At 45.5% G+C, this 72,089-nt stretch overlaps 2 protein-coding genes across 2 annotated transcripts; both read right to left on the reverse strand.

Moving 5' to 3' along the window:
* Positions 1-1,292: 1,292 nt before the first annotated feature.
* On the reverse strand, positions 1,293-38,133 carry LOC142582202 (uncharacterized). Its single transcript, XM_075691620.1, has 6 exons — positions 37,946-38,133; positions 36,305-36,591; positions 19,579-19,826; positions 11,683-11,919; positions 8,332-8,870; positions 1,293-1,527 (listed from the first exon to the last, which is right to left on the reverse strand). The coding sequence occupies exons 1-6, from the start codon at positions 38,014-38,016 to the stop codon at positions 1,389-1,391; spliced, it is 1,521 nt and encodes a 506-aa protein (XP_075547735.1). The 5' UTR covers positions 38,017-38,133; the 3' UTR covers positions 1,293-1,388.
* Positions 33,496-35,324, reverse strand: LOC142582201 (uncharacterized). Its single transcript, XM_075691619.1, has one exon. The coding sequence runs from the start codon at positions 34,872-34,874 to the stop codon at positions 33,498-33,500; it is 1,377 nt and encodes a 458-aa protein (XP_075547734.1). The 5' UTR covers positions 34,875-35,324; the 3' UTR covers positions 33,496-33,497.
* Positions 38,134-72,089: the final 33,956 nt, after the last annotated feature.

A 72,089-nucleotide genomic window follows, 5' to 3' on the forward strand; every position in this document is an offset into this window, starting at 1 on the left:
AACGCTCAATGTTCAGCAGCCTATCATCCACACATAGGCCTCTCCAAAAGTATAAGTTAAGCCCCATTTGTTAAGCGTTGCTTACTTCGAGGTTCGCTGAGTTGCCTACCTTGTTTTTATCGAAGCCAAAGTCTCCATCGATATAACGTTCAGTTTAGTCCAGGAACTATATAGTAACGTCGAATACTCGCTCATGAATAAATCATGCTTAACGATGTCATGCTTTCCGTCAGTATAACCTCGTTATTTAAGGATATTGTCACACTGTCGTGACGGTTAGGAACCACACTTTGACGAAACAGTTAATGACGAACATAAATCGTTATTAGGCGAACTTGTGCCTAGAAAAAGAAAGCTCCAATGGCAGCGACAAGAACACTCGTCGGTCATCAAAATTTGATTTAAGGGGGTCAAGTGCGTCGGCTATTTGTATACGTATACATGACCCATCGTACATTCCAGTGTAATCACTAGCGGTTGTGCGTGTTCGAGAATGAACGCTGCTGCTTGCGTTGCGTGCTCAATCCAGTACCAGCATTCTGGAAATTTCCGATGAGCGGAGGTACCTGAGTGGTCGCACTGAGCGACAACGTTGTAACATTGCTGAGATGGTGAAAAACGGCGACCGGAAAAAACAAAGCAACGTTCGTGTGCCAGTATGATGGTCCAATCAACATCGAAAGAAAAGACATTTCGGCTTGGCATTCGGATTTTGTAGCAGGATAATCACACTTGTAGTTTTAAAACAATGGACCAAAGTATTTGAATACAAAAGATTTTACCGACAAAAACATGATCACAAAAAAAGTAAGGAAAAAAATAGTAAGGCAAGGTCGTCGAACAAATGCTGCGGATCATTTCTATTTGGTCTTCTCAAATGTACTGTTGTGCAAGAGCTTCAGTAGCAGCAGCGTGTTCTAATAAGAGAGAAGAAATTGTAACAAAAAAAAAAACTGCTACATGCTGCTCAGACTGCAAAGGCGGCTACAATCACTGGAAGCAAGTAGATGGAATGCGGTAATAGCGCCATGGCTCCATAATGTGGGAACACGCTTACGGTTCATAATGTAGCAGAACCATTCGCTAGTCTTACTTTAGTGAAAATAAAAATACCCTCGAAAGCGTAAGTGATCACAATAACTTATTTATTGCATGCGTTTATCACATAACAGATAAGTAGTTTCGGACGAGATAAAATTGCGCATTAGTGCGGTGTTCACAAAGAGACCGTGTTAGTCCGGTGACCCTTGCACGTTTCTTGCTGCGTACTAGAGCATCGTTAAGCGACAGTTGCGACGTATCTGAAACATGCCCGAAACTGGGGCGCCACCTGTCGCCGAGAGTCAGCAGAGGCCGCTCGCAGGAACGGGCCTCGTACCAGCGCGCGACTAGTCGGCGTGAGCCTTTCCTGGGTAACACTTGAAGCGAGGTTTGCACTTTCCGGGCGAACGCCTGGTAACCGTCCGGCGGGCGGAAAAGTAGCGTGTCATTGGCTCCGTCCTGGTGTAGGCCGACCAATCTGCGGTGCTGCGTTCGTGGAGACCACACTTTTGAGGCAACTGTGCCAAGACACCCGGACGAAGAAAACGCGGGCGCAGCACAAGCGCCGCTTGTCAGCGGCAGGGTGCATTCAGACCCTGACACATACGTAGAAACGCACGAGATATCTTATCGGCGCTTAAACAACCAGCAACCTTGAAATCGTGCGTAAAGAGAGAAAGACCATCAAGAAAGGCCGGAAAATCAACCAGGAAGCACAGAAAATTCATGCAACTTGCAATGTAAGCACGTTGTACACCTTAAAAGGCTCCCGCACCAGCCCTCGGGCTTGGTGAAAGAACAGCCCGGGGATAGCATACGCTGCTGTGAACATCGCAGCCAAGTTTTACAGTCGTGCGCAACGCGTGGAACTCGCAAGCGGAACGCGAACACCCCTTTCTCTCAAACGCTATCTTTTCAACAGAAGCCTGTTGCTTTAGTTCTTAATATAGCGGATTCCCATATGCAGCTACTATTGGCCAATAGCTGACGTCAATCAAGATGGGTGTTTGGATTAGTGTGCTTTTTCCTACTGTTAATGTGTATATTTATTAAAAAAATTAAATTATGGGGTTTTACGTGCCAAAACCACGATCTGATTATGAGGCACGCCGTATTGGGGGACTCCGGAAATTTTGACTACCTGGGGTTCGATAATGTGCCGCTAAATCTAAGTGCCACGGGTGTTTTCGCATTTCGCCCCCATCGGAATGCGGCTGCCGTGGCTAGGATACGTGCATATACTTATTGACGAAGTTGACCAAGTTTTAGTAAACAGGCTGAAGTAAGGGAAAATCTTTGAAATTTCAATAATAAGTACGCACTTCCGGAAGAAGCCCAGCTCGGCCGCGTCCGCCCGCGTCGGCGCCACAGCCGTCGGGTCTCGTTAATTTCGACTCGTCTTGAACGCTCGACCAGCCCCGGACCACGCGAAACCTAGAACACACGCACTATAGCTCTTGCCAGCGCGCGCTCACTCCTGGTCCTAGTTAGACTCCTTGGCAAACTTATTTGATAGCTCTTCAAAACGCGCAAGTTGGATGTGGCTACTATCCGTCGGACAGGCTGGTGAAGGTCAAAGCCGGTCCGCACAACGTAGCGCGGCCAGACGACTATACGAGCGCGAGCACGCATTCAAGCCCTGTCGTGCACAAAGCAAATACTCTGCACTACAGTTGAATAGGCGCCGGTCTGCTGTGTACCGTAATACGGCGGCCGCTAAGCGCATTAAGCGCGCGATAAGCGCTAATGAAGCGCTAAGCGCGTTATCCTGCGCCTAAGCGCTTGGCTTACGTTTGGATAACGTTTGGCGCGTCGTAGCCCCCAAAATCGGAACTAGTAGCTATGTACGCTAACATCCAAAATCAAATTTCAACTGCGCGCCACGGTGACGATCAGTAAGCGCAACCTTGTAGGCACAACCGGCTCCGCCGTAGCCTTCGCAATGCAAGGCATTGAAGAAGGAGCGGAAGCACCGCAAAGGGCGTGTTTGATTGACAATAACTCCGCTTCTGCTGAACGCATTCTAGTACTTTTTGCGGCAGAGTACTCCTGAGATAGCCTATTTTAACTTCAAATCCATTTGTCCCCTTCGACAAATAGTGGTTCAGGGTCCCTTTAAACGCAGCCTGACCAAAGGCTATCGAACAGAAGGTGCTGGTGTTCTGTATTTTGTTTATTTGTTTGTGAATAGAAGAGGGGTCTGATGACACTTCAACGCACCTTGCATGCTAATGCAAAGAATGGAAGCTGGGAGAAAAGTATAGCATCTTGCTACAACACTGACTGGGGGCGCGATTCCACGTTCACGTAACAAAACATCTGTTACCCGCCGTGGCTGCTTAGTGGCTATGGTGTTATTCTGCTAAGCAAGAGGTCACAGGATTGAATCCCGGTCACGGCGGCCGCATTTCGACGGGGGCGAAAACACCCCCGTGCTTAGATTTAGGTGCACGTTAAAGAACCCCAGCTGATCGAAATTATTCCGGAGCCCCCCACTACCGCGTGCCTCATAATCAAATCGTGGTTTTGGCACCTAAAACCCGATAACTTGTTTTTTTAAGCAAGACATACAGAGTTTTACTCCTAATTATTTGATTAAATGAGGTTCGTGTGCGTCAGAATTTCTTCGCTGTTACTCTAGTTACTCGCCAATGCGAAGTGAGAATAGCTCCAACGAGCGTACACCCACTGCTGCATTTATGTACCATCCGCTTCCGCTGGGTGATCTATTAGCGTAGAAAATTTGGAGTGGCGCCCACTCGCGAGTGACGTCACGGCCAGGACGCCGCTCGCTCCGGCTCGCTCGGCTGCCGTGCGAGCTCGTTCCCTTCGTGTATGCTAGGAGTATTGGCAGCTTGAGCCATACTTATTGAAGGATATGTCGGCTTCTTTCTGATGCCATGCCTGAACCAGAGTTCCTTCTTCAAAAGCGCGTGAGACGAGAAAATTTGCGGCGTCAATATCGCAAGCTATGTAGCGTTGAAGGGGTCTACTGGTTTTGCAATGCATACACGCGCCGTGTCTGTCCTTAAATTTTGCGTAAAAGGAATGTCTCCAAATTCAACACGCGAAGCTGTGTATGACGCTTCGCTAAACAGTTAACATTTCCTTCGTACTTAGCTATGAGAGACATTGCATTCTACATGGAAGAAACATCTTGGTGTTTAGTGTCAACATGTTATCCGTGTTAGAAAGGCAGTGCCCAGCGAAGCTGTCATCATTATTCTTATTACTCTGGTGAGTTTTTCTAGTCAGATATGGCCACTTTATTATATATAGAGTAGTTACATGTATAGTTAATTCACAAATGCCATAGTGGCAATCACCTGAAAGAAAATTTTGTGGTTAAGACCGAGAGCCAATCAGTTGCAAGCCATGAAATGTTTCATGGTGGCCCTCAGTAGGATTTATCGAAAATATGGCCCACCCCTCACGCAACTGTAGCAACCGACTGCCGTTACGGCGAGGCACGCATTGTTCGCAAAAGCCATCAGTTCACTACAACTTCAAATTGAAACCACGAAGCCGTTTTTTACAGCGCCAATTCAATGCCTAAAGTATACTCGAGGTACTACAGCACAGCGTGGGGTGCCTAGGAAAGAAAGAAAGCAAGCACCTTCTTCCTCACCATGTTTTGATCTAGCATTGTTCAATTATAAACGGAGAACTATTCGCTTCACGAGTACATAAAAGAAAACCTCGCGAACCTTCATAGAGGGGTATACTGTAAGAGTTCGTCTAGGGGAATGTCAATTTCGGCCACTGCTTACTGGATGTAGTTGTACGAGCGAGGAGGAGGCGAGCGGCCCTAGCCAATCAGCAGCGGCCGAAATGGACAGTCCACTAGGTGGACTCCTACAGAATACCCCCACAGGAAGACACCACAATTCTTGCATATTTCACTTGATTTTTTACTCTTCAGCATCGAATTATGACATATTCAATATGTCCCATACTACTTATCAATGACGCTTCGGCTTCTTTCTGGCTGCAGCCATACGGCCCACAAGGCATATTTCACTAAAATATTTGGGCCGAGCAACCTGTGTCAGTTCGCCAAACAGGTTCGTCATGTATATTCCTCAAGCAACAAACACTAGTAAATTGCTCAAGTGAGTTGAGCGTGTAGCACCGAAACGGGTACATTGGTACATTCCTTTTTGTATTCTGCGAACAGCTGTAAGCCTCAATTACCTTTACTTCAAATTATCGCCACTTAGAATAAACACGTGAAGAACAGCCTAATTTTGAGAAGCAGTTGACGAAGTAAGTGGTGCTGGTAGAACCTAAACTACAGTGCTAATGCTCGTGTTACTGCCGAGCGTTTCTTTGAAGAAGTGCAAAAATTCGATATTATATTATGAACTTCTCGTCGTCAGCAAACCTATTTTAGCGGATTAAAATAAAGGTAACTGTTGTAGAAGTCATATAAAGCCACCGTTTGGGACATACTTGTCGCACCGCGGCAGGCATGGTATCATAACTGGATTATTACATGCTATATTTTTGCGGTTGTGGGGTGGATGACGCGCAGCCTCGTGGGGCGTGGGAACGTGCTCGTTTGTAGTTGACGGAAAACGACGTCTAGTTCTTTCGAGAGCGTGTCGGCTCCCGGCGGATATGGGCAGCGGGATCATCATCATCATCATGGCTACTCCCACTGCAGGGCAAAGGCCTTTCCCATACTTCTCCAATTACCCCGGCCATGAGCTAAGTGTGGCCATGCTGTCCTTGCAAACTTCTTAATCTTATCCGCCCACCTAACTTCCTGCCGCCCCCTGCTATGCTTCCCTTACCTTGGAATCCAGTCCGTAACCCTTAATGACCATCGGTTATCTTCCCTTCTCATTACATGTCCTGCCCATGCTCACTTCTTTTTCTTGATTTCAACTAAGATGTCATTAACTCGCCTTTGCTACCTCCCCCAATCTACTCTTTTCTCATCCCTTAACGTTAACTAAACAACAAATTAACTAAACAACATATTAGGAAGAAACCAAGCTGGCTGTGGCGTGAAGGAAATCTGCATTGACAATGTGCTTCTAACGGTGAACGATTTAGTAGAAGCAATGAATCGGCCCTTCGTCAAATTGGGTCAGGGCGGGGCATGACACTTCCAGAGACTGCGTACGTGTAAACAGCTTGGTGGAGTAAATCATGCTTGCCCCGACAACCGTCTCATGAAATTGAAAAAATAATAAGAAATCTAAAGCACCAAGTCGCTTGTGGTGACGACGAGCTAAAAGTTTTGCCTATTAAGCATGTGGTATGCTTGATAAGCCCCATATTATCGCATATAATAAATCAGATGCTTCTTAGCGGAGATATTCCAGATGAATTGAAGATCGCCAAAGTTACGCCTGTCTACAAAGGAGTTGGTGAGACCAACATTAATAATAGCAGGCCCATTTCAGTTCTGGCAGTGTTTTCAAAGGTATTTGAATACGTCATCAGTCACAGGCTAAGCGGTTCTTTTAAGCACCGAGTAATAACAGAAGCTAAACACGGCTTTCAAGCAAACAAATAAGCAGAGATTGCTCTCGTTGACACAAGGATAAGACCATTGAAAATATAGAAAGAAAGACTGTTCACTCTTGGCTTATTTCTAGATTTCAGCAAAGCGTTCGAGACTGTTCAACATAATATTTTGTTCAGAAAATTAGAAAATTATGGCATTAGAGGAGTGGTGCTAAAACTGATTAAGAGTTATCTAGAGAAACGTTATCAATATGTGGGTACTAACAATTGGTCCTCCAGCAAACTCGAAGTACAACAGGGCGTACCCAAGGGCTCTATTCTGGGACCCCTGCGCTTTCTTGTCTTTATAAAATATATTATAGCAATACATGGATTCCCGCAAATAAAGATGTATGCAGACGATACTAATGTTTTTTCACCCGAGAAACCATGCAATGTTTAGATACCTCTCTTAATGACTACTTGTTACAGTTATCTGCATGCCTTCATAGAAATCGCTTGAGTCTAAATATAAATAAAACAAATTACGTCATTTTCAGGCCAATTAATAAACGTGACTGCTACCCGGTCAACATTAGATTTGAAGGACGCTTACTGGAACAGGTTACTGAACAAAAGTTTTTAGGTGTTTGTTGTAGCCACAACCTCTCATGGAATATTCAAGTTGTTCAACTAAAATCAAGCGTGTCCCGCATCATTGAGTGCATTCACAAAGTGCTACATCTGATACCCAAACCTTTAAAGCAGGCACTATACTATTCACTGGTTTACTCTAGAATGAGCTATGCAATCTTGACTTGGGGAACAACAGCTACTAACTACTACAAACTGAATGTATTACAAAAGCAAATATTGTGCACACTGGAAAATTTTAAAAGCAACAAGCAGTTATTGAAAACACAGTCGTTATTTACCAAATATAACATGTAGAAGGCTGAACAGGTATACTACTTCAAGGTATTGCAATGGATCCATAAATACAAGTTACATAATTCCACAGTGCCAAGCTTAAGTTCATGCAGTACCAAAAACTCAAAGCGAAAAATGCCGCAAGTTAGAACCATCTACGGAAGGCAAGCATAATGTTTTCAAGTAAGCAATGCTCTAAACAGAGAAGACATGCAGGTAGACTTTAATAAAGGTATACATACATTTAAGAAATACTGTAGGAAGTTTCGTGTGAACAGCGACCATTATGTTTGCATTACTGTAAATTACCTCAAAATCTGCGCTTTTTTCTCCCTTGCCATGCTCCTCTCAGTTACTGCAATTTTGATACACAGCTGTGAAATTGTGCTTGGTTTTTGTGTCTATGTTTTTGTGATGAGTGACACGGCTATGAATGATGGTGTTGAACATGCTGACGGGTAACTAAATTGCTGTTCTCTGTATTTATGTTGCAGACATTATGTTGCGTATGTAAATATTTTGTACAAATTATTTGCTGCAATGACTTCATATTCGAGCAGTGACTAGTCGCCTTTTAATATTGCCCACTGTCTGAACTTATGACGTCTGTCTGACTGAACCTTGTTCTTGTATTTTGTCTCTGTATATTGTGCAAGGGGGCCGGGCCCTTGTGGGATGCTCGGTCGCCTTTAGCCTCAGCCCCCTCTTAGACTGTCTGAGGAAGCAATAAAGAAAGAAAAAAAGAAAGAAAGAAAGAAAGAAAGAAAGAAAGAAAGGAAGAAAGACGGCTGCCGTGGCGCCGACGGCGGAAATGCATCTATTGCACTGTTATTGCAATAAAATGTACTCCAAGAAGCCTCAGTTTCAGGTAGAAATCTGCAACAGGAGCGAATGCAGCTCTACCCTGCGCTGATGAAGGCAATTACGGCGTCCGCGAAGGCTCCCGCACCCCGAGGCTCGAGGTAGTCATCAGCGCCGTAATGGAAGGCGGCGTCGAAGTCGTCACTGTGCTGCGGCGCCTGCGGCGGCGTGCCGTTCTCGTGGTCCACCAGCGCGAACTCGTACACGTGCACCAGGGCCGCGTCCGACAGGTACTCAGCGAACGCCAGCGCGGGACACACGTACAGCGCGTCGTCCAGCAGCGCCCCGTAGTGGCGGAACACGCGCTGCGGGTCGTTCAGCGACTCGAGGTCTGTGTGCAGGCTCTCGGCTTCCAAGATCTCCTCGCCGAAGGTGAACGTGAACAGGGCGGAGGCGGTGCTGCGGTGCTGGTCGGGCGTGAAGTGCGCCCACGTGCCGTTCGTCGAGGCGTCCAAGAAGCGCGCGAGGAAGTGCTCGCCCTCGCCCCGAGCGAAGCCCACCAGGACAGACAGCGGCGCGCCAACGTGGCGGCCCGCTGCGCTACCAGAGACCGCAAGGGGCCGCCTCTGGTACGCCAGCACCTGGAGGCGGTGGCAGGGCTTCCCACACTAGCTGGGCCAGGGCGCGCGCGTGCTCCAGAGCGAGACGCACAACGGAAATTATACGGACCCGCCAGGCGTATTTCTGCCGTGGCCGTGAGGTCCCGTAGAAAGTCCGAGAGCGATATCGTCGCTGCGTGCCGTGTGCTGTTCGTGCAAGTGAAAGCGTACGAATGGCGAACGCCGCACAATTTCGCGTGTGCGAGCGAGGAAGGCGGGCCTGGAAGCGTGCCCTCTTCCGTCGCGCGCGTGGCACAGGGGTGAGGTGAGGGAGGGGGAGCTTTCCTGCATATGGCGCGGCCATGCGGGCGCCTTATCTTCAGAGTAGGCTCTACTCGAAAGCGATCTGCGACGCGGCCAAAGTGGGCGCGCGCGCGGGCCTCATCTTCAAAGTGATCTGCGATGTTTGCAGAGGGCGCGTAGTGCGGGTAGCTTCGTATGCCCTGTGCTTTCCACGTTTCGTTCGCTTTGAAGCGAGAGATGCACGAAGGTCAACTCGATCGCTGTTGCTGCCGCGATTTCGCATTACAGCATTTTGACGGCGAGTTTACGCGCTCATCGAGCGAGGTATGTTTATGTTTACCTGTGCGCTCGTGTCACCGTGCTTGTCAATTTATTTAAAACACGTTGGCGGGCTAGTTGGTTCGAATCTCTGATAGAATGTATGAGCGCGACTGAACGAGGACGTAGAAAGAGACACACAAGGGCAGCGCTGTCTCTGTGTGTCAGTTTCTTTCTACGTCCTTCTTCAGTCACGCATACATATTCTGTAATTCTTAATTTAGTTAGTAAGCGAATGCTTACAAGTTTATACGGCCGATAAATCTACTATCCTTACTTTGTATAGCTAATAATTGTAAGCTTTGTATAATTTGCTATCGCAATCGGCGCTTCGCCTTTCGGACGAAACTGCGACATTTCCTTTTTCTTTGTTCATTTTGTTGTCTACCCCTTGTGTAATAATCCCACAAGGTTCTTTTAAACTTATTAAAGGGAAGTAGCTACAGTGGTGACGTGCACGACACTGGCCATGGATACTTGAGCAATTTTGCAACAGCAGAGTTGAATATTCGTTTGGCAAGGGTGCTATGTACTTTGCACTACGCTCAAGCAACCGTACCTAAGCTTGCACAATGCCTGGTGCTCTTTTGCACTTTTCAATTCCGGTGTGCGCCAGCAGGTGCCGGTTAATAAATCTGCACATTGTGGTCGAAGTTAGAGGCGCTTACAGTACATGCGGCTGGTAAATCTATAACCTAGGAGAACATCGTTTATATTTAACACACAGCTATGTGCAACTGTAGTCGGGTACAAGTTTATACAAAAGGGGAGGCCCCGCCCAGGTGACCGAAGCGCGACAGTCGATTGCCTCCGCGACTAAAATAGTGCCGCTCAAAAAACCGAGCTTCTAAAAAGCGTAATTTTCGGTATAAATAAATACATTTGTATTTGCGTTACTGGTTTGGCAGAGCTCTCGTAATTGGAATGCTACAATACATGCCGGATCACGAAAGGAAAATAATCGCGTGCCTTCTACAGCGCTGCGCGTCGTCTGCTTTTTAGCTTCATTGCGAGGGAGGAAAGAAGAGAGAGGGCAGCTCTGCATGAGGCTTTTGCGCTGGCTTACGTGTACACGGCGCATTTACTACTCGCTTTGTGGTCTTAATCGGTTGTTATTTAACAAGCACTTAAAAAAACAATGAATTTATTGAAACCATTACAAACCATGAGGAGACGATCGTCACAGGAAAGGTATAAAAATGCTTCATTCACCGTTTTATATAAATACTCTTGGCTTTAAATAGCATAAAATTTGTATTTCTTCGTTTTGCGTTTCACACACTTACCTTCAAGAATGTGATAGGTTTTTTTCTTTCGTTCCTTATCACGTTTTTGTTCCTTTTTTGTACAGTGACACAGTGCACGAATACACCCGCCGCTAACATTAGGCACCAGAAACACCACGGAAAAAAAACAAAAACACGCAGGATGTTTGTTTGCAGTGATGTGTCGTCGCGGGAACCTGTTTCCAGACGAAGCGTACGTCAGCGATGCTCGCTGCAATCTTTCGTCGCCAGGTGATCACGGCTCAGAATAAACGCACGCGGCACAAATGGTGCATCTTAAGCTCGCAATAATATTTCCGGCGTGGTAGACCACCACAACCAGTTTGGAAATCCCCTCTGGCGAGGGACAGACGCACACGATTGGCGTGAATCGTCGCAAGTCGAAGCGCGGGCGGCCATCGGCGGGGTCACCAGCCGTCCGGCTCATGGCGTCAGAGTGTGCACCCATTGGTGGAGGCTCTTGTGCATCCGCCTTGTATGATTAAACGCCCCTTTTTTCTAAAGTTGTACCCGACCATAGGTCGCACAAGCAGTGCCGTAGCAACGGGGGGAGGGGGGGGGGGGCCATTGTCCCCGGGTGCACGGGGCCACTTGCGGGGGGGGGGGGAGGTGTCATATACGTCTGAAAACACTGGGAAATTGCCGATATCCTCGCCTTCCTCGACTAGACCCGGGGGGGGGGGGGAGGGAGTGAGAAGACCTACGGGCCCCGGGTGCCAGACGACTTAGCTACGCCACTGCACACAAGGGGACTCGAAAACAGCGTCTCATTATAATGCACGCTGATGGCTGGTACCACGTATATGACGAGACACGGGGCTATGTAAGAATATCGATAATATGTCAAAGCAGCTAACTGGATCGCAGTATGGGCAGCATTTATAATACCTGAGCTAAAACTTATCCACCAAAATTCTAAGATGTTCGCGGGAAGCGCATCTGCCTACCTTGGGGTCAACGGGCACCAGCGGATCACCGTACGTGGGCAGGAACGGACTCAAAGTCTGCGCGAAATAGTCGTCCACGGGCAGTGCCACCAGTGCCGCTGCGAGCGCCGCCTGGAGGCAGGCCAAGGCGCGACGCTCGTCTTCGGCCTCGTCAGGTGACGCGCACAGCTTGGCCACACTGAGCCGCACGTTCTCGGCGTCCGCGCACTCCCCCAGGCAGGACAGCGGGGACCCACCCTGCAGTTTCACGTTTTGTGCGTGGCAAAGATGTCGCGGAAGCTTCTAGGAATTGAAACGGAGGAACGTAGATTATAAGAGTGAACGGACGGGCCACGAGCATGCACGAATTGCAAAATATTATTACGCAAGAGGCAAGAAGACACCATGATACAAGTCCTGATCGCAGAAGTGGTTTTTCTCGGGGAATCCAGCCGACTTGCGTTCCACAGAAATTACGTCTTCGCCCCACATGGCAACACCCAGCCTGGCTAAAGCCTGCCCTCATAGGACTTAGAGCCCGGAGGGGGGCGGGGAGAGGGGTCTATTCCTTTCGAACCGGTTTCCCCCTTCACGGGAAGCGAATCGTGTCGTTGCACCTTTATCCCACATCGGCGGTAAAGTTCGAACGTTCTTTCTGCGGCCTCCTTCAAGGGACACTGAAGCGAAACAATAAATCAGTTTAGACTAACGAAGCATTGCTTGGGAACCGTGCAGGCAGTCATTTCAAAATAATAGTTTGATTATTACATGAGAAAATGAAGGTCCAAGTATCAGTATTAGAATTTCGCGCCAAAACCCCAGCGCCCGTACGTCAGCGTGACGTCAGGGATTCCAAGGTATGTTTTCGCATTTGGGCCGTGTTCACTGAATAAAGGTTCCCGAAACTTGCCATGTTTATTATTTGGTTCCTTAAGAACACAATGTAGTCAATCTGTACCACTATATATAATTAGTAGGCCCTAGAAGATGCCATAAAAATCCAAGACGTCACAGCCACCAGGTGCGGGAACTTAAGTAGGCGTCGCCACCCGTATTTCGTTCTTGCGATTTTTCTGGCTTACCAAACGTATTATCGTTGTAAGAGTGGTGTCTTTGGTGTTGTAGAACGGTAATTTACTGATGCAGTAGAAATCATATTTCACTTTAGTGTACCTTTAAAAATCAGTTCTCGATATCGAGGGACGAAGTGCCCGTATACAGGGTGTCCCAACTATCATGCAACAAGATTTTAAAAAATATGCAAATGTCACGTAGTAATGTTATTTGCCGTCACTTCGAGGTCCTCACATTTTTCACATTCTGCCTAATTACATAATTAGCCTAATAACTAATGAACTTCTCAAATATTGTACTTATATGAAAAGTGCCAATGAAAAAATTGTAGAGCAACATAAAGAACTCCCGATACAGTATTCTGCTGCTCTATATGCTACATAGAAGTATTTCATTGCGATAGCAATTATATGGACACCCCAGGCGCGTTTCTGCCGTCGGCGACGCCGTGAGGTTCCGTATAAAGTCCAAGGGTGATAACACCGTCGCCACGCGCCGTATGCTGCATGTGCGAGTGAAAGCGTGCGAGGGTGAACGGGCGAACGCGGCTCAATCTCGCGTGTGCGAGCGAGGAAGGCGGGCGCGCCCTTTCCTGTCGCGTGCGAGGCACGGGGTAGAGGCGATGCGAGGGGGGACCTTGTTCACCAGCAGGCTGCTCCTTACGACGCGGCCGTGCGGGCCCCGTATCTTGAAAGCGATCTGCGACGTGGCCAAAGTGCGTACCCGCGCGGGCCTTATATTCAAAGCAATCTGCAATGTTTGCAGTGTGCTCGTAGCGCCGGTAGCGTCGTATGCGCTGTGCTTTCGATGTTTCTTTCGCGTTGAAGCGAGAGATGCACGAATATCCATTCGATCGCTGCTGCTGACTCAATTCCTCCCTCGAGCATTTTGACAGCGAGCTTCCGCGCTCATCGAGCGGTATGTGTTCATGTTTACCTGTGCGCGCGTGACACCGTGCTTGTTAATTCAGTTAAAACACGTTGGCGGGCTAGGTGGTTCGAATCTTTGATAGAATGTATGAGCGCGACTGAACGAGGACGTAGAAAGAGACACACAGGGGCAGCGCTGTCTCTGTGTGTCTGTTTCTTTGTACTTCCTCGTTCAGTCGGGCTTACATGTTTATCATTGTTAATTTAGTTAGTATTTAAGTGAATGTTTACAAGTTCATACAGCCGATAAAACTACTATCCTTACTTTGTATAGCTATCTGATAGTTTTCTGTCACAATCGATGCTTCGCCTTTCGGGTGAAACTTTGACTTTTTTCCCGAGTGCGAAAAAACCGCGATTACACGCAAAGTGCCTCGAGCGGCCAGTCGCGCGGCAACTTTACGTGTATTCCCGGCCTTCTTTCACGCTCGGAAAAACACTTTGATGTAGCACGTATTGAGCAACAGAAAGCTGTATTGGGAGTTCCTTCTAGATTCAAGTAGTTCAATGTTAGCATTCATGAGTTCAGAAACAGAATCAGCGTCCCAGAATTTAGAACAGGTAAACCTCACGGCTTTTCAGTGAATCATTTCTAACTCTATAATGTTAAGTTTATTATAAGTATCCCAAACAATAGAACAATATTCAAGCTTAGGTCGTATGAACGTGAAATAGCCAAGAAGTTTGACTTTAGGAGGATAATTTCGAAGTTAAAGTTTTAAGTAACAAAGTTTGAGGAAAGCAGGCGAGGAAATGTCAGTGGGCTGATTCCAAGAGAGGTCATTAGCGATTGCCGCTCCTAGGTACTTGCAACAGTTAACCTGTTCCAGAGGAACGGAATTGTCAGGTTATAAGTATATTTAAGCGCAGTTTCTTTATGCGTTACACAAAGGAACAGTTTTGTTGGTATGAACAGTCATGACAGAATTTGTACCACTTATATGCATTAGCAAGGTTAGAATTGAACTCAATGTGATCGTTTACATTTCTGATATTACGAACCAAGACAACATCATCCGCAATATCATTCGTGAAGGTACCGTAGCAGTCTTTGACTTTGGGACCTTCGTCTGCATATTGAATCTTACCAATGCATTGTATTTAAAGAATAACAAGCTGAAACTGATACTGAAATAACCTAATTAATTACACAGACAACGTAACTTATGTATAGAAGAAACAACAAGAGTTGCAGAATACTTTCTTGAGACACACCTGATATCACAGGAAGACTGCAGGAACCACAACCGTCAACTGAAACAAACTGCGTTCGGTTACGCATGTAACCAGAAATCCAAGAGACTAGAATGCCAGGAACGTTTATATTAATGAAATTACTGTGCAATTTCACAGGAATGATTCTGTCAGAGGCTTTGCTAACGTCTAAATATATTGCGTCAATCGGTCCATTATTACCGATGCATGCTGCAAATGAATGAACTACTGTGACCGATTGTGTCGTTGCAGAGAAATTTCTTCTGAATCCGTGCTGTAAGCTCGATAACATAGAGCTTTCCTCGAGAAATTCCGCTATGCGTTTAGCTATAACATGCTCCAATAAGTTAATACAAGAAGTGAAGAGATTGGGTGACAATTTTCTAATAACAAGCGGACACTTTCCTAATACATGGGTATAACGTGAACTGTCTTCCATTCATCAGATAATGTCGCAGTTAATAATGAACATGGAAACAAATTCACAAGAAATTGAGCAATCGTTTCGGTATAACGATGAAGAAAGATATTGGGTAAACCGTCAGGACCACAAGTCGATTTTGTTTTTAGGTTTAAGAGCATCACGACTACACCGTCGTATATAAAAAAAAATGAGCTTCCGATGCTAAAAATGTCCCATGACGCAGAATCGCGCGTGTGCTTACTTTAGAAAACACACGAGGAAAATAATCATTGCTGCGCGATAACCTTTCGATCTGTAACAGAGTTAGCATCAAGCGTAATCTGCTTCCCGTACTTGTCGGCAGCGCTCAAGTAATCCCAAAATATGTTTTATTCTTTTTTCATAAAGTTGGGTAATGCTGTTGTGATAAAGAAGCCCTTAGAATCATTTACTGCACCTATGTGAGTGTTTCAGATATAATTAATTACAATAGGATCGAGAGTAGAATTTTTAGCCCGTTTTAGTTTCCGTTTTAAATGAATAATATTTCGCGTTACTCAGGGTGCAATTTTGTGCACTCTCTTTCAGTTGTGTGGTATAAACGTATTCAAACAATAACTGCACATAGCGGACCTTTTCCATAGCAAAGATGCATCATCTTGCTTTTCAGCCAGTTCAATCAGGCAATTCTTTATATACGCAATCACAGAAACATCATCAGCTCTTTCTTAATAGCGTATATTACTAGTTCTATGTGGAACAGACTTCACTAGAGGAATTGATGTATATACCAGACAGTGGTCCGATAAACCTTCTGCAACAATAATGGTGTGCTGTGTAATTTCACGGCTTATAAAGGCCAAATCTAAGGTCAAGCTTGATGAACCTTGGATGTGAGCGGGCGTTTTAACAATTTGAACCAGGTTATGAGTCAGAATAATATCATGTGCAATATTCACATTTCTTTTGAACCTGCTTGTTCCTTGTATTCACTCCCAATCAACGCTGGATCAATAAAAATCACCGAGCAAAAAAAAAATACTTAGTTTGACAGAAGTAAATACACTGTCGTAATTTAATTAGCTAATCAGCAGTAGAGTTAGGTGGCCTGTAGCATGGTATCAGTGCGAAGCAGAGAACACAGCGAGATATCTTCATGCATAAACACTCCAGATCGCGAAAGTCGTCGAGTATTACGGCCTCAATCGAAAATTCAACAAGAACTGCTACACCGGGCCACCACTAGTTTCTCTGTCTCTGCGAAGCACTTTATCAGAAGAACGAGACTATGCCGTCACCTATGTCGCTGTGCAGCGAAGTTTCAAGGACTGAAATATGAAGGTCATGCCCAATTAGCTTTAATTCCAGACTGTCTTTTTTGCGAATAATACTGCGGTCATTAATATCTAACGATCTCAGGTACTTTTCTTTGCCTTAACATCAGTAAAACGATCGGCCGTTTCACTCTATTGACCTGGATTCTGGGGTTCTGCGTGCCGAACCCATGATTTCATTATGAGGCACGCCGTAGTGGGGGAGCGCAAAATAATTTCGACCACAAGGGGATCGATCGTTACCCATGCACGGGCGTTTTTTTCCCCCCATTTCGCCCCCATTTAATCCCAGCCACCTTTGCGACCTCGTGCTCAGCGGCGCGACACCATAGCCGCGAATTAGCCACCGCGGTGGGTCGGCCATTTCACTGCAGAAATGTGACGAAGTTCTTGTTTGGTTACTCCTCAAGTTTTGTGCTGCGTGTGCATGCGTCAGGGGAGGTTTGGTTTGCTGTTATCGTTTATTTTTGGCCCGTTTTTTGGGCAGTAGCACCATCATTTTTGTTATCCTATACACGGTGCGCATTATTGATATACAGTTTGTCATCAGTTCTAGCTTTGATACAGGCACGCGTTGACACTCTGTTCCACGACTTCACGAGCACATTCAATAACGCATCACATAACCGGATATTCCTAAAAATGAGGCCGTTAAACATTCATTATGTCATATTCGAGTGCATATGCAACTTTCTAAGCTACCGAATTCTTCTAAGCAAGTTCTAAGCAATTAACCAAGGGTCCCGCTGCAGTCTTTGACTTTGGGGCCATCGCCTGTGCCTTATCGCTAGCCCCATACACTGCATTTACAGAATTATAAACTGAATCTGAACCGCAAACCATTCGTCTACGCCTATGTGACAACTGTCATTCCCATTCTTCCGCTGGCAGTTCTGCATTATACTTGCGAATACGTTAGCTCTGACTCCGTGACCTCCTCCGTTAGCACCTGAAAATATAGTCAGGAATTAGTCTGTCCGCTGATCTCTCTCGGCTCACACACACAGGCCAAAACATGACAAATGAAGCTAACCGGGTTCTCAGTTATACCTTCGCGTAATTGGAGCTTCTGTAAATCCCTAAAGGGAGCCATGTACAGTAACTGTAGCCGTAATGTGCTCCATACATCAAATATGATTTTACTGCTCCCTCGTATACGCATGTGCTCCTTGGGATAATTATCAATCTAACCATGGCAACATGTTTGAGACCAGTGCATAGCCATGCAGTACTATTCATTTTCTCTATCCACGCACGTCTAGCTCGTTGGTACTCATATCGCAAGCCAATCTTCCCGGCCTTGCACCATACCACTAGGTCACCGCCCGTCTCTTCCACAAATCCTCTCACACATCACCTGCACAAGTGCCAGCCTAGACCGCCACTCAAGCCGCACCATACGTAGACGCGTATACCCACGTCCAAACAGTATACGGCTTCTCGTCTACTGTTCTACATGCTTCCTCGTATTTCATCGAGACGTCATTGTCGTAATAACTTTGCTGTCAATGCCGTGATTTAATCAAATGCCGCCCACTTGAAGCGCGTGACCGGAGAGATAATCTGCGAAAGGCAACCTGCCCCTCGTGTGGCACTCCTCATCGGGAGTAAATGTGCGCCTTGTTCGCGACAGGCGTCGACTTGCTTGCCTGCAGCACGGCTCTGGAGAAGAGCGAGACGCCACCGAGCGGGGAGAGGATGTGGAGGCCGGCGCTGATGGCGCCCGCGTCGACGCCCCAGAGGACGAGGTTGCGCGGGTCCCCACCGAAGGCGGCCGCATTTCGCTTGAGCCACTGCAGGGCCAGGTGCTGGTCCCAGAGACCCTGGTTGCCAGGGAAGCTGGACACGTTGCCGAACAGGAAGCCGAACACCCCCAGTCTGCGATTACAACGGGAACGCTATAGAGGCGTCGTACCATGCAAAGGTAGAAGGAAGCGCGACCCGCCGTCACTGCTTGCTTGGTGGCTGTGGTGTTGGGATGCAAAGCACGAGGTCGCGGCATCGAATCCCGGCCATGGCGGCCACATTTCGATGGGGGCAAAATGCGAAAACACCCGCGTATTTAGCTTTGTGTGCACGCTAAAGAACGTCAGGTAATCCAAATTATTCCAGAGTCCCCCACTACGACGCGCCTCATAATCAGATCGTAGTTATGGCACGTAAAACCCCATAATTTCAAGGAAGCGAGCAAAGACCATGTGCTCGTTAGAAAGCACTTCGGTTGCTATGAATTTGCTATGGAGACGCAAGAACACGAAGAATCAAGGGAGAGACTCCTTTTCTTATCACACGTTGCATATAGCCTCTACATTGGCGGCCTACTGGAGCAGCATACGAATGACCAGTTTACCGCTCGCAAGATCACGTACGCCAACAAAACCTGCGGTTGATAGCACATTTTAATTTCGCCGCCGCCCGTGAGTGGATCTGGCCAGCACTGCCAGGTTGTTTCACAAATGACCAAGAAAGGGCCGCCGCCATCGTATGCCTTGCACATGTCATGAGGATGCTGTGGCTCTCACCGGCAGCGTGTGTTTTCTCCCTTGCTTTCTATACTTACACGTTGCAATTAAAATTAAGATAAATTTTTCTTGCGCTATCCTTCGCATCGCTGCCTGTTGGCTTCATGTACTTGTTGACAGAGGCATGTGAGAAGTTATGGCATGTGTCTGTGAACTACTGCAAGACACTCCATCAGTATGATAAGCGCCGAACCAAAACTGGTCCCACATTCATAAGGAATCTGTCTCTCCTTTAAAATGCGCGAGTACCTCCTCATTTATCACGGCGCGGTTTCTGCTGAGTGCAGCGTACAATGCCAGGTTTCAAATCATTCGTTCTCGGTATGCGATAGCCACCGTGGCAGCAGATGTTTGCCGTTCTCTCCTGAAAGGCGTCGTGTGGCCAGCTCAGAGCAGCGCGAAATCTGCGAAACGCCATCGCGCTCGCCGCATCACAGAACCTGTAGTTCGGTACAGCGACGACGCAGTCGCAGCGCGTGGCCATCCTGGCTCCGTCGTACTGCCGCAGCCTGTTGGAGCCGTGCGTGAAGTGTCCGCCGTGCAAGAGTACCACCACTGGCCTCAGCTTGGCCGGGCTCAGTCCCGGAGTCCATATGTTGACGTGTAGGCAGTCCTCGGTCCAGTCTGGTCCCAGCTTGCCTTGCGGACGCTCTGAGGCCCGCAGCCATTGGGGTGGACAGGGTGGCGCCTGCGAATAGAAAGCAAGTTTGCATTGCAGGCTGTGGACAAACCGCAGCGGTTGCTCGACATTACAACGACTGTGTTGCGTGAAATCCCAATCGCACGTACGATCGGTCGGTGTGAGAGATACGCTTTAACATCATCAAACCAGCGTTCTCATTATTTCTTGTTGTAATTGTATTTCTCTATAGTGATTCTACATGCACTGGTGTTTGCATTACAGATTGCTATGCTATATATTTTATTCATGCATTGTCACTGCTCTGTGTATTCGAATCTGTGCCACTTCATGTGGTATATTCCAACAGCAGTATTATGCACTGGAATGCTGTGATTAATTATTAAGCCGAACGCATTAGATGGCTCATGAGTCGGAAATTCGACCGTTCGGCGTTATGCCACCAATATTCAATGGCATCAAAAGGGGCGTCGCGACCCTCAACCTTTGGTGGTCGAAGGTCGGACTACGCTTCAGCCTCTGTAGAGTATGCTAAAGTGACTGCCACTTTTGGCACTGTCATTGTTTTTTTGTTATATTTCAAGTTTGTTTATGTATGTCTCGATGACACTGATGCTGCAAGTCAAAGAAAAAAAAACAATGCGTCTTTCGTTCGGGGAGGAGGAGGAGAAAGTCAGTCAAGTATGCCCTAGCTCTTTCTTTGTACCGCCCCCAACGACAGCGATTGTAAATAAAGTTGTTGTTGTTGTTGTTGCTGTTATTATTATTATTATTATTATTATTATTATTATTATTATTATTGTCGCCATAGTAGGCGTAATCTGTGCACATCTCAGCGTACGTAGCAAGAAAGATATGCTTTGGTCATCGACGGCGATTCGACTCGCGATTCGCTGTCATCAGCAGGAGGTGTGACACGCGAGGGAAGTATTGTCTCGCGTATTCTTCTAATCACGGACAAGGTCTACTGGTTTAGACTCCAAGCGTTCCGGTCTTCAAGCATCCAGCCACGGTAGCAACTCGGCCGTCCTGCCTGACGCTTTCACAGTTTGTAATATTTTTTAAGATTAAGAGAGAAGCCTGTGCTTTATCAAAGACCTTAGCATATTTCTGAATAAAGCATCGTTCTATAATGTAGAGCCAAGATTAGCATGCAAGTCCTAAAGAAAGATGACCAGTTATGTCGCACAATAAAAGTCCTTAAACCTGGTAATTAAATTAATTAATACCGATTTAATAAGGTAAACATTTTCATACCAATAATTAAATTCCGCCAGAAGAAAATAAGAACGTTCATATTGCAGATTGAATCATAATAAGTGGCAAAAATCAGGAATGTGTGGATTGTTTTGTAAATACTGAATCATTTTTTAGATTAAATTCTGAGGTTTTACGTGTCATAACCACTATATGATTGTCGGGCACGCCGTAGGAGGGGGGGGGGGGGAACTCAGGATTAATTTTGACCACTTGGGGTTCTTTAAAGTGCGCCTAAATCTAAGTCAAACTGATCGCAGACACATTCACTCTAGCTTAAAGGAGGCATCGTATAAGCGCTTTCCAAGCATAGAGCAAGGCCGCTTCCAAGGTCGCCTGTTTTACGCGCGGCTCAGAGCCACATTGTTCCGGCGGCCCGTCTCGCCACTCTGAGGATTTGCCATTTGAGCGAAAGTCTCTGCCAATGCAGCCTCCTCAAGTAAAACTCTTGCTTGAGCTAGTTGGCTCATGCTTGAATTAGTAAAGGCAAGGCGCAGAAGACCAGTGCTCAAGAAGAACACAAACGACAGGACCGCCGATCCTGTCGTTTGTGTTCTTCTTGAGTCACGGTCTTCTGCGCCTTGCCTTTAATAATTCAAGCAGCCTCCTCGCACGTGACATCTCAGGCTTGGGCGGCGCATCAGTATCAGTTACGTTTCGTTCGGAAAGACTTCTCCGATGCCTGAGGCAGGCAGACGCGATCGTAAGCTGTTTGGTGTACTTCCGTTCATACGCGACCAGTGCATTGCCGGTAAGCGCTGAAAGCTTTTTCTCTCATTTTTCTTTCTTTTTCCGCACTACTTTTAAGTGTTGTTCAAATTTACCGTAAATATATCATGTATCTAGCCACGTTCATGGCTGCATGCGTACGGGAGACGCATGCGATGCAGACGTACGATGTTAGAACCATTGAGAAATACTGTGTTGTGCCATCTCTTGCGATCAGCAAAACCCGTATACCGCAGATAATTCAAGCATGTTTTCAGGCACGAAGCATCCTCCGGGCTGCAATTCTCAAAAATAAGGTGGCCTGACAGCTCGCAGTGTTATCTGATAGAATCAGCTTGGATGTTCAGTTGCCACAGTCAGAAGTTCGAATCCTCGCTTTTTTTTTTTTGAAGGCGGGAAACTTGAATTCACCTCCCCCAGTACACTACACCTCCCGGCTTTGAGGGGCGCCTGACACCGGCAGAAACGCCGAGAGCAAGTGGGGCTATACTAATCCAGATACAAACAAATTAGGAAGACCCACTAAGCTTCAACAAGACACTCCCTCACCAGAACAGGAATTGGCCTCCCTGGTGCAGTATTCGGCCACTCTCTCGCAAATGACTCATTCGATCAACGAATGGCCCTCAGTCCCCAGCAGATGCGGAGCACCTGACCAAGGCGGCGGTCAGACCTGTAATGCAGCAGAGGGTGCTAGGAATCTCTGGTTCGGGACAGGCCGCCAATGGAAACTGACTCTCTCAACCTTTAACAGCCGAGCTCTGTCGAGTGAGGCTAGCTTAGCAGGACTCTTTAAGGAACTATCACACGTTGTTTGGGATATTATCGCCCTTAGTGAGATTAGAACTGGTGAGGCTTATACATTGCTAAATAACGGCCATGTCCTCTGCTATAGGGGTCTCCCTGATAAGAAGCAAAACGGGGTAGGATTCCTAATCCACGAGGACATAGCCGGCAACATTGACGACTTCTACAGCATTGACGAGAGGTTAGCAGTAGTCGTAATCAAACTTGATAAGAGGTATAGATTAAAGGCAGTACAAGCCTACATTCCAACATCCAGTCACGACGATGAGGATGTAGATCACATTTATGAAAATGTTGAATTAGCGATGAGAAAAGTGCAAACCCGGTATACAGTAGTAATGGGTGACTTCAATGTAAAAGTGGGGAAAAAGCAGGCGGGCGAACAAGCAATTGTCAACTACGGCGTCGATTCTAGAATCGTTAGAGGAGAGATCTTTGTAGAATTCGCGGAAAGGAATAAGCTGCGAATCATGAATACCACTTTCTTCAGGAAGCGTTGGAACAAAAAATAGACTTGGAAAAGCCCTAATGGTGAAACAAGAAATGAAACTGACTTCATATTTCTGCCGATCCCAGCATAGTGCAGGATGTAGAAGTGTTAGGTAGGCTAAAGTGCAGTGATCATAGGTTAGCGAGGGCTAGGATTCACCTCAATTTGAAGAGAGAAAGAGTAAAATTGGTCAAGAAGAAACAGGCCGACCTAGACACATTAATCGTCAAAGCAGACCAATTCAGGTTGGCACTTTCAAACAAATATGCAGCCTTAGAACTGAGATGAAGGTTACATAGAGGTAATTAATGAAGCCGGAACTACGGTGGCTTCAGAGGAAGAAACTGAAGTGGGAGGTAAGCACAAAGGCAACCAGTAGGCAAGCTCTCCCAAGTAACAAATGACCTAATAAAGAAACGACAAAGAATTAAAGTGTCCAACTCAAGAGATCAGATAGATTTTGCGGAACTGTAAAAACTGATCAATAAGGAGAAAATAAGGAATATTCGAAATTATAACGTGAGAAAGATTAAGGAAGCAGTAAAAAATGGATGCAGCCTGAAATTAGTCAAAATGAAACTCGGCATTGGATAAGCCCAGGTGTTTGCACTGAAAGATAAGTAGGATAATATCATCACGAATCTCGAAGATATAGTAAAAGCAGCGGACTAATTTTATATTGAGCTGTACAGTACCCAAAACATCAACGGTACCTCCATTCGAAGTACTAATGAACAGGTTACAGACGCTCCTTGTATAAATAGCGATGAAGTTAGAAGGGCCTTGCAAGACATGAAACGGGTAAAGATGGAGGAGACGTAATGCTTGAAAAACTAGCTGCCATTTATACGAACTGTCTATCGACTTCAAGGGTCCCAGAGAAATGTAAGACTGTCAACATTATACTAATCCACAAAACGGAGACGTTAAAGAATTGAAAAATTATAAGGCCATTGGCTTACTTCTAGTGTTATATAAAATATTATCCAAGATAATCTCCAATAGAATAAGGTCAACACTGGACTTTAGTCAATCAACGGAGCAGGCAGGTTTCAGGAAGGGATACTCTAAAATGGATAACATCCATGTCGTTAATTAGGCAATCGAGAAATCCGCAGAGTACAGTCAGCCTCTCTATATGGCTTTCATAGATTAGGAAAAGTCATTTGATTCAGTAGAGATACCAGCAGTCAGAGAGGCATCGCGTAATCGAGGAGTCCAGGACGCTTACGTAAATATATTGGAAAGTGTCTAGAGAGATTCCACAGCTACCGTAATTCACCTCAAGAAAAGTAGGAAGATACCTATAAAGAAAGGTGTCAAACAAGGAGACACAATCTCTCCAATGCTATTTACTGCGTGCTTGGAAATATTTAAGCTATTAAACTGGGAAGGATTAGAAGTAAGAATAGACGGCGAAGATCTTAGCAACCTTCGGTTTGCAGATGATGTTGTCCTGTTCAGCAACACTGGAAACGAGTTACAACAAATGCTTGAGGACCGTTACAGAGATAGCATAAGAGTGGGGCTGAAGATTTATATGCAGAAGACACAGATATTGATCAATAGCCAGGCAAGGGGACAAGAGTTCACGATCTCCAGTCAGCCTCTAGAGTCTGTGAAGGAGTACGTTTACCTAGGTGAATTACTCACATTGGAGCCTGATCATGAGAAGGAAATGTACAGAAGAATAAAAATGGGATGGAGTACATTCTGCAGAAATTGTCAGATGCTGACTGGAAGCTTTGCATTAATATTGAAAAGAAAGATGTACAATCAATACATTCTACCGGTGCTGACATAGGGATAAGAAACTTGGAGACTGACAAAGAAGCTCGAGAACAAGTTAAGGACCGCGCAAAGCGTGATGAAACGAAGAATGCTAGGCATAACGTTAAGAGACAAGAAGAGAACGGTGTGGAACAGAAAGCAAACACAGATAGCCGATATTCTAATTGACATTAAGAGAAAAATATGGAGCGGGGAAGGTCATGTAATGCGTAGGTTAGATAACGGGTGGAGCATTAATTAGGGCTACAGAATGGGTACCAATGGAAGGGAAGCGCTGGAATACTTTGCCGCAAGAGGCACTTCTATGTGATCAGCAGAACCGGAGCTACTGATAATCAACGATCGCCTCTGGTGCCCCTTACCATTGGTCTGGTTACTTCTTCAATGGTTTGCACTGAGGAGGCTGCTGACAAGGGGGCTTGCCCATAACGCTCCGCTTACTGAACGTCACCTTGGCGCGCAGTTCAAATTTGGGTTTGGATGTTGACGGAGACGGCCACTACTTCCCATGCTGGTGCTTGCTACACTCCTAACTCTGAGGCTATTCCTCGACTTACGGCTGAGTTCATGCTGTCCCATCCCTTTACTGAGCTACAGTGTACTAGATAGCTATGCGCGGCTATTCTCGCACCGATTGACACGAGTAGCACATTTCCTTTCGCACTTATATCTACGGCATTTACATATTTTCCGAGGGTAGAACGAAACGTCGCCTTTACGTTCGCTCGCAACGAGCTTCGACAATGATGGCGACACACCTCGAAGGTGTGCAAGTTGGGAAGCAGACGACCTATTCCAGTCGGATGTTGGCGCTCAGGCAAGCTCGCGACGCGTCTGGGGCCACGTCATCCACTTTGGCTCAGTGGCCAAAGTTTAGTTCCAACAAGGGCGGCCGCTGCCGAGCGTGAGCAGACATAGTCGACTTCCTCCGTAAGTTCATATTTCTAAGTTCGTATTTCTAAGTTCAAAGTTCATATAAAGACGCGCACGTTAAGGGATTTTGCTTTGCCTTACACCATTGCAAGACAAACAGGTGTGGTTCCGTGGCATCGCAAAGCGATAGGGAGGCTTCTCGTGACCATTGCCGGGAAATCGTCGCGATACCAGCCTGCGTGCCTGGCGGACCTGCTGGACGGAGCGCAGAGACGACAGCCAGGAAGGCCACCAGGGAGCCGACAGCGATATATAGCTGCAACAGCGTGTCTATCGCTCAGTTCGGCAGCGGTGCTTCGAAAGACGCGCACGTTAAGTGATTTTGCTTTGCCTTACAGGTGAGACATTTGTTTCACAAAAATCTTTTGTGTTATTGGCTTTCTGCGCACTGTTGCCGAACTTAGCGCAAAGTGTTTGTAAAAGTGTTTGTGATGTCAAAGAGAGTTGCAAAAGACGCCGGTGGTGATTTTGAAAAAGATACATTGGATATAAAAGACCTCCGGGAATTAGTGAGAGCATTTGACATTTTCAAGCGAGACTATACAGATCAGATATGAGGGAACTGAAGGACAGCGTATCCTTCTGTACGGACATTTGCAATGACGTAAAGGGCATAGCAGATGATATAAAACAGCTCAGGAGGGAAATGCATGACATTGTAAACCAGAATAGCGCACTGAAAGCGGAAAACGAAAGGCTCGTTCAGAAGTGTGAAGAATTGGAGCAATACCAGCGCCTGAATAATGTAGAAATAAAAGGAGCACTGGCGGGAGAGGATCAGGTGAACACAATTTCTTTGAGACGCTGTGATGGGACAATGCTTTCAATAGGGGCACATCTGTCATTATGGGCGACATCAATATTGACCTGAAATCCTCATACTCGTACTCTAGAGAATTTATGACCCTGTTGTCAACGTATGCCTGTCAAAATTATATAGATATACCCACTAGAATCATAACAGACACTGCTACGTTATTAGATGTCTGTATAACAAACCTCACCGCAGATTACATAAAACCGGGTGTTTTTTCTTCCGATATTAGCCACCATCTGCCACTCTTTCTACTAACTACTCGATATAAAAATGAGGCTGATGAGCAGGTATCATTTCTGCGAAACTTAAATGATAGCTCACGCGAGCCATTCGTTAACTTAGTTCAAGGGCATGACTGGAGCGTTATATTAGAGCAGAGCGATGTCGACATTGCATAAGATATGTTTTCTCGCATGGTCTATAGCTGTTTTGACAAAGAATTTCCACTCAAGAAAATCGTGGTGCGTAGAAATAAAAAATACAGAAAACCTTGCATAAACAAAAATCTATATCAACGTATAAAGGATAAGAATAAATTATACCCCGAATTCCTTAGTTGCCGGGACCCTGAAGTGTTTTGTAAATAGAAAAAATTCCGAAATTCTCTGAACAATGATTTAAGAAAAGCTAAATATTCTTGCTACGCAGCAAAATTTGAGAACATTTATGACAACCCTAAGAAGGTGTGGGAAATGGTAAAAGCACTAATAAATAGAAACAGTTTGGTGATATAAAGGAAATGACTATAAATGGTAGAACTACTTGTGGTGAGGATTTGGCTAACTCAATGAATGCCCATTTCATAAATGCAGGATGTTATGAAGAGCCTAATGCCACTGATTGTGAGACTAATATTACAGCTATACCCATGTTAGAAAAAAACAATATTCATGCAACCAACATCTCCTACCGATATGGAAGCGTCCATAAGGCTGCTGAAAAGTAACGTCGCCCCTGGAATTGACGAAATTGGCTCTAAAGAATTAAAAGAAATATTTCACCTTGTTTCGGGGACAATTGCTCACATTATTAATCTCATGCTAACAACCGGTGTTTTCCCACATAAACTTAAGATAGTACGAGTAAGAGCTATATTTAAAAGAGGTGATAGAAATAATTTATCAAACTACCGACCGATATCGGTGCTCCCCATTTTGTACAAAATCTTTCTAAGTGTGATTAACCAAAGGCTGATTTCTTTTTTGACAAGCACAAAATCTTGTCTAGTAGCCAATATGGACTTAAAAAAAATAGATCATCTGAAGAAGCGTTGTCCTATATTAAAGATAGCATACTTACAAACATTGACAGTAAAAAGTTAACACTTGGTTTATTTCTCGACATAAAGAAAGCATTTGACTCAATAAAATACGATATCCTACTGCACAAACTGCCTAGCTATGGTGTGCCGGGAGTTGTACTAGAGCTCGTTAAAAACTACTTAAGTGACCGCTATCAAATCGTGCAAATAAAAGACACCACATCATCACAGCTAAAGTTAACACAAGGAGTTCCACAGGGGTCAATATTAGGACCGTTTTTATTTCTTGTTTACATTAATGACATTGTGACTATACCCAAATCTCCTGAACTTATTATGTATGCCGATGACACTAATATCTTTTTTAATTCCACAGATCTAACAGATTTAGAAAGAAGGGCCAACACCTACCTTGCGTCCCTCGCGGCCTGGCACCGGGAAAATAGGCTGCAGCTTAACACAGCAAAAACAAAGTACATAATATTTCGTGCACTTAACAAACCACTAAGTAGAGAAATAGTTTTAACTTTTGAAAGGCAACTGATAACCAGAGTTAAGGAGCAAAAGTTTCTTGGTGTTTGGTTCCAAGAGCACCTTTCATAATATGTACACATTAATAATTTAGCTACCAAACTCTCCCAATCTGTTGGATGCTCGTATAAAATTGCACACTTAATACCTATTTGGCTGAAACAAAACTTATATACTTCACTGTTCTACTCCAGATTATCGTACCGCATATTGGTATGGGGTACCACAACAAAAACTAACTACAACAGTCTCATTATTCTACAAAAGAAAATATTGCGCATTTATGAAAACTATCAGGGACCATGTCATGAACTAAGCACATTACCATTATTTTTTAAAAACCGAATGCTTAAAGCTAAGGACGTTTATGATTTTAAACTACTGCAGTATATATATATATATATATATAAATGCACTATTAATACACGAGAACATTAATTAAGTTCCTTACGATATGAGACTAAAAAAACGGACCCTAAACACAAGGACCAAGTATGGTAAACAAACAACCAGGTACGAAGTACTAACAATCCTAAATAAGCTAGAAGATAACATTGATTTCAGTATGACTAGAAACGCCTTCAAAAACCACGTGAAGGAATTTTTACTAACACAGTGCTTGAGAGAGTGATTGTTGCAACATAAATATATTATAACCTGCTTTTGTCCTTTTTCTGTTTTACGTGGATACATGTTCATGGTTATATGCTGCACTTTTGTGTACTATGGTAATTTACCTGTATAACCTGTACTTTATTGCCTGTGGACGGGGAGAGGAAAGGGGAAGAGGGGGGAAAAGGGGAAGATTTTTCCTGGTTTCACCGTCTATATTGGCAAACAAACTGCAACCCAATAATTTTGTCAATTCTGTTCTCAGTTTGTGTAAACTCGTGTACAATGTATTAAAATATGTAACGATATGTGTGTCCGCTCACTGCCAATGAACTACCACTAAATAGTGTATAATAAAAGCGTATATTGCAGGTACATGGGCCCCTGTCAGGCGCTGTGCGCCTTTTGCCCCTGCACCTTTCTTGAAGGTGTACTCAAGATGAAATAAACATTCATTCGTTCATTAAACCGAAATTAAAAATGCAATATTGCGCAGAGCCTCTCTAGTAAACTGCGCTACTAAATATACACAGTAACAGCGGAAAGGAGAGCACTGATCCAAACAACATTTTATGCGAAGCATATTACTAGAGCTCAACCCAGCTCCTCAGGCGCGGCGGTGTCGCCTTCAATACCACGTGACACCGTGACGTCACGACAGAGGAGAAACGGGGCTCCAACTCGCGCCGTCGCCTTCAAGGCTGACCACGTGACACCGTGACGTCACGACAGAGGAGAAACGGGGCTCCAACTCGCGCCGTCGCTCGCGGCGGTATATAAGCAGCTGCGCTTGTTTCTAGGTGGCTATGGCTCAACTCTTGCAAGATGGGCTGGGTGGGAATCGAACCAGGGTCTCCGGAGTGTGAGACGGAGACGCTACCACTGAGCCACGAGTACTTTCTTTTTTTTTTTCACTGAGCAACGAGTTTTTTTTTTCCTTTTTTAACATAGCAGGTACCATGCACGGAAGCGTTCTTTCTTCACAGCTTTTCTAGCACACACACACACACATACACAAAGAATTTCACATCTATATAAGTGTTCATCTTTGCTGCAGGCGCTTCTGCCACACCTGCCATTGCTTGCTAAACTCATCTTCGCCGCCCAGCAGCGAACTTGTATACGCAAAAGCATCACAAAAGTGCGTCCACGCAGGTTTTGCGTTTTCTAGTGCAAGGACGTAATCAGTTCGGGATCTCCAAATTGCATACAAACCTAGCAATAACAGGGTTTCAACACTGTTGTTATTTTTGTCATCTTCCAGTGTCAGATATTTTACGTTATCCCAATTTGGGTATATCTGCACATCAAACACAATTCGTATGTTGTGCCAAAATAGTACTGCATTTGTACAAAACAAAAATACGTGCTGCAATGATTCTGGACAGGGACAGAGCGGGCAGTCCGTTGACCACGGCACGAAGAAACCCTTGTTACGTAGCCATGTTTTTACAGGTAGAACTTCGACATGTAACCTTACAAAGAAATCCTTAATCGCTGTTTTTACAGGATATTTTGGTAGACGCTTGAAAACGTCAGACTCCAGCTGGCTTCCAACTCGAGACCGATATAGGGGTGGTGGGAATAGCATATCTATAGTGTTCCAGTACAGACTCTTCCGTTTTACATTTTTTAGGTACTCTTGAGAAAAACGCTGCTCGAAGAAGCGAGCTGCCTGCTCCACCTCCCTGTAGAATTTTAGGGTGCGGGCTCGTGGGACTCCTTGGGCACCTTCGATCCACTCGCTTAAGTACCCCCCTCCTAATTGTTTGAAAGAATGACGTATAATATGATGGGTTTGGTTTTTGAAAAAAAGGTACCTGTGAACTTTGAGTTTTACCTCTACGTTTACCAGCCCTAGGCCTCCTTTTGCCTTACTTAAGAATAAATTACTGCGCCTCATGCGCTCAAACCGTGACTCCCAAATATATGTTGCGCAAAATCTATGCACTCGATTCACCTGAGCCGGCAAACAGGGCATCACCTGCGCTGAGTACCATATAGCTGGGAAGAACACAGTGTTACACACAAAGGCTCTGTTCATAAGCGGGACCGTTCTCCCATGCCACTGTTGCACTTTTTCCGCGAGGGCACCACTTCGAATTGTATTTTGTCCATTCTGTAGGTTGGCAGTATTAAAACACACACCGAGGTAGCTGATGATTTCAGACGTCCACTTCACCTCTAGGAAGGTGGTTGGTTTGAAGTCCCAGGCACCTAGCCATGCACCCGCGCACTTTTCTCGATTCACTTTAGCACCAGAAACTTTACAAAAGTCCATGACATGCTGCACTCCTTGGCGGATTTCCTCTCTGGAGGCACCCACAAGCGTAAGGTCGTCGGCGTAGGCGAGGACTTTCAGAGAAGTATCTGCGAAACTGAAGCCTGTTATGCTGCTGTCGTTCAGAATTGTTCGGCACAAGGGTTCTAAGTACAGAGCAAAAAGAACTGGTGACATGGGGCATCCTTGCCTAACGGATCTGTTGAGCTGTATGGTGGGAGTTGTTTGTCCGTTGATTACCAGTCGCGTCGTCACTTGTCTGTAGCAGACACCAATATATTTTAGAAGTCGGTCCCCAATGTTGCAGGCCTTAAGCAAGTTGAAGAGAAAGTCATGTGTTACTCTATCGAAAGCCTTGCTCAGATCCACTTGCAAAACCGCTGCCCTGGATCCACCAACGGAGGTAGCTTCGCACAGTATCCTCATAGCATGCAGGTTATCACTGATGCGACGTCCTTTGATGCCATAAGATTGATGGTTGCCTATAACTGATCCGAGGACAAAGTCCAGCCGTCTAGCTATAATTTTAGCAAGTATTTTGTAATCAGTCGTTAAAAGACTAATGGGGCGGAAATCGCTCACTGTCGGCACTTGCCTTGAATGCTTCTTTGGCAGTAAGACAGTAAGACCTCGTCGCATAGATGGCGGCAGTAATCCTCGTTTCAAAATGTCATCGTAGACGCCGCGTAATATTGGGACTAATTCCGGTGAAAATTTTTTGTAAAAGGCAGTGCTGAGTCCATCTACTCCTGGCGATTTTCTTGGTTTTAGCTTTTGTATGGCCCATTCTATTTCGCTTTTTGATATGCACTCATCCGTTTGCTGTTTTGTCTCGTCATCTATGCAGTTTAACGTTGAAGCAAACTTTTGCAAGAGTTCACGGTCGCATGTGTTACTTCCGTATTCGAAGAGGTCTTTGTATGCTTGAGTGAAGGCAGTCTCGATGTCATTCTGTGATTTGAGAATACTGTCCCCGCTCTGTATTGCTTCTATTCTGTTTTTCATGCCATGCTGTCTTTCTTTTGTCTTGAAAATCTTGAGCGGTTCCTCATCTCTCTGCTGTGATTCCGTCCTAGACCGGATCATAGCGCCTTTATATTCCTTCTCCAAGATTGACAGCAGCTGGCCTTTGCACTCTTTGATATCTTCTGTGAAGGTACCCGGATGACAGTTTTCGGCTTCGATTAGATTTTTGAGAGTTCGTATCAAGCTCAGCTTTTCGCTCTTCTTCAGCGCTGATTTTTCCTGTCCTTTTGCAAGTAGAAACATCTTACATTCTTCCTTTATCTCTTCCCACAATATCGCGTCTACCTTTCCTCCTTTCGTTTTTTCCTTGATTAGATTCTTAATGCTGCCGAATATTTCTTTGTCATCCAGCAGACTCTCATTCAGTTTCCACAACTGCCACTCTTTATGCCTCTTTCTTGTTATTTCCTTTTCTTCAAATATGGCTGTGACAAACGCATGATCTGAGAAAGCAACAGGTTGCACTTTATAACGCACGTTGTACGATGAGAGTTCACTAGACACGTAAAACCGATCAAGCCTTGAATGACAGTCCCCTTGCCAATGTGTAAAACCGTCATTATCTCCTGGCGCAAGCTCGGTAACATCTTGCAAGTCATAGTCTCTCAAAAGCTTCCTGAGCTCTGCTAGGCTGGTATCTGGAGATCGCTTTTTCGAACAGTCTGAAGCACGTAAAACACAATTAAAGTCTCCGGCAAATATGGTACGGCATGGTGAGTCAAGATACTGCCTCAGGCCTGCAAAGAATTCTTTTCGTAGCGGTGCGTCATTCGGAGCATGAATGGAAACAAGCTTGTATGGTTCATTCCGGTATATCAAATCCACACTACATACACGGCCGTTTCGGTCCTTGTCCCACTCGGGGTACACTAGTGCCGCTGAGTGTTTCTTTACCAAAACTGCCGTCCCTCCACTGTAACCACAAGCAGGCGAAAAATGAAACGAGTAATGGTGGCGAACAAAGTGGTCCATCTCTTCCAACTGCACACTCGATGAAAGTTTTGTCTCCTGAATAAACGCAATGTCAACATTTTCTTGCAGTAGCAGATTTAGAAACCACTGCTTCCTCCTGCGTGCGACCAAGCTCACGCAGTTAAAGGTTGCTAGCTTTAAGTAAGCCATAGTGATAAAACTGCCGATACTCCGGCCAATGATGCATACCTTTGAGGCGTGATCTTTACAGGTCACAAGGAGCGCTTGTGACGTTTTTCTACGGGCGGTATCCGAGGAGCCGTGGTAACACGGTTCCTCTTCATGGCCGCTTTCGATTTTACTTTTTGCACCATGCTTCTCATCTCTGTAATGCTCCCTGATGTGCCTTCATCCTCGTCCGAACCAGGCTCAGGCATCCTTGTAGCCCTATAGCTTGCGTCCTCCGGCTCAGACTCCAGGGAATGGTACGCCTCTGGCGTCTCCGCTTCCATTGGAAGGTACGGGGCTTCAGACGCCGCTGGCGTCTTGGGACGTTCCGCTCCTAAGTCCGCAATCTCTGCTTCTGTCGCAGATATTGCGTCGTCAGACGCCACGGGCGTCTCCGGGCGTTCTGGTTCTGCTGGGTAGCTCACTTTAGACGCCGTCGGCGACTCCACAGGCACTGAAGGGCACGGAACTTGAAACACTACACTGCACTTTTCTTCGGGCTCCCCCGAGGTTTTATCCGTTGTTACAGAGACAACAGGTGATACAGCCTTCACTGGAGAGTCGGCCTCAGCTTCTTTTTGCGTGGTTGGTGTTGCAGGCTCAGGCACCCACGAGGAAAGATTAATGGTACGAGGCTGTAAAGTTTCTACAGCTTCATCCTCGTCCATGAGCGCATCTGTGTCGGCGTTCTCGCCGTCTTCCCGTGTCATGGTAGCGTAAGTTTTCCTGCAGTCGTCAGCTTCATGACCAAATTTGCGGCATGCAGAACACCGCGGGATACGACAATCCTTTCTTATATGGCCCGATTTCTTACATCTCAGACACAGGGGTGGTCGTCCAGGCACAATTACAAGAGTGTTGCTGCCCTGAATACGAATCTGATGCGGAAGCGATTCGACAGTAAATCCGTGTTTCAGTCTCAAAATCACCGACCTAGATGAGGTTTGCGCTCCCTTGAATTTTCCAGTCTGCCACGTTTCTCTACTCATTTCTTCAATTTTCCCATATGGTTCCAACGCTTTTCGCACGGCGTCGTCGCTGATATGGTAAGGAAGCCAGTGAAGTTTGACTCTCACCTGACTGTCGTTGGGATCGATGACAAGGCATCTTTTACCTTTGATGCGCAGTTCCTTTGCATCTACGAGCACTTGTTTTGCGGCCATGGAATGTGTCGTTAGCGCCCAGACATGATTCATCTGGTAGGCACCGATCGACGCTACATCCTTGACTACTTGTAGGCGCTCAATTTCTTCTTCGAAATCGTTGATTCGGTAGGGCCTCGCAGACACATCACAATGAAGAAATACAGTGTTCAGGGAAGCGTTTCCAGTTGGCAGTTGGGGCAGAATAACCTTGTAATCCTCAGCAGATACAGTAGAACCACGGCCTGAAGCCGCTGACACCGCTCGGAGAGAGCACATGATCCCAGCGTCCGACGCGCACGAGAGCCGACGAAGGAATGACTGAGCCACGAGTACGATGCTTCAAAGCGGTACAAAAGCGCCTCTAGTGAATGCGGTGTTGCCTTAGAAACGAGCTGTTTCTAAGGCTCAGGCGTGCGTCGCTTGCTCAGGCGCACATTTCGTTGCCGCGCCGAACGCTGCGTTGCTCGACGCTCACCGCGTCCAATGCGGGGCGCGTAGTCGCTGCGCCGTAGCCTATTGTCTTACACCCCTTGGCGGGTCGACGGGAACGCTGTCGCGTTCCACTCTTCCAGGCGAAGCAGAGTAACGCATGAGTTGTTTCTTCGTCTAGCCGAACCAAATATAGCCAAGCAACAGCAGTTCACCAGGCTAAACAGTGGTTCAACAACTAAAATAAAGGCTAGTATGCTTCGCATCCTGGGCTTAACCTTAGCTAAGCCACAGCCATTTTTTTAAGTTGATTTCAGCTATCGGCCAATGGCAGGACTCTATGGAATTTCGCCCGTTGACGTCATGGAGCAGCCGCCCACAGAGTTTCATACAATAATTGTAGGCAACTCTATGCAACCGCCAGCAGCCCCGAAACGGCTGAGGAGAAGGCCTTTGTTGAAAGAGAGTGTTTGAGAAAAAGGTGACCTCGCGCTCCACTTGTGAGCTGTACGTTCCGCGCACGAGCGCATAATTTCAATGAGATACTCACAGCAGCGTATGCTAACGGCAGAATGTGTTTTTCAACCAAGCCGGAGAAATGGTTCAGGGTCCCTATAAAGAGGACGCCGCGCTCTGTAAACAGTGTCCCGGAATCTCTGACACCAACGACTGCACATAAGAAGGCTAAACTCTCCTGAAGTAGTCTGCATAATAGAGAAGAAAATATTTCAAAAATTATGAGCCAAGTCCCAGTCATAACGTCTCCCGGCCTTAATTCCGCCGGAAAATCCTCACTTTCCCCAATCCGCGCTTTCTGATTTGTGATTGTGGAAAATTTTGTCACTTTAATTGCGTTTAGCAATCTTTTCTAACTAGCCGCAACTACTTGTCACGGTCTAAGCGTTCTCATGGGCCGATTCTGAAGGTAGGGTCGCCTAACACAGCAGTAGAAACTGCACAGTGACTGGTGCGGGTGGAAACGCGCGGTAGACCGCGTGCTGACATTGCTCCCTCGCGACACCCATAGCGTTTCGAGACGCCTCTGCTCGCAGCTACCAGAGGCGGTCGCAGACAATGCGCAGGGCAACGAACTGGCCCTAGACAGTTAGTGGCGCTCTTATGCGTACCGCTTGGCTCTCGCATACGGGCAAGGAAGGCAATGCGGTAAGGGGAGCGCCACTGATAACTCATATTGCCAAGACAGCGCCGCAAACAACCACCTCCCGCAACATGCAAAGGGATTCTTGCATGGGGTTTGCTTTGACGAGCTCTCGCACCTTGTACGTGGCCCTGAGCTCCCCGGTCCACGGTCGCACGGGCGTGGGCCTCTGGAATCGGGCGGCCCCGAGAGGGGGCTCGGCGTAGGGCACGCCGTAGAAGGCCAGCGTGCTTCCGTTGCTGCCGTCGTCCACCCACAGCCCGCGCAAGCTGCCGCTGCTCGTCACCACCGAGTGACTCAGCTCCAGCGACCGCAGCTGGCGCGCGTGCTCCGCGCCGCCCCTGCGGCCCAGCCAGAGGATCCAGAGGGCCAGCGCCGCGGCCGTCGCGCAGCACGCCGCCGCGCCTGCGTGGCGCGCGCGTCAGCGTCGTCGCCGCGGAGAAACGGTGCCACAGTCACTGCTGCAGGCACGCAGGCGCGTCTCTCTCGTTTAAGCACAGCAAAGATGGCGGCACGTGGTCCATCCGCTGCAGCCTTTTAGCCTCGATCTGAACAGTGTGCACGTTTTTCTCGCTACATTATTATTAATATATTTGCAAGGCCTACTTGGCATTTTCCACGCATTCCATGGCAGAGGATTGCATTTTTGTGTTTTTGTGTATACGTCTGATATGGTTTCGAACATTAGGAAATGTGTACTTTGATAAATAAATAAGTACTTATAAAACATGCTTATACTCGTGCCATTGGGTCTACAGTTATGTCTGATAAACATTCCTGCTGGTGGTCCGCTAAATATGACAAAAGGGGGAGACCGCTCCACGATCATTGCGTGCCGGTTTCAATAGCACGTCTCCGTTTCCTTCGTGAGCAAACATAATGCAAGGCTTGCGTGTTGGAGACGACTTAAAGCTTGCTGTGAATATTTAACGGCAATATCTATAAATATGCATCTTTATTTGCACACACGTGGCTGTTCCAAGGCGAGCGACGTCTACTACGGCGTTGGCCACGCGAATCGCGGACGCCGTACCAGACGCCGTGGTGGTCTGCACTCTGTAAGGAGCGGCGGGCGAGGAGGACATCGAGACACCCTGGCAGCCGCCGGAGAACAGCGCCCCTCCTCCCTCGCCTGACCGCCGTGTCTCGCGCGCCACATGAGAGGGCACGCACCTGGGCGGCGTTCCTCGCTCGCGCACGTGAGACTGAACCGTTCGCCGGCTCAGTCTCACAAGCTTTCACTCATACGGAGCCTCACGGCGACGGCAAAATGCATCTGGAGTGTCCACATAATTGCTATCGCGATAAATGTGCATGCTTTCTTAAATCCCACAGAACGCATTTATTCTCAGAGAAATGCTTCCTCTCAAATAAGGCTTTCGTATAAATTTAACACGCACAGCTTTTTACAAATTTGTTTTAACATTACGCATATGTAACCTGCTTTGTGTAATTGTAAACAACAGCGGCGCATATCCTCCCGATTCAGTTTTGTTTTTCAGATCGAAAGTGCCTTATGTAAGTAAGAGTGAGTAACATTCTAGCTAGCCGGTTAAGTGAAAGGCAGAAATTGCATGTCAGTGGCCCTGCTCAATATGCATTACCTATTTCAAGTACGCCTGCTGTACACGGTCGTCCTTAGGGGATTACGTTTTGTATTTTCTCTGATACTCTGCAAGTTATCTGCGCCTTTCGCTCTCTGTACAAACAAATCACCGCTGCGCGAGACCCAAGGCGGGAACTACGGAAACGCACTCACATCCATACTCGAGTACTTGTACGAGCATCCTTTCCTTTGGCTCTTCGAACTCCTCCATTTCTATCGAGCATGACAAGCTGGAATCGTGTTCTTCGGCTTCGATCTCGTATGCAGAATTTGGCGGACGTGGGCTGGACACGGTCGAATTAGAACGCGAACACATGGCTGTTGACTACTGCGTACTACTGAGGCTGTTGCTGCTTCTGATGATGATTACGTCAAACCTTGGCGTGTACCCACTAAGGATGATTGGAGGGGAATCAAGTAACGCAGGCAAAAGCACGTTAACCGAATTAACTTTAATGCTCAGCGAAATCAACGAAAAGCAGAAAATAAGGAGTGACACAGAAATTATATCTTCCTCCTCTTCAATCAGACTGCTCCCACTCCTGCTGCTGAAAATACGGGCTAGTTGGTTTAACATCCACATTCACAGTCATCGCCTGTATCCCATAGTCGTGCTTACGGTATTTCGAGGCGGATACTTCTTTCTGACATTCTTAAGGTGCATCACATGCCCGCAGCGTCTACGCACCTGCTTTCAGTGTTCGTCTAAAACGGCCGATGACACGGTCGTCTAACTATCCTCCGTTTATTATTGTGAGGGCACAAAGGGATTCTTATGGTTAGATATGCACACACACAAAGAAATTGGGCTTTCAGCGGCGCACATTACAGCTCAAAAATTCAATTTAGAATCTCTTCCTCAAAACTTCTCCCACCGAGTGACATTATGGCATGAACTGTTTGAGGCCAGAAAATCAGGAAATGTGAGGCCGCTGCTGTGTCGACTGCTCCGAAACAGCCTAAACCAATTCGTTCGGCTTGCTCCTCATACTCTAGCAACCAACGGTACAGCAAGGTTGTCGCCGTTGATTTCTGCCCGCAGTTCTTTCGCTTGAGCAATAAATGCATCAGAAACCAGAAAACGCCGGCAGAAACTATCTCGGACTAATGAATACATTGATGCGCCAAAAAAGGAAAATAAAGACTTGGGAGGGAGAGTACGTAGCGACTCTACGTAACGAAGTACGTAACGAAGTCGTTACGTACTCTCCCTCCCGAGTCTTTATTTTAATTTTCTGGCGCAACAATGTATTCATTAGATCCCAGCCAACTCGCCCAGCAACAAGTTCTACTCAAATATATCTCGGACTGACCGGTAATGACGCACGGCGATTAAGTTATGGGGTTTTACGTGCCAAAACCTCGATCTGATTATGAGGCACACCGTAGTGGGGGACTCCGGAATAATCTGGTCTACCTGGAGTTCTTTAACATTCACCTAGATCTAAGTACATGGGTGTTCTCGCATTTCGCCTCCATGGAAATACGGCCGCCGTGGCCGGGATTCGGTTCCGCGACCTCGTGCTCAGTAACCCAACACCACAGTCGCTAAGCAACCACGACGTGTACTTATGGCGATCATGACGTATTTCCGGCTTGTGCCTATCTGTTACGGTGCTTGCAGTGAATAAAAAAAAAACCCTTTCGTACCCTCACAAAAACATTAAAAAAGCATGGCCATCGAAAATGCCTTGCTTTACTTCGAGGGAGCCATTGCTGGGCGTGTGTTTTATTTCGTCACATGATAGTGTTGCCAGACGGCTGCACGGTTCAACTGCGATACTAAGTTCAAATACAAGTTTTCTGTCACACAGAATGCACTCACATTTTGCGAGCACGCTGTGGGGTGCTTATTGTTTAACATGCAATGGTTAACTTATGTTAAAAAGTTTACTGTCATAAAGGCCCTGTTATGTATTACACGTAAAAATTGGGCAGATACACCTAAGACTGCTTACGTGTGGGAATGCTAAAGCATTATAGCGGCTTTGGTGACGTTTTTTTTTCTGTGCGTTCCTTCTCCACGCAAGCTCTTGCCTGCGTTTTAGCTACGCCTCGGTAATGCCAAATGAAAACGCGCCAAGCGTCTCGACGCATTCGCTTGCCCGCGAGGAGTGCACAACTCGGACAGCTCAGCGGCATTCATTTGGAGATTAATGCTTTTTTATTTATTGCACTTATTTTATACACTCGTGACGTGGCGCCACCCACTGGCTGCGACGTGACGTCCGCAAAGGCGCACGCTCTTGGCCTCACGTTTGGTCGACCAGAACCACGGAGCCGCCGTGGAGTGACTTCCTCTTCAGCCACCGAGGTGAGCGGACGCGGAACGTCGGGCTCTTCACGAGCGGCCTCAGCGACCCGTTTGGGCCACGGTATCAGATCAACTGAAGAACCAGGCCAGCAGGACTACCAAATGATTTCACCAACGCTGCCAACAGGTGCATCCGTCCTGCATACGGTTTTATTACATGGTGACGTTAAGGCGAGGCCTAACAGAGTGGAACATTTTCGAGACGCTCTTACACGGGTCTCTCATGCCGGAAGTGGTTGCGTTGGGCGCATATCAAATGAACCATCTGTGGGCGGTGACGTTCAAGGACGAAGAAGGAAAAAAGAGGATTATCGCTGCAGACGCTTTTGATATCAAGGACCACCGCTGTGTGGTCGTCTACCCGTGTGACCGAGGCGTCCGTATCAAGCTCTACTGGCTTCTTCATGGTGTACCTGACGACGACGTTTGCACTGCTTTGTCGCCTTTTGGAAAGGTGACTGAGATCACCAGGGACAGATGGCGGATACAAGGATGCGTTGACATAGGGTCAACCACCCGTTCTGTCACTATTAAGCTGAAGGTGGGCGTCACCGCTGAGGACTTGCCCCACCAGCTGCGAGTAGCCGAAGATGTTGCACTGGTGCACGTCCCTGGCAGAGCTCTCCTCTGCCTCCGATGCCGCAGCATCGGGCACGTACGACGCGAGTGCCGTGTACCACGCTGTGAGCTTTGTCGTCGTTTCGGCCACGACGAGACCCAGCGCGTCCGAACCTATGCCACAGTAACAGGCCTGGCATTGAATGAAGATGTCGCCGATTACATGATGGACGTGGTCGACGCAGTGGAAGCCGCAGGCGAAGGAAAAGAGACCCAGCCGTCGGTGTTAACGCCCCTGCAGAAGGCAACGACTGTTAATGAAGCCAAGTCATCTGACGGCTGGAAAGACCCATGGGACGACACGGTAGAACCAACTAATTCGATAGAGCTAGGTCAAGGTAAACGAGGCCAAAGGAGCTTGCACATCAGCAGAAGTGACGACCGGGGAACAGCACGACACTGACGACACCGTGATGCCAACGTCAGGTAATGCACCTGCTAAAAGGCTTCACGAAGAGGCGGATGAGCAAGACGAAAAGGATCAAGGGACGGGGAGTGACGAGCCTCCACCGAAAGCTACCCCGGGACGCCGACCGGCGTTCAAGCTCAAGCCCGGCGTTCCAGCCAAACGCCGTTCTACAACCCACACGCTTCCACGTTAGCGGAGGCGTTCCTGGGATAGCAAAATTGTTGTTGGGGTCTGAGGACTGGGGTTTGTGGGCAGGATGTGCGTCGGCCATCGTCATTGTGCTTTGAAGTCCAGAAAACCATGGTCCGCCTGCCTAGACCGTCGAGTCATCGTAGCAGATGTGAGATGCACAATGTGCGGCAATTGGTTTAGATTCTCCATTCGTTAAATGGCGACTAATTTTTCGACTGGTCTTTGTGTCGCAACGTTTAACGTGCATGGACTTAGCGGGCGTAGAAGGCGATGCCACGTTAAGCGTATTCTTATTGAGAATAATATTGACTTATTGGCCATTCAAGAAAAAAAAAATTGCGACCGATGAATTTACGGAGCAAATTGTTAACGTTTTCCGCCCCAGATATACCGTAAGTGTATGCCACGCGGCGTGTAGGTCTGGAGGCTGCCTTATTCTTTTGCGTAGCAGGATTGCTGTAGTTGAAGTCGTGACGTTATCCGAGGATGGTAGACTGGTCCTCTGCGATTTTACTTTTTCAGAGATCCCTTGGAGGGCTATATGTGTTTGTGCTCCGAACGTAGCGCGGGAGCGGGAAGACTTTTTTGGTGATGTTCAGCAGTACTTGAATTGTGAAAGGCATCTAATATTACTGGGCGATTTTAATTGTGTTTGCTTTCGAGAAGATAAATCTAAGTTGACCAGGGTATGTGATAAATGTGCGTTGCTTTTAAAAAGTTCGATTGTAAGGCAACAAGAGCTTGAGGACATTGGTTATGTGTTGTCAAGCGAAAACCATACCATGCATACGCACTACACAGGTAAATGTCATAGCAGGCTAGACAGAATTTATGCTCCGTTAACCTTCGTACTTTTATTTTAAAGTTATCAAGTGTTACATGTTAGCTTTAGCAATCATTGCCTCGTTATGTCAACCATAGGAAAGAAATCAAAACCATCGAAATTCACCTGGGACTTATGGAAACTAAATGATAAGCTTTTGCAAGACGATGTTTTTCAAAAGGCTGTTCAAGAAAAGCTCGAAAATTTGCTCAGCATAACTACGTAAGCGTTCATCACTGCAGAATGGGAACTCTTCAAGAAAGACTCACCGCGACTGAAAGAGCATGCCTAGTCTACCATAAAAAAAAAGAGCGTGAGAAGGAATTGCACCTTAGGTTAAAATATATGCTCTGCGCAGAAAGCTCTTCGCCTGGCTTATTTTTGAAAGAAATCAAAGAATGTAAGTCTGAGCTTGAAGTTATGGATGAAGAAAAGTACAGGGGTGCGGTATTAAGGGCAAGGGCCGAGCGTTTATGGATGGGAGAGACGCCTACCAAGCGAGCAATGAGTGACGAAAAGAAACACGCGGTTTCCACAGAAAGAACAGAAATAAGTTATCAAGGGGAAGTCACTGGTGTTGGAATGATTGAGCACGCATGTGAGTCTTATTATGAAAGTTTGAGAGGGAAAAAGACATGTAATATTGAACGGCTTATAACTGACTTCTTGCCATTAATGCCAACATTATCAGACGAGGTCTGTGAAGCGCTCGACAGACCAATAAGCCTTTCAGAAGTTGTGGATGCGATGCGAGTCCCGGCAAGTCGCCGGGGTCTGATGATCTGGGAGGGGCTTTCTATAAGAGGTTTAAAAGTAGAATAGCTGTAGCATTACACCGAGTGATAAGGGAGACGTACGAGAACAAGGAAGCACCTCCTTCTTTTCGGATATCACACGTTATTTTAATTTCTAAAGCGAAAGATCGTGCGCGACTTTTGGCGGTTGAAGCATACCAATAAGCTTGACAAATACGGACTATCAAGTTTACACTAAAGTACTGGTGCGACGATTGCAGATTGTTATAAAGAACTTGTAGGCCCCCATCAGGCATGCGGTATCAAAAGCAGATCGATCTTTTCGAATATACATATTGCAAGGGCCATACTGCAATGTTGCGATGAAAGGGTGGACAGAGTAGCTATGATACAAATTGACCTTGAAAAGGCTTTTGATAGAGTCGTCCATGATGTCATATTCTTGCTCTTAGAAGATGTTAAAGCCGGTACAGGGATAACAAATGGTGTAAGAAGCGTGTACAGAGATTTCACTGCAAAGTTAGTAATTAATAGGAAATTAGGCGCCAGTATAAAAGTGGAATCATCAGTAAAACAAGGATGCTGTTTGTCGCCTCTTTTATTTGCCTTGTATTTAGAGCCGTTTTGTTTGAAAATAATTAAAAGCCGATTTATTCGTGGCTTTATCTATGCACGAATTAAGACGAGAGTTTTTGCTTATGCAGATGACGTGGAAATTTTCTGCCGTGATACAGAAAGCGTGAATAAAACTGTGAAAGAGGTTGTCTCTTTTTGCGCCGCAACTGGAAGTGTTGTCAGCTGGACTAAGTGCCTAGGTTTATGGCAAGGCAGCTGGCCACGGGCACCCGAGTATTTTTGCAATATGAACTGGAATATGAACCCCTGGAAAATATCTTGGGGTGCCATTTAACCATTATCGTGACAGTGCCGCGTATTGGACCGAAGAAGTAAAAATAATTAATTTAAATTTTTTTTAATATTTGGGGTTTTACGTGCCAAAACCACTTTCTGATTATGAGGCACGCCGTAGTGGAGGACTCCAGAAATTTTGAGCACCTGGGGTTCTTTAACGTGCACCTAAATCTAAGCACACAGCTGTTTTCCCATTTTGCCCCCATCGAAATGCGGCCGCCGTGGCGAAGTAAAAAGAGTTAAAGATCAGACAGAAAAGTGGGGCGGGCATAATTTTTCGATATTTTCAAGAGCTAGTGTTTGCAATTTGTTTTTCGCTACAAAGGTGTATTATGTACTGCAAGCGTTATGCATGGCAAGAATTTAGGTGCAGAAACTTCGTAGAGTGTTTGCGGTGTATACATAGGGATCCACTTGCGAAAGAACTAGCCAGTGTAACTTGTTTCATTCGGTGAAGAATGGAGGACTAGGTCTAACACATTTGTTTTTGAAACAGATTGTTAGTAGGTTCTTTTTCTTAAGGGACCAAAGTGATATATTTCTACGTACTGTTATTCAAGTGAGATTAAGTTCTTCCTTGCCTGAGTGGGTTGTCTCGTCAACAAATGAACAAACTCGAACACCAGTTGGCTTTCTGAGGGAAGTTGTTATGTCCTTTTCTTTACTGAAAGCGCATTTTCAAATGAATTTTTGACTTCTATGAGGCGTAATAAATTTTACAGTGATCTGGTTGATGTTTTCTTGCCGCATCCTGTTTACCGCACGATGTATAACTTAGGACCTGAACGCAATGTACTGAAACGCGTTAAAAGAAGGCCCGTTAGATCTTCAGCGAAAGCCTTCTTTTTTCAATTGCATTCTGGCACTCTCCTTGTGAAACCACGGCTACAAAACAAGGGCTTCTTTGTTCCATGGTATGTTAACTGCACCATACGTAAGAAACTTGAAACTATTGAGTACATCTTCTTGGATTGCCATGACTCCGTTTTCTTGTGGGATGTTCTCAAACGAACTCTGAAGAAAGAACTGCCGCTAAGTCCTTTCGGCATTCGGCTCTTACCGTGCGCAGACGCAGGGGGAGTGCCGGCTGACTTGATAATGCTTTTGTGCATGAGCAGCCTGTGGAAAACGCATATGGATGTCAGGAATGCCCGCGTAGATGAAAGGTCTGCGAGGGAACACCTAAGCGAAAATCTTAGGGACACGAGTGATGCCCTCAAGCCTATGATTCAACCGCCAGTATAGTTTCAGGAGCTTGACAGTTTGGTGTCTGTGATATCCTCTTTGAGGACCTTTTAAATATGTACAGTCTTTCCAAATGATGTAATAATATTTTTCTGCACCAAGTGACTTGCTTTATACGCGTTTACGTGGTGTTGTAATGAAAGAAATGAAAAAAAAAATGCTGCCGTGGAGTCGGGGAAGAATGCTCGTTTCGCACGCCTTAGACCCGAGTTCTTTTCCCACGAAGACCGAAATTTACCTAATATTATTTTCAACGGTATTTATATAATTTGTTTAGAGAAGCCTTTTGAGAAATTCGACGTCAATTAAGCTATTTTTTATGTGGTTTTAGTTTTATCCGTCAGCCATTCTTGGTACCATCATTCGGTCACGCTGCCGACTACTACGCCGGATTTTCGCGTAATGGGGCATTTAATGCATTCGCATTAACATTCATTTCGCGGAGGCAGCTAAGGACTGTCGAGGGCTCGGCCAAGAAAGACCAGGGGGTGTGGCGACCGCCTTGAACGTCTTCAGTCTGCTCGTGAAGGAGGAGGGGAAGTGGTTGGCAGAACGGGATCACGGGCAATCAGGCGCCAGGCATCTGAGCCTCATCACGACAATTCTATCACGCGGGGGGCCCAGCAAATAATTATTCATTCTTTATTTCTCGGATGAAATGGATGATAGTTATCGTTTCCCCATCGAGCACATACATACGCTACGGTTTTAAAGCGATGGAGTTAAGGGCCTCGTGTCGCAAAAAATCCGATGGCGGCGCCGGACTTTCTCTACGGCCGCACGTCGCTTGGCGAAAAATCATTCAGGATCACAACCACGCTGGCCCTCCGCGCGGGGCAGAGAAGGTACTGAAGTAATTCAATTCCTCAAAGTAAAATACGTCAGAAAAGTCGCAAAGTACAACCTAAACGCAACCTACTGGCACGATAACGTCGGATTGTAGTTTTGATGATACCCGCAAACATAGTTCTGTTACGCGGAAACTCAAACACGAACCCCTACTCCAGCATTTACACCATTCATAGAACGGCTATGGACACCAACCGGCGCGCGGAAATCTTAGAGGCCATAAAGCGGCGGGCCCGGTTCCTTGCAACACCTGCAGATGGCACTCGCCTTCGCCGTATCGCGTCCCATGCAAGAGGCCGCGTGTTTACGAGAAACTTCGAGTTCGTGCATAGCGTTCGCCGCCAGCGTTTCCCGGTAAATATTATAATTACGTAAGCTGCAGTTGCCGGGAAGCGTGATGTATCTTGGAATGCCATCGCGGTCCACTCTTAAAGGCGAAGCTTAAGCGTCTTCCCAAGTTTTTCATCACAAAGTCAATACCGATACGCTGCTGACCTCGCAGTGCTGATTGAATTGCACGCAACAAAGATCCACATTTATTACGATAGAAATGCTGGGAGGTCGGTCCGAATCTAAATTCTGAACTGCTACTGAGCATTCGGAGAGGGAGTAGAAAGAGAAAGAAGTGCTCACAATGAGGACGAAGATGGCGATGAATGAACTTGAACAGCGAATACTCTCCAAATTCTCAAATCCATACCTCTCTTCTTCATGACTTTAAAATGAGCCTTTAGGCACACAGCGCCGACGACTGAGGGGGAGGGGGGGTGCAAGGTCCCAATAAATCCTTTTCGAAGGTTGATCGATGAACTTCGACAAACGTTCTGCCCGTGATCGTCCTTGCACAGCATATCGTGGGCACATGCACAAGACCTATTCTGTAGTAGCAAGCATGTCGCAATCTCTTCAGTGATGAACTGCATGCATGGCCGGTAAAGTGTAGGTAGTGCTTAGTGAATGCCTCACCTAGTCGTCGCTAGCGAAGTAACCTCCTTTCGATGGTGAGCGGTACCTTCACTTGCATGTCTGCGTGAGTACATGAAACCAGCGATGCTGGTGGTTCAGCAGCGCTCAATACACAACAATGTTTTCATGCAATGATATATCCACAAGAGCCTGGTTGTGTCTGGTGAAAATAATGAGATGGACACTTGCGCGGTAATTTTATGGATCAACTTCGCCTCCTCGGCGGTGATATCATTTTAGTGTAAGCCACAGTGGCGCGGAATCAATTGAAACGTTATACGATGGCCAGTTCTCAAGGAGAAACTATGTAATTCTGCCACCTCTTGATTAAGGAGACAGTAAGGTCCTAGCTTAAGGCCAGAATCGATCGCTTGTGGCTATAGTGTTGCGTCACAAAATAGAATAAGGACCTGAGGCGGCTCCATCGATATAAAACAGACTGCCTCACGGATGGCTGCAATCTCACCCGTTCATGTACATTGTTTGTATTTTGGTGGTTTAGGCAGAATCGCACTGACCGCCAAATTTGGTATTACGAATACCACGGTGGAAGAAGTTGGTGACACCGACTCGTCAGTATGTAGCATATGTACAGAAGCAGTTAACCCTGAATAAATATACGATGAGCCATATTGCGTGAAGCCCATGAGGGGATGTGATTCTTTAGTAATTTCTGAAATATTGAAATGTGCCACATACATTGGCAAAGACTATGGTGATACGCTGACTACATTAAGCTTTAGCTTCCCCAGTGAAACAGGGTTTGTTTTCCTGAGATGTATTTGAAGTTTTAGATGCAATGTTTGGAATCTATAAGATAAAGTAGGTCGGTTTTAAAACAACCCCATAACTAATTCACATAGTTATGTTAAGCTTACTTTACATAGTTGAAAGTTCTCTCTAGGGTATGCTTTATTAGATCGCAGTTACCTTTATTGCACACGTACACTTCCCGAGGCCGTCCCCCCACGGGCAACGGATATCTGCAAAAGACATTTCCTAACACCGCATCGTGGTTACTGATACCAGGATACATCGATTGTACCAAATTAGCTGAGTTGGAAAATAATAGGTCAAGTGCTGAAGTGCAATCAGCGTATTGTGGGAAAATCGACATATCGGTACAGCCGTAAGTACCCACCATGCTAGTGAAGTCCAGGGAAACTGCTGAGTTACATGATAACACTCGAGACTGTGATAATGTGGCAAATGTTATTAAATAGCTATTGTTAGGGTTACGGTAGAAAGAAGCAAAGGCGATGTGCGGTTCTTTTTCCCCTGACTTTTATATAGCAGGACAGAACTATATGCAGAGAAGACTGCGGGACTGGGACAACAGGAGAGTGAAAATAATTCTTGGGTTGACGTACCAGAAGCACGACATGATTATAAGGCATGTCGTAGGGGGGACTGCGAAACAATTTTGACCACCTGGGATTCTTTATTGTGCGCCTAAATCTAGGTACACGAGGCTCAGCAAAAGAGAGGGGAGATTTCTTTTTTGTGTCTGTAATGCTGTGTGTGGAAGCGGTATACTTTTTATGATTTGTGGCTAAACTATGACTGCATGCCATTAGGCGTGCAGTCATAGTTCATAGTCATAGTCATAGTTCATAGTCCAAAACTATGCCTTCGGTTAAGTGGTGCACATTTACTATTTACGGACCGAATAGTTCCTGTCCGCCTGTGTGCTTCCTTCGTCCTTGTCATACGTAGGATTCATTGCGCCGTTTCCGACTCCGCTTCCACATCCGTTTGTGCGCATGGAGCGATAACAGAAGCGGTTCGCGGATGCCTTTTTTTTCCGCCTTTACTCTGCTCCGTTACTCCGTTACTCTGCGCGGGGACCTCGGCGGTGCCTCACAGATACCGGCATCAGGCGCTGCGTTATGAAAAGGTGACATTACGGCATTGTTTCTTATTCCATAGCTTGTTTCTTTTCTGCAGCAGCGGTTGCTAGGAAACGGCTTTGCGTCTTCAGCTCCGTGAATTCACCTGCCTCATTACCTGCCTTCAAGCCCCGCAGCGTCACGAAAATTAGCTGCCCCTCGGAAGCTGGCCGGCTCATTTGATGAGAGGAGACGGCAACGCCCTCGTCGGCGATGGCGCGGCACTGGCGCGGGTCGCGGGCGCGAGCGGACTTTGCCGCCCGCAGTCGTCAACGCCGCGTGCTCTTGGCTGGAACGGCATCATCAGCGCAATGTTTACAACACGAGCGGTGGTTCTTTTTTTTTTTTTAGACAATGCAGAATTTTTAAATATCACCTGTAACAGACACCGTAATTGTACTTCTCGAGCAATAGATTACACGAAGCGGTAAACATTACTCGCCCGAGAAATGGAATTGCATAATTGATTAATTAACAAAATATAAACAATTCCCGTTTGAGCTTATTACTTTACGCCACATATTGCAATTCAGGAATTGTAGCTGGTGGCTTTGCAAGGCGTATCCACTCAGACTTTTCGAGATATGCGCCGTGGAACCTGCGGCATGAGTGCACTATTGTTCCATTAACTTTTTTTTGATAGACCACCATATTATGGATTAATGTAGAAAAGTAAGTGGAAGACCCATGAATTTCTTATAACATTTTCGGAATGAATATCTCGAAACTGGTATCATCTTAAAAATTTGTTTTAAGCGGATACGCCTTGAGAACTCACATGATACAGTTAGTAAATCACAATAAATGTTGTAAAGAATTATCGAAAAAGTCAATTAGTTTATTGAACATTTGGATGTCTTGTGCATGTAATGTCAACTTCTTTGCGTATTCCAACTCAAGGACTAGAGTTAAGCTCTCTGCCACAGGTGACTTGTACAAATTCTGAGTTCTATAAAAAAAAAACACTCGGTCGGTTTCTCAGCTGGCCTGTCTAGTACTTGGGTTTCATATAATGAAAATTTCGAAGCAATTGTACGCTAGTTACACAGTCACTCGCAATCAAGCTGCTGAAAAACCTCATGTGCATGATGAGGAATTTATAGGTAATTCCGAGTGATTCCGAGTGCAATTGTTACTTCCATGCAACTTAGCCGTCATAGCGCAGGAGAGCCAAGTCCAAATGCATGGTCCAGCGGGCATGGTACCATCTTCAAAGTAAACACGTTAAGAGGTGTTGGGGGCTGCGTATAGTTTATGAAATGCAAATGATTGCCGGTACTTGGGAAATAAGGGGGGTGGACACTTGTACACGTGTTGACATAATATCACGAATTTGTTAAAGCAGTCTAGTTTCGGCAACATTTAGCAATTACAGCTTATGTAACCTAATTAAATATGAAAAAAAAAAACGAAACGAACGGCAAACAACATCTTGCTGCAGATTTTGCCAAATTCGTTCGACAACAAAAAGTTCGCCTTTTAGCGCTATTATGGCCAAGCTATGTAAAGACGTGGACGGCCCACACGCATTGCACGCATTCAGATGCCACAAGTGAGCACCTTGCTGGAGGGTCCAATACCTGACGCGGCGGAAGTTGGAAGGGCTCACTAAATTGAGCGATACGACGGCCCCTAGATTTCTGCTCTGGTGACAGCACTTTCGGCACGCCTTCCACTTTTTCATCGGTCGAAGATTCGTAGCTGCAGTGGCCTTTGTAAGGCCGTGTCATCAGCTCACGTTTCATTTCTTGCGAGCAAGTAAAAACGCTGTACCTACTGTAGGTGGCACCGTGAAAGGCTTATTACCAGTTCCGGCTTTAAGAGTATACCAGGATATTTCTCTAACTGCTTCCATTAAGTGCTAGGTAAATAATGACGATGCGTACAATTCTGTTTACTTTCATAGTGTACAACGTGTACGGCTGTCTCCTTGCCAAGCGCTTCTCTGTATCACGTCAGACGCGTCAACGCTGAATATCATGCGCGTGTTAAAGAGCTGGAGAGTTGACGTTCGCTGAAGGACGCGCCCCGGTTACGCGAGGGCATCAGCGCTTTTGTATCACAGTTGACCACTGACCGTCAACCGCAAAAACGGGCGAGAGAAGCAAGCGAGAGAAGCTTTAACAGTGGTCTACACTTTTGCAGTGATATATTGTGTACTCAAGATACGACAAGACGGTCGCGTACGGCTCCTCGTAAGCTTCACTTTCACCTGCGGCCTACTTCTTGTGTTCGTATTCTGCGAGCAGCATTCATAATTCATTTCAAGCACGCTTGAAGGCTAAATCTAGAGGATTGGATCATGTGATGAAGCGATCCCATTCTCTGTATGTTTAATCACCTCTCTGAAAAAATAAACTAGTTGCTAGTCTGCGTTCGTATACAGTCTACTTCCTTTTGTCCTGCGTCCGGGTTGCGCTGCCCACTCTAAGAGTATGTTCATTCACCAACTCATCCTGCTGGCTGTGTTAATTCAAATTCTCCAGGGCAAGAGTCGAAAACAAAGTCAGCAGGTGTGACCGATTATTAGAGGTTAAATGTGTACAGGTGGAAAGCGCATCTGTAACAACGGTTACTTTAGATTACTTTGGACACAATTTTTTGATGGCCAGAATAATTGCCAGAAATTCTCCAAGAAATATTCGGGTGTAATCAGCGAGACGGGCCGCAAAAGAACAGTCGAACTGATTTGAACAGAAGACCACTACGGCCTTCTCTAAATATTGCGTTGCATCCATAGAAATAACTAACTGAGACAGAAATTGACTAAGATTATCTTGAAGCAAACATTCAAGTATGCTCGCTAGCAGAAGTTTTGCTTGTCTTGGAACAAAAAAACATTTTAAAAAATCAGTTTCACCTTCGACGAATTTTCTTTTTGGAAAAATTAGGCACGATAACGACCTTGAAGTTTTGATAACAGTGCCTGAACAAAAACAATGTGTGGCCACCGATGACGCCGCCAATATTTTCTGAAAAATGAATCAGCAGAATTGGTGAAAACAGATTGCAAACGGGAGAGAGATGCCTCGTAGAGCTTCAGGAAAGTCATGACGGTAATTTGCTTAAATCTGAACTCAAGCGGAGTAATTCCAGCCTCCAGATAAATCGCACTGTAGGCCACAAAACTCGGCAGCCCGAGTTTTGAGTGACGCAGCCCGAGTGACGCAGCACTTGTCTCTCCAGTGGTATTAAATGTCCTGGCTTGTATACTGCACATACTGAAAGATTGACCCAGCCAAGTTCGAGAATGGGGCAGATGAAATGTTTTTTAAATCATCAGTAACGTAGCCACACGCATACCAATGCTTTTATTACTGAAACGTTGCAACAAATCCCATTGCACCTTTCCCTTTACTAGCATTTGCTTCGATTTGCTGCTGCCAATTTAGCAGAGCATCATAGGTTATCGCTAAGTACTTCAAAGCTGTAAGGTGCGGTGTCGGCTCATTTTAATAGTGAATAGAAATAAAAACGGTATTTGACAATAGAAACACAAGTAACGAGCATTTCTGGGCGTTAAGGGAAAAAGACAGTCCATCCAGCCAGGACTCGAGTTCAGAGAAATTTGATTGTAACATTTCGTATAACGTATTGATATACCGTGATGAGGAGAATAATGCAATGTCATCTTCACAGAGATAAAGCTGCACATCCAGCCGAACTTGGACAGAACATAACAAAATATTAAACAAACGCGGAGAAAAAGCTGACCCATATCCTACGCTTCTGGTCTGTTTATATTGTTACGTCTGACACTCGCTCGTGCCAAGGGCACCGACCAACTTCTTCGTCGTTCTCGCGGCGGCTCGTCTCTTGAGCACCGCTCAATGATATCGTAATATTACCCCCGGCGGCAGAAGCACCGTCACGGTGCTGTTAAATATCCAAGGCGCATGGAGAGTTGTAGGGCTTGAGTCGGGCAACGTGGACAATGTCACTGGTTGTCACAGCGGAGGACATAGTGGGCGTGGCTAAAACGATTTCATAGGTGACATCGGTCACTTTGCGTGTCACACGGCATGGGCCTGTCTAACAGGAAAGCAGTTTTTCACAAAGGCCGACTTTACGCGATGGTGACCAAAGCAACACGAGGGCGCCGGGCACAAAAAGGACATCACGGTGACGGAGGTCGTAGCGTTGCTTCTGCTTGTCTTGAGACACTTGTAGACGAGTGCGCGCAAGTTGGCGAGCATGGCCAGCATGGGCGATTGTATCACGGGCATCATCGCTCGTTGAAGCTGTGGCGGACGGAAGCACAGTGTCCAGTGGTAGCGTCGGTTCGCGGCCACACAAGAGGTAAAACGGAGAAAAGCCAGCAGTTTCGAGACGGGAAGAGTTGTATGCAAAGGTAATGTAAGGCAGAGCCAGGTCCCAGTCACGGTGGTCGTCTGAAACGTATTTGGATAGCATGTCTGTAAGGGTGCGGTTCAAACGCTTAGTGAGGCCGTTCGTTTGGGGGTGGTAGGAGGTGGTAAATTTATGCTGTATTGAGCAGGCACGCATGGTGTCGTCAATGACTTTTGCCAAAAAGGTGCGGCCGCGGTCTGTAAGCAATTGACGCGGAGCACCATGCATCAAAATGATATCATGTAGGAGGAAGTCCGCAACATCAGTAGCACAACTGGTCGGAAGAGCACGGGTTACGGCGTAGCCGGTCGCGTAGTCCACTGCGACTGCAACCCACTTTTTTCCTGATGTGGATTCCGGAAATGGGCCGAGAAGGTCCAAGCCGACACGATGGAAGGGCTCGGCAGGGATGTCGAGCGGCTGCAGGTAACCAGCGGGGAGCTGAGAAGGCTTCTTGCGTCGTTGGCAACGTTCACAAGCGGCGACGTAACGTCGTACGGAACGGACAAGGCCCGGCCAGAAAAAACGGCGACGTACACAGTCATAGGTTCGAGATACGCCGAGGTGTCCTGCCGTTGGTGCGTCGTGAAGCTCTTCTAGCACAGTGGAGCGGAGGTGTTTAGGTACTACAAGCAGGAACTCAGAGCCGTCCGGATGAAGGTTAAAACGGTCGATGAGTGCTCTGATGTAGGCGTCACGGCGTTGCTCGTCGGCAAAATGATGCAGCTGGTATACATAGAATACGCAAGAAGCATTGGCAATATTGGAGGAGTCAGAGTCGTCAACAGGGTAACGCGACAAAATGTCAGCGTCTTTGTGCAGTCGGCCAGACTTGTACACCACGGAATATGAAAATTCCTGTAGCCTCAAAGCCCATCGACCAAACCGGCCTGTAGGATCTTTTGAAGATGAGAGCCAGCAGAGAGCATGATGGTCAGTGACTACGGAAAAAGGGCGACCGTAAATGTAAAGACGGAACATCGCAACCGCCCAGACAACAGCAAGGCATTCGCGTTCCGTAATGGAATAGTTGCGCTCGGATGGTGCTAGGAGGCGGCTCGCATAAGCAATAACGCGATTCTTGCCACGCTGACGCTGGGCTAAGACGGCACCTACGCCATGACCGCTGGCATCTGTACCTTAATTCTGTAGGGGCATCAGGGTCGAAGTGGGCGAGAATGGGTGGTGAGGTTAGAAGATTGACGAGACGAGAGAAGGCGGCAGCTTCTGCAGTACCCCACGAGAATTGTACGCCTTTCTTCAAAAGAATAGTTAGGGGCCTAGCAATTGTCGCAAAATCTGGAACAAAGCGACGAAAGTACGAGCACAGCCCTACAAAACTTCAAACGTCTGCGGCTGTCTTCGGAGCCGGAAAGTGTCGGACAGCGCGAGTTTTGTCGGGATCAGGCTGTACTCCGGAAGCGTCAACGGGATGGCCCAGAAGAGTAATTTGTTGGTGGCCAAAACGACATTTGTACAAGTTAAGTTGCAGCTTCGCCTTTCGAAATACAACAAGTATAGTTGTGAGACGCTCAAGGTGAGTGTCGAACGTTGGCGAGAAGACGATGACGTCGTCGAGGTAGCAGAGGCATGTGGTCCATTTGAAACCTTGGAGCAAGGAGCCCATAACACGCTCAAAGGTGGAAGGGGCGTTGAATAATCCAAACGGCATTACTTTAAATTGGTATAGGCCATCAGGTCTGATGAAAGCGGTTTTTCTCTGTCCATATCGTCAACAGCAATCTGCGAATATCCCGAACGAAGATCAATAGACGAGAAATAGCTGGAACCGTGCAGGAAGTCAAGGGCGTTGTCTATACGTGGGAGCGGGTAGATGTGCTTCTTAGTAATGTTGTTCAGGTGACGGTAGTCTACACAGAAGCGCCACGTACGGTCCTTTTTCTTAACCAACACCACAGGTGACGCCCAGGGACTCGATGAAGGCTCAATGATGTTTTTATCGAGCATTTTGTTCACTTCATCTAGAATTACTCGGTATTCCGACACAGAAACTCGATAAGGTCGTCGGTGAATAAGCGCAGCATCGCCAGTAAGAATGCGATTCTTGACCGTGAGCGTCAGGCCTAACGGGCGATCGTCGAAGTCGAAAATATCGCGGTAGGACGATAACACTTCGCAAAGGTCTTCAGCCTGCGTAGAGGACAGGTCCGTCGCAACCATTTTCTTTATGTTGGGATCGACGCCCGGGGCTGGCGCGAGGGGCATGCTAAGCTAGCGAGAACCGTCGGTCGATAACGCTGCCAAGTATTGGTCACAGAGACAATCAATAGTGGCAAGCAAATACCTTGCGGTAGAGTTTGCTTTGCCAATCCAAAGTTACAGACAGGCATGCGAGTGTGGTTCGCAGTAATAGTAAGTATACTGCGAGGCACGATGACGTTATACTGTATTGGGATGTCGGGCAGAGGAGTGACGAGGTACTCGCCATCAGGAACTGGTGGGAAAGACAACAGTTCAATGTAGGCTATGGACTTTGGCGGCAGGCGAAGAAAGCCGGTGGAGCGTAAGTGGCAGTGGGGTGCGTCAGGAGGTTCTTCGAGCATCGGCAACTCAAGGCGAAGGGTACTGGAAGAGCAGTCAATAAGAGCAGAATGGGCGGAGAGAAAATCGAGGCCGAGAATAAGGTCGTGGGGGCAATGGGCAATTACTCTGAAGAGGACAGGAGTGTGGCTGCCGGCGATGCTGACACGTGCCGTACACATGCCGATGATAGGCACAGTACCGCCATCCGCAACGCGGACGACGCGTGCCGACGCTGGGGTGAGCAGCTTGTTCAGTCGTCGTCGGAAGGCAGCACTCATAATAGAAATATGTGCTCCTGTATCGATGAGTGCCGTGACAGGATAGCCGTCAACGTGCAACGTCAAGAAGGTTTCGGTTAGTAGGTAACGTGAGCAGAGGATTTGAGGGCAGGGTCGACAACGCAGCTTCACCTCCAGAAGCTGCAGTGCCTAGTTTTCCGGCTGGGTCCGGGAGGCGATAGGCGGCGAAGAAAAGCGGCGGGGTTGGGGCGAACGAGACTGGTGGCGTCGCGGTGAGGGCGAGCGGCTGTAGCGAAGGTTCGGAGCAGGGGCATCAGCGGTAGTGGGTTCATGGCGGGTGGCATAGGGTATAGAAGGTCCAAAGGTGCGGGATTAAGTGGCGGCGTAAGTCCGAGGAGGTGGTGGCCATCGGTTGCGGCAGTGACGGGCGACGTGGCCGATGCGACAGCAGTGGAAGCAGATCGGCCTGTCATCAGGGGTACGCCATTCGGACGGGTTGCGGCGAGATGTGGCAGAAAAGGACTGCCGGGGACGAGGAGGGCCGCTAGATAACTGGGGAACACTGGGTCGAGACGTGGAACACATGGCGTTCAGACCCATGTTTTCATATTCCTGTCTGACGACGGCCTGAATCATCGCAATGGTGGTTGCTGGCGGATCGGGAGGCGTCGTGGAGAAGGCTGGCGAACAGGCGGTCTCGAGTTCGCGGCGAACAATACGGGTGACGTCGTCACAGGTGGTGGTCTGACGCGGTCGACGCTCACATGTCGACCTAGCAGCAGTGTTGGATAGTCGAGCAATGTGGTGTGAGATACGGCGGCTCTTAGCCTGTTCAAGGTGACGGCATTCTTTTATAATGGCGTCGATAGTCGAGACGTGGGCGAAAACAACCAAATTGAAAGCGTCGTCGGCGGTGTCTTTTAGTACATGTTCCACTTCATTTGCTTCGGACATATGATCGTCAGCTTTACGGCATGGACCCAAGACGTCGAGGATGTAGGAAACGTATGGCGCTGTAGATGACTGAACACGAGACGCAAGAGCCTTTCTCGCGGCAGCCTTGCGCCCAATGGTGTCGCCGAACAGTTCCCGTAGCTTTTCTTTGAAACTGTCCCAACTGGTTATTTCGTCACCATGCGTTTTGTGCCTCAGGCGTGGGGTGCCGCCGAGATTAAAGATGACATTGGCGAGCATAATCGTTGGGTCCCACCTGTTATTAGCGCTGGCATGTTCATAGAGCTTGATCCAGTCGTCGACATCCTGTCGCTCCAGGCCAGAGAACACACCTGGGTCACGATGTAGGGCAACCGTGACGATTGGAGCAGTCGGACAAGCCGAAGCCGTTGCAGAGGCGGGCTCGTCACCGGGAGGCATGGTGACAAGCTCGGTGTGCCGACCACTTCGGAGTTCCGTGGTGAGGACGGGGATCGCTGACCTCCACCAGAAATGTTACGTGTGGAAAGACACAGACGAAAGATGCTAAACACTTGCCTTTGCTTCGAGTTGTTGATAAGTTCGACTTCACCCTGCCATCTGCTAGACGCCTGGGTAGCTCAGATGGTAGAGCGGCTGCCCCAGAAAGGCGGTGGTCCCGGGGCGAGTCCTGCGCCAGGACAATTTTTTCTTCAGCTGCGAGGCTTATCTTTCGAGGATCCCTTACGGGGTCTTCTTTTTAGCAATTCCTACGATTGTGTGGACGTCTAATTTTCCCTGTATAGTTACTTCTCTCCACCTTGCGGGTATCCGCAGAACTATTACGTCAAACAGTAAATTCATTAAGCCGGTCATTGATTACATTTTCCCCTTTATTTTGACTAGATTCGATGTAAGGGAAATTGGCCGAATGTTGTCCAAGAAATATCCTTGGTTATGACTTTTATGTGAAAGCAAAAGTTTCGCTATTTTTCAAAAGTTCGCAGTCGATCTATACTGCAGTGAACAGTTAACTATATCCAAAGCTCATATCCAATGGTTCAATTATAGCAATTGTGATACAGTCTAGGCCAGCAACAGATTATTGTGAAGTTAAGATTACATCGGATTATTCCGTCAGGGTATCTTCTACAACTCTGATGTCAAACTTTTAAACCTCCAATGTCTAGGACCCGGCGAAGAAAAGCATGCTTCAAGCTCTTTCGCGACATCAACTAGCGAATCCGCCACTTCTTTGGGAGATTGAACAGCAGAATATTACCATACGAACTGTAGAAGAGATTTTTTTGTTCCGCAAAAACCTAAAAAGTGCCGATCTTCCTTCTGGTTCTGACAAAAGTGCAATTCGCATCTTTTTTTTTACAAATACAAATACAAATACCTTTCTTTTAACATCAGGGATGTTAGGGGTGCACCCAAAAAGCCTATGACTGGCTTGACAGAGGGGCGCACCCCCGGACATAAAAACCGGCAGCAACAGAACACGGACAGAACAATAAAAAAGACTACAGTGCATAGGTAAACATCATATTCAATAAAAATTAGTGAACATTCTCTTGCAATAACAAATGAACGAAGGCAGCAGAATTAACACGAAACGCTCAGGAACACTAAAGAATGCAAAACGAAGAATAACAAGAAGAAAAGAAAAAGGGAGAAGGGAGGTGCAAACTAGCAGTAAAAGCAAAAAGAAAACCGTATCGTTAGGTCCTCAGTGCTCATTGCGCCGATTAAGAAGAGTTGGAATCATATGTCGGAGCATTTGACGATCGTCATTAGTACTAAAGGAAGGCACATACCAGACGTCGGTGTTACGTGTTGGGTAGTAATTAGCTTTGGGCCGTAAGTTAGCTGTGTCATCAAAGAATGCGTCATGATTTTTTCGTTTTCTTTCATATCCTTTATTTAGCAATAAATTATATAGGTCATTAATTGGTGTTACTTTTAATAATGCGAAAAGAGGTTGAGTGTGAGCAGTAAACGGGGCATTCGCAATGATACGAATGACCTTTTTCTGTATTTTCTCTAACCTATATGTATTTGACCATGTTGTTGTACCCCACACCAGATGACAATATGAAAGGTTAGAGTGGACTTGGTGGCACCTATCAGATGACCATGCTTATTCCTGCTCTTTTCGTTGTGCAGATTGCGCTATGGCCAAGCGGCCTTACCACCGGGCAGGCCACACATATGCACGCCAACGGAACAATGCCAGTGGCTGCGGATGACAGAGCACGGGAAAACAAATTTACGCAGACTCCGATCACGATCGACGCCCTTCAACTACGCAACGACCACGTCACGGATGCGGTCACGTCAACCTTATCAGGCACTCGGCAGTATATAAACCCGACCCCATCCGCTTCAGTGGACTTGGTGGCACCGACCAGACGACCATGCTTATTCCTGCTCTTTTCGTTGTGCAGGTCAGTAACTACTCTGTACCCTCTTTACGGGACAATGATGTAACGCTGACGGTGCTTCCAAGTCCACACTTTCTCGCTGTACTGATTGTTGAGTGCTATGATGTATTTAAGCTATTGCTACTAAAATCGGGCGATGTCGAGCTTAACCCCGGTCCGACGTCAGGCTCAGAATCAGATACTCTTCCTAATAACGACCTTCTGAAACAAATTCTGAAAGAACAATCTAAAATCGACAAAACGTTAAAAGAACTAGTAACCAACTTGAAAAGGGTTGAGCGAACAGTTGATAACATGGAAACTAGGCTTGCCGCAATTGAAAACGACATGGAACGACTGAACTATTGCGAAGAGAAGTTGGCCGAATGTGAAAATAATTATGACACCACGAAAAATCAAATCCAAGATCTTGCATTGAAATTTGATGATTTAGAAAATAGAAGTCGACGGAACAACTTGATTATTTACGGAGTAACGGAAAAACCTAACGAAGATATAGTTTCACTCGATAAGATAGTGAAAGCAAACATTTTAAAAGAAACGCTAGACATTGAAGTGAAAACCCTTGTAAGGACTCACAGGATAGGCACCCGCGCAAGTAATCGAGACCGCCCGATCATCCTTAAATTTTTTGATTACGCCGAAAAAAGCAAGATCTTATCGTGCTGCTTCAAACTGAAAGGCACACCAATAACTGTTTCCGAAGATTTTTCTAAGAGAGTAAGGGAAATGCGCACGCACTTGTGGCATTCAGCGGTGCATGAAAGGGCAAACGGAGCAAAAGTTAGGCTAACATTCGACAAACTGAGAATCGATGAAAAAGTGTATACTTGGGACCCAGTGAAGAATATTAAGAATGAATTACCGCAGAAAGCAAGTCTTTCAAAGCAGTCCCTTTCCACTTCGTCTTCGCTGAAATCCTCTAAAAACAGGAAAGTTTCCAAATGACAGCCCAGTGTACCAAAACTCTACGAATCCTTTCCCTAAATGCCCGAAGTGTGGTAAATAAATTTGATCAATTAGAAAGCCTAATCCTGTCATATCAACCTCACATTTTAGCGATAACAGAAACGTGGCTTAACCCTGGTGTACGTGATTCTGAAGTTATTCCTCCTTCATACAAACTGTTCCGTAAACACAGAGGATCAAGAGGCGGTGGTGTCGCGATAGCAATTAAAAATAATATAGAGTCCTTAGAACTTGATGGTATTCCCGACCATGAAAGTTTATGGTGCAAAATAACATATTGTAACAAAACATAACTGTAGCGGGCGTTTATCGGCCCCCAATTGCAGCACCTGACTTCATCGATCAGACTCATGATTACCTTTCAAAACATACTAATTCTAGATCAAAACTTATTATTGCCGGGAATTTTAACCTTCCCGGAATAGACTGGAACAACCGATCGCATGACGGCAGTGATGTCACAAGGTCAGAATCACTCCTAGACGTGGCATTTACGTTTTCACTGAACCAAATGGTAAATGATAAGACCCGTATCACTTCAACATCATCATCATTACTTGACTCAGTTCTTATAAGTAGTACATTAGAGGTATCTTCCTTGTCCATCGAGAATGGCATTTCAGACCACAAAGCGCTTATTCTAAGCTGTCCCATTTCAACGACGGGAAAATACAAAAAACCACAACCTACATACTTTAAGGATTACACACGCGCAAATAATCCTGCTGTACTAGGTTTCCTAGAATTCCAGTTTCATTCATTCAATGAACCAACAAATGTTCAAGAACTCTGGACGCGTTTTAGAAATATTTAAGTATTCCGAAAACACCTTCATTCCAAATAAAAAGAAACGTGGTAACCGAGAATACCAGTAGATAACACGTGAAATAATCCAACTAAAAATAAAAATAAAACGACGGTGGGAAAAGGGACCAAGTGCACGTTAGACGATCTTAATGGCACATTAAAACAAAAAATATCGGAAGCAAAAGCCCGTTTCTTTGACACCACACTACCTTCGTTTATGGCGCATGACCCTCACAAAGTCTGGCGATATTTGTGAGATGAACGAGAAAAAATAACGCAAATCAAAATCTCGGATCATGTTATTCAGGACCCTGAACACATTTCTAAAGAGATGAATAACAGACAGTTTTTACGAAACATGCTACAAATTCAGCTTTAACACCTTACAATGTGGAAGTACCAATGGAAGAATTAACTGTAAGGGAGGAGGGCATACTGTCTCTATCGCATAAGCTCGATCTTAAAAAATCTACCGGCCTCGATCAGATTTGTAACTCATTCTTAAGTCGGTACGCAAGCTGGACATCAAAGTATCTATTTAAAATATTCACTCTTTCTCTTCAAACATCAGTGTTACCAGACGATTGGCGCAAGGCTGCAATAATTCGAATACATAAATTGGGCTCGAAACTAACTACCACCCAGTGTCATTAACAAGCTCATGCTGTAAAATAATGGAACACGTAATATTTAAGGCCATAATAACTCACCTAGAAACAAACGAACTTCTGTATAAACAACAACATGGTTTCAGATCAAGCCTGTCAACCATAACCCAACTAGCAGAGTTAACTCATGACATAGCTAACGTACTTAATAATGATGGCCAATTAGATGCTGTTTTTTTAGACTTTTCTGAAGCGTTTCACGTAGTTCCGTACCAGGATTTACTCACAAAATTATCGGCTTTTGGTATTAGTAATAAAATAATATCGTGGATCAAGAGTTTTCTAACCAATCGTAAACAGAGCGTTTCAATCGATAATAATCTTTCACAACCACTCGATGTCTACTCCGGAGTACCTCAAGGATCAGTTCTGGCACCACTTTTGTTCTTGATGTACATTAACGACATGCAGTTTTCCATTAAAAGCTCAATACAGATGTGCCTGTTTGCTGGTGACTGTGTCGTGTGCACAGTCGTACACAACCAAGAATCCAGATAGAACTTCATAATTCACTGCAAACAATTTGCTCTTGGTGCAACACTTGGGGCATGAAACTGAACACATCAAAAACACATTACATGTCTTTCACAAATAAGAAACTCCCGCTTAACTTTACATATTCGATCGGAAGGTCGACAGTCAACAAAAGCGACCAGGTAAAATACCTAGGCATTAAACTCACGCCTAACCTTAACTAAGAGCCTCATAGTTCGACCATGTGTCAAAAAGCCATGGGCAAACTATCCTTTTTAAAAAGGAAACTGCGCGCAGCACCACCACACCTCAAACTAAATGCGTACAAAACACTAAGACCATGCCTAGAATACGCTGATCTAATCTGGAGCCCTCATCAAAAATGCCTTATAAATAAAATAGAACGCATACAAAAATTAGCAATTAGGTTTGTATATCCGGACTACAAAAGGCAGTCCAGTCTCTCAGGTCTGCTAGCAAGGGCAAACCTAAGATCCCTCTCGCAGAGAAGAGAAATTTCGCGACTAAAATTCATCTATCAATTATACCATGGTCATTTCCAGATAGCACGTTCTCATTACCTGCAAGATCTTCCAAAACGCTCAACCAGACTAAATCATTCCAAAACAATCTATCTTCCCACAAGTCGTGCTAATGTTCACAAGCATTCCCTTTTTCCATCAGCGATTTCCCAGTGGAACAAGTTAACTAACGATATAGTGTGTTGCAATAACATCGACTCCTTTATTAACCGCATTCAGTGTATTGACTTGTCATCATGATTTTTTTTTCATTGCATTTCTGTACCACTCCTGCACGGGCCGCGAAGGGCCTGCAGTATATTCATATAAAAATAAAAAAATAGTGCATTGTAAACTAAAAGTCTCACACTCAGAGGTAGTAGAGAGCGGACTCTGTATAACATGCCTGTGCATTTTGCAAGTTTTTTAACCAGATTGTCGATGTGTATGTCCCTTGAGAGATTACAGTGCAGTGTCGCACCTAGGCACTTTACTGACTCCGCTATTTCAATGCTTTGAAAACCAAGCGTTAGTGTAGGTAAAATGTTCAAGTGGTTTGTTCTTAGGTCTAAAAAGTACAGCTTTAGTTTTGGTAGCGTTAATTTTCATTAAAGATTCAGTACTCCATTCGACCAATTTGCGCAGCTATGGTGTTGGGCTGCTGAGCACGAGGTCGCGGGATCGAATCCCGGCCACGGCGGCCGCATTTCGATGGGGGCGAAATGCGAAAACACCCGTGTGCTTAGATTTAGGTGCACGTTAAAGAACCCCAGGTGGTCAAAATTTCCGGAGTCCTCCACTACGGCGTGCCTCATAATCAGAAAGTGGTTTTGGCACGTAAAACCCCGAATATTATTATTACCAATTTGCGCAGAGTTTCAGTAGCGTTTAATGCCAAGTCATTAAGTGTTTTAGCCCTAAAAATATGCTGACATCATCTGCATGCATTATACATTTAGCGCTGTTGTCAATGTTCACAATGTCGTTAATATAGATGTTAAAGAGTGTAGGTCCAAGAATACTGCCTTGCGGCACGCCAGAATGAATGGACCTCAAGTGCGATGAAGAATTGTTAATTACAACCCGTAGCTGGCGGTGCTCTAAATATGTTATTAAAAGCAGAAGGAATGTGCCGCAAAATCCATAGTGCTCAAGTTTAAGGAATAATATTTTGTAATTTATGGAGTCGAATGCTTTGGAAAAATCCACGAAAACCCCGAGAGTTAGTTCTTTTTCTTCAAATGTCTCTAATATAATTTCCTTCATGGTTAATAATGCTGTTTCTGTTGATTTTCTTGCGACAAAATGAAACTGGGAAGCTGATATGACTTTGTTTGTTAATAAAGCTTGTAATGCGCACTAGTAAAAGCTTTTCAAAACATTTCGAAAAAACTGGCAAGATCGAGATAGGTCGGTAGTATGAGAAATTATTTTCGTCTCCTCCTTTAAAAATTATGGTAATTTTGGCAACCTGTAGCTTTTTCGGGAAAGCTCCTGAGCAAAATGCCAAGTTTATTATGTATTCTAATATCGGTGCAAGTGTGTGCGACGTGTACTTCGCAGGCAATATTTGGAGGTCGTCAGTGTCCTTGCTTTTACCATTTTTCAGCGACTGTAGGACCGACAGAACTTCGTTAGTTGTAACAGGGGTTAAAAACGCGGTTTCGCTAACCTTTTGACTCATGCTGTTGAGGTATTGGTTGGGCTGCGTGCCGCCTGCAATGGACACGAAGAAATTACTGAAAGCATCTGCTAGTTGAGAGCTGGACAAGTGAGTGCCATGTCTGACTATTTCATCTACTACAACCTTCTTTTTTAAGTTTAGCAAATTATTGAGCCTCCCCCAAACAATATCGGAGTACTTTATTACTTCGTCGTTAAATTGGTTACTCATATAGTTTCCTGTGGCTTGCCGACTAATACTGTTAGCTTTATTTCTCGCAGCCTTAAACTTCTTCAAATCGTCAATATCTTTTGTTTTTAGAAAGCGCTTAAAAGTATGTTTTTAATTCGTACAGCATTTAGGCATTCCTTAGTTATCCACGGCTTACGCGCCTTCGAAGCTCGCACTCTTGTTTTGTATGGAAAAGACTCACAATACAGCTGCTTGTAGGTGGAAATAAAAGTACCATATGCTTCATCAACATTGGTTTCCTCGTAGACGCTTCTCCAGTTTACTTGCGACAGTTTATCATAAAACGTCTGTAAAGTAGTCTGGTTTATGTCTTGAACACGCATAGCAAACCTTGTTGCAGGTTTGTTAGGGGGAACTGTGAGATTTGTAATTAAATAAATTGGTAGGTGATCACTAAGATCAGCTGCCAGTGCACCGGATATTGACAATTCATCACATGCATTAGTTATGAAGGTGTCTAGTAACGTTGATATTCCGGGTGTAATGCGTGTTGGTTGACTTATGATATTGAAAAATGCGTTGGTCTCTACTATAGTACAAAACTCCTGTTGAAGTGCTGACTTTTCAAGCAAGCTTATGTTCAAGTCCCCGCTTAATATAAATGTGTATTTATGATCATTTACCCAGCTGAAGTACTCTTCCATAAAATGGAGAAATTTGTTACTTCTTCCTCTGGGTGGGCGGAAGGTGACAGTAAAAAGCAAGGAATTAGATATTAGGGTAAGCACCTCGGATTTATCGGTTACAACACAGAAATTGTCAAGTAATTCGCATTTTAAAAACATTTTCGACAGCATCGCAACCCCCCCACCTCTCTTAGAGCTCCGGTTAAGGAAAAATGTGGAGTATTCAGGCAGATTAAGAACAGCAGAGTGGCTTTCCTACCAGGCCTCAGAGTTCATGACAACGTCAAACGTAAAGCTAAAGCTGGAAAGAAAGGCACATATATCATCGCTTTTGTTTCGCGCTGATCGAGCATTCAGCTGCTGAAACGAAATATTACCGCTTTTTGTCTGATAACGTGTGCTCAGCTCGTAAGGTGTCAAGAAATCATAACTTGAAGCGTTCATTGATGCCATGATCTCGGAGAAGCGGTATGTTGCAGTCTATTAACGATGGCCATACGAAGAAGCCAAAAGAGTTTAAAGAACGAAGCTTTGAAAAAGAAATGCCAATGTAAACTGCAATGGGAATACTTATAGCATGACACAGGAACAATTTTTTTCACCACGTCTGTGCACAAGTTGTACACTTTACAGGGCACGGCATAAAATTCAGTAAATGTTAAATCGACATCGAGGAAGAAGGCACTACAGACTGTCTTAGTACAGCCATCACACAGGTATTTACAAGCCTCATTATTGGTTAGTGTAGCATCGCTGGCAGAAACAAGGATTAAGATCACGAAACAGTAAATAGCTGTTTTAAATGTCAAAGTGTCAAAATATTTATACCGAACAACACAAACAAGAGAAGTGATATTCATGTTTCCAGTTGTTATACTTGTCAAGTAACATTCTATTTTGATTGGTGGTCCATGTGCTGATAAGAGAAACACTTAAGCGACCTTGGCCAGGTCAGCCTCACAGGTAACATGCACGATTGAAGAGTTCTCACTTTTGCGCATTAAAATCTTTCCTTGTGACACCTACACGTATTTGCAATTTTTCTCCTTTTTGAGCTTTCGAGCTTTACCCAGCAGCATCTTCTTCTCGACACACAAATGCTCATTTATGTACACGAGGTCGCCTGTGTCAAATTCCAGTCTATCTGCTTTCAGTTTTCTTCCGAGCAGCTGACAGCAACTTTTCCTGAGCAGTTCTTGAGACGAACTTTACCACAGCATTAGGTTTCTTCTTATCTTTCGAAGGCACACGATGAACTACATCAATGTCACCGTCAGTAACACTTGTGCCCAGACATTTTGCAATGTCCGCAACAGCCTTGCCCAGGTCCTCATTAGCAGCAACCGGAAGTCCTTGAATTTCAAGGTTCATGCTTCTACTATATTGTTTCAACCCTATTATCTCCTTCCTTGCCTGTTTAAGATCCTCCTTCAACTCTTCGTTCGCCGCGCGACATTCCGCAGCTTCAGCCTTCATTTCAGAAAGTTCTTCCCTGTAACGTTCAATATCCCTCTCACATTCTTCAAAACCATCATTCATAAACCCAATGGAGCTACGAATACCACCAAGTTCCGTGTGTATTTCAGTACTTGAAGCATCAACCTTGGCTACATCTTTTTTTATTTCTGTGGCGAATGCATCTAGCTTGACTACGAGCTCGGTGAGTACCTTGACAACTTCTTTGAAGTGCTAGGTTGCTTTTCCAGAGCCTTTGCAACATCCCCTAGGGCACCCTGCTCAGTTGCCGACATTGCCGAATGGCAAAAACCAACAGCTAAAACAGCACACCGAAGAAAATTCTACGACATCAAAGTGACACCCGTGACAGCAGCAGCGACGAGACTGTCAGTGTTGTATCTAGGAAGCTTTATAAGAAAGATTTCAACCAACCTGAAAAATTGCAGGAAGCTAGTTAGGTCCAGTCCATACGCCGTCGCCGCTTCTGCCAGAATGACCAAAATGTTCCGGCGAATACACCGCTCCCAGAGGAAACGATAACAGTCCGCTGATTGCTTTAACCTTGCGTAGATGGCAGGCGCGTCGATTCAGTCACGGTGAACTCATCGTGCAGAAGGCAAGTCTGCGATGCGTTGATGATAAATGCCCGATCCTCGAGCAGATAGCAGCACGGTCTTGGTAACTTGCCGCTCACTTGAGAAGCACGAGCCTCAAACCTGAAAAATTGCAGGAAGCTAGTTAGGTCCAGTCCGTACGCCGTCTCCGCTACTGCCAGAATCCTGCCATAATTTTGTTCATCTTAAGCTACTGCAGCAGCTGTTTTAAACACAGCTGCATACAAGTTATAGTTCATCCAATTTTACGGTGAATGATTCTGTTTTAGAGACTTTTCCACGCTGCTTTTTTCGCTTATAATCCAATGTACACGCATAGTTCCACCAAGATGAGTGTGACAGTGAGCTGTTATACATAACCATAAACCCAGCCAGCTGAATAGCAGAATACCAAGCATCTTTTGGGATATCATTGGCCTTAGTGAGATTACAAGAACTGGTGAGGCTTATACATTGCTGAATAACAGCCATGTCCTCTGCTATAGAGCTCTCCTAGATAAGAAGCAATAAGCGGTAGGATTCCTAATCCATAAGGACATAGCAGGTAATATCAACGAATTCCATAGCATTAACGAGAGGGTAGCAGTAGTCGCAATAAATCTAAATAAGAGGTATAGAATAAAGGTAGTAAAAACCTACATTCCAACCTCCAGTCACGATGATGAAGAAATAGAACAGATTTATGAAGATGTTGAATTAGCAATGCGAAAAGTGCAAACTCAGTCTACTGTTGTGGACGACTTCAGTACAAAATTGGGGAAAAGGCAGACTGGTGAACAATCAATTAGCAACTGCGGCGTCGATTCTAGGAATGCTAGAGGAGAGATGCTGGTAGAATTCGCGGGAAAGAATAAGCTGCAAATAAGGGATACCTTCTTCAGGAAGCGTAGCAACACAAAGTTAACCTGGAAAAGCTCTAATAGTGCATTTCACACGATTAGTCACATGGGTGACATCAACGAACTGGTCAGCTACTTTGAAACTATTGTCAGTGACTGCATGCACCGTTTTGTACCGCTAAAAACAAAGAAAAAGAACCTCAAAGTACTCTGGATGACACGTGATATCCTTCACGTATCACGCCGCGTAGGACGCCTCAGGCGCATGAAGCGTTTATCAGACCCTGATGGTGCTATGAAGTTTCGCAGGGCAAAGGAAGAACTGCGAGTAATTACGAAATGAGCAAAAGATTGTTTTTTCAATGTCCAGTTAGGAAATCTTTTAAAAACTAATCCTTGCAAATTTTGGCGCTTTGTCTTGCCAACAGAGTCTACATCGGCGTCTATATTCGTCAATGATGAAACAACTAATGATCCGTTAATAAAAGCTGATGCTTCTAATGCCTACTTTAAATCTTTGTTTTCATCAGACACCCACGAAGTTCTATCGTTTGACCCTCCTAATGTGGCAACCCCGATTACTGATATCAAGATTAATGAGCATGGTGTACTGAACCTAATACTACAGTTAGACACACAAAAAATCGACTGGTCCTGACAGAATACCCAATTCTTTTCTCGTTCGTTATTCATTGTGGTCTGCTCGCTATCTAACCATGCTCTTTCAAAAGTCCATCAATACAGGCATTGTTCCATCCTCATGAAACTGGCCAAAGTACACCCATTATTCAAACCTGGTAATAACTCTTACCTAATTATAGACCTATTTCATTAACATCATATTCATGTAAGATGCTGGAGCAGATAATTCGCAAACATATAATGAAATTTACGGAATCTAATAACATGTTTTCTAACTTTCAGCACGGTTTTAGGAAAGGTTTCAGAACCTTAACACAACTAGTTGAATTCTCACACGACATTCTCTGCACTCTTGATATGGGCACCCAGGCCGACACTATATTTTTATATTTTTCCAAGGCTTTCGATACAGTACTGCATTCTAATCTCTTTATAAAGCTTAACTTGATCTTGAAAAATTCTCACTTGGTTAGCTAGATTGCCAGTTTCCTTTCTCATCGGTCACAATTCGTATGTTATAATTCAACTAATTCTTCTTCAGTTGACGTGTCATCTGGTGTACCCCAAGGGTCGGTTCTTGGTCCTTTACTATTTGTACTATACGTTAATGACTTACTTCGAAGCGTCACTTCACACATACGCCTTTATGCGGATGACTGTGTTTTCTATCACGTGATTAACACACCAGAAGCTAATCTTGAACTCAATTCCTCATTTGTCAGCTTCTGTACCTGGTGCAACACATGGCAAATGAAAATAAATTTTACTAAAACTGTGATAATGCCATTTCCTAAGACTGCCTCTCCTTCATTGATCAATTACAATTTCAACGACTTATCCTTGCACAGGGTCTCGGAATACAAGTATCTTGGCGTCAGATTTACCACTAACATACCCTGGTCAAAACTCATTAATTTCATTTGCACTAAAGCAATCAGTAACCTCGGGTACCTGCGGCGCAACTTCACCAATTCTCCAAAGGAAACTAAGTTACTAATGTATAAAAGTTTAATTCGCCCAATCCTAGATTATGCTTCTCCTGTCTGGAACTCTCATAAGCAGAGCGACATTAGCACCATTGAGAGCATACAACGAAAATCTATTAGGTTCATATATCGTCACTATGATCACCATTTTTCACCCTCTCGTGCCTTATCTTCTCTGAACCTAACCCCTTTATCCACACGCCGTCACATTGAGTCATTGAAGTTCTTGCATGGCATCGTCAATTTTTTTCTAATCGTGTCTCAAATCTCATATATATTCCTTCAGATATTCCTCGGTCAAGTAGGAGTCACCATAGCCTTAATATTAAGCCTTACTTTACTCGATGTAATATATTTAAATACAGCTTTTTCCCACGTACTCTTGAATTCTCGAACTTAATTCCCGGAACAATTAGGTGACTGCCATTAAACGATTTCCTGTTAAAGGATAACCACACCTCATTTTATGTATTTTCTTGTTGTTACATTGTACTGACTCATTCTCGCTTTTGTACTGACTTTCAGTGTTGCTGTTATTTTGAGTTATTTTGAGTTTCATTTGCGTCATCTGCCTTAATTCTCGTGAATCTTTAAATGTTATTGTTTACTTGTTTTTTGTATGACTTCTTTTTGTCTAACCCACTCCTGCAATAGCCCTATAAAGGGGCCGCAGTATGTGTAAATAAAAATAAATAAAAACAAGAAATGAAATGGATTTCATACTTTCTGCCTATCCCAGAATAGGGAAGGATGTTGAAGTGTCAGGTACAGTAATGTGTAGTAAGCATAGGTTAGTGACGTCTAAGATTCAGCTCAATTTGAAGAGAGAAACAGTAAAGTTGGTCAGGAAGAAACAGGCCAACCAAGACGCAGTAAGGGTAAAAGCAGAACAATTCAGACTGCTACGTGTAAACAAATATGCAGCCTTAGAAAAGAGAGAAGAAGGTGGCATAGAGGTAATTAGTGAAGTCGTAACTAGGCTGGCTTCAGAGGCAGAAACTGAACTGGGAGGTAAGGCACTAAGGCAACCAGTAGGCAAACCCTCCCAAGTAATAAAGGACCAAATAAAGGAATGACAAAGGATGAAAGTGTCGAACTCAAGAAATAAAATAGAATTCGCGTAACTGACACAACTAATCAACAAGGAGAAAATAAATGATATTCGAAATTATAACGTGAGAAAGACTGAGGAAGCAGTAAAATATGCACGCAGCATGAAGTCAATAAGAACCAAACTTGGCGTAGGCCATACCGAGAGGTATGCACTGAAAGATAAAAAAGGTAATATCATCAGCAATCTCCAAGGTATAGTAAAAGCGGCGGACGAATTCTACGCTCACCAGTACAGAACCCAGAGGAGCCACGATACCTTCATTCGAATAAGAAATGAACGGGTTGTAGAGACTCCTTCTATAACTTGCGATGAGGTTGGAAGGGCCTTGCAAGACATGAAACGGGGAATAGCGACCGGAGATGATGCGATAACTGCCGATTTAATCAAAGATGGTGGAAACATAATGCTTGAGAAACTGGAGGCCCTTTGTACGAACTATTTATCGACTTCAAGGATTCCAAAGAACAAGAAGAATGCAAACATTATACTAATCAACAAAAAGGGAGGTGTTAAGAAATTGAAAAGTTATAGGCCCACTAGCTTACTCCCAGTATTACATAAGATATTCACCAAGATAATTTTCAATAGAATAAGGGCAACGCTGGACTTTAGTCAACCAGGAGAACAGGCTGGTTTCAGGAAGTGATACTCTACAATGGATCACATCCATGTCATCAATCAGGTAATGAAGAAATCAGCAGAGTACTATCAACCACTATATATGGCTTTCATAGATTACGAAAAATGCATTTGATTCAGTAGAGATACCAGCAGTAATAGAGGCATTACATAATCAAGAAGTACAGATCACTTACGTAAATATCATAGAATGTATCTACGGAAATTCCGCAGCTACCTTAATTCTCCACATCAAAAGTAGGAAGATACCTATAAAGAAAGAGGTCAGACAAAGAGACACAATCTCTCCAATGCTATTCACGGCATGCTTGGAAGCAGTATTCAAGCTATTAAGCTGGGAAGGCTTAGGAGTAAGGATCGACGGCGAATATCTCAGCCACCTTCGATTTGCCGATGACATTTTTCTATTCAGCAACACTGCAAACGAGCTGCAACAAATGATAGAGGACCTTAACATAGAGAGCGTAGGAGTGGCATTGAAGTTTAATATGCAGAAGACAAAGACAATGATGAGTAGCCGGGCAAGAGAATAAGAATTCAGGATCGCCAGTCAGCCAGTAG

Source organism: Dermacentor variabilis, chromosome 5 (genome assembly GCF_050947875.1).
Source record: "Dermacentor variabilis isolate Ectoservices chromosome 5, ASM5094787v1, whole genome shotgun sequence".
Taxonomy (NCBI): Eukaryota; Metazoa; Arthropoda; class Arachnida; order Ixodida; family Ixodidae; genus Dermacentor; species Dermacentor variabilis.

Coding starts and splice junctions, on each gene's coding strand:
- LOC142582201 (XM_075691619.1), bottom strand. CDS start 34,874: ATGTGCTCTCTCCGAGCGGTGTCAGCGGCTTCAGGCCGTGGTTCTACT.
- LOC142582202 (XM_075691620.1), bottom strand. CDS start 38,016: ATGCTCGATAGAAATGGAGGAGTTCGAAGAGCCAAAGGAAAGGATGCT. Junction 19,827..36,304: donor AGCTCAGGGCCACGTACAAG/GTGCGAGAGCTC, acceptor TTCTATTCGCAG/GCGCCACCCTGTCCACCCCA. Junction 1,528..8,331: donor ATTGCCTTCATCAGCGCAGG/GTAGAGCTGCAT, acceptor CCACGAACGCAG/CACCGCAGATTGGTCGGCCT.